The 72,089-nt window shown below is 43.8% G+C and overlaps 2 protein-coding genes across 2 annotated transcripts; one reads left to right on the top strand and one right to left on the bottom strand.

Annotated features, from left to right (window-relative positions):
- The first annotated feature begins 43,307 nt into the window (after positions 1 to 43,307).
- Positions 43,308 to 43,955, top strand: LOC139832451 (uncharacterized). The gene has a single exon (XM_071822215.1). It carries the CDS (start codon positions 43,308 to 43,310, stop codon positions 43,953 to 43,955), a length of 648 nt encoding a protein of 215 aa, XP_071678316.1.
- Positions 43,956 to 48,781: 4,826 nt separating this feature from the next.
- On the bottom strand, positions 48,782 to 50,196 carry LOC127321015 (peroxidase P7). The gene is made up of 3 exons (XM_051350069.2): positions 49,823 to 50,196; positions 49,525 to 49,719; positions 48,782 to 49,423 (listed from the first exon to the last, which is right to left on the bottom strand). The coding sequence occupies exons 1-3, from the start codon at positions 50,066 to 50,068 to the stop codon at positions 48,872 to 48,874; spliced, it is 993 nt and encodes a 330-aa protein (XP_051206029.1). The 5' UTR covers positions 50,069 to 50,196; the 3' UTR covers positions 48,782 to 48,871.
- Between the last annotated feature and the right edge of the window lie 21,893 nt (positions 50,197 to 72,089).

Below are 72,089 nucleotides of genomic sequence, written 5' to 3'. Positions count from 1 at the left end.
TCCTCTCCTCACCCCGGCGCTCTCTTCCTCTCTCTCTGAGCCGCGCCCTACCAAACCCTAGCCCGGCTGTTCGCCGTCGCCGCCGCTCCGCTCCTTCCCGCGCTCTGCCGACGAGCCAGGGAGCTCCGCCTCGACGCCCTGGACCTCCTCCAGCAAACAGCCGCCGCCGGGGAGCCCCCAATCGCCCCAATTGGACGGAGCCCGAGCTCGCCGGCCACCGCCTATCGCCGCCGTTTCCGGCCACCTCCGGCGACGCCGTCTTCACCGGCGTGCTCAGGGTGAGCCCCTGGTTCTCCCCGTGCCCCTGGCCCTCTCTCTCTCGCTCTCTACCGCCGCCTCCACACGGGCCTGCAAGCCCCGCCGTCGGCCATCGCCGCCATGGTCGCTCCGGCGACCATTGGTGGGCGGCGCAGCCACCAACGAACTCCCCGCAACGCGCTGAGTCGTTTGCCCCCGCGCCCTCGCCCTATCGCGGCCTCAATCGGCCGATTGCTGCGGCACCTGAGAGCTCAAGGTCGTGCTGACGTCAGCATGACGTCAGCATGACACAATAAATCTTTTTCTATTTCTGTTTAATTCCAGTAATTGTTTAATAATTCATATTAATTCAGAAAATGATGAATTTATATATCAATTTGATCAGAAAAACATTTCCTATTCGTTTATCCATGTTTCATGCATGTTTGAAACAATTAAAGGTGGAGCTTATTAGAAAACCCTAATACACCCCTCTCATATGGCGGTGTCCGATGCCGGAACCCCTTTAATCTGACGATGCACCTAGGGTTTACCGAATTCCTGTAACCTGACATATCATTCATATTGGATGCGCATTGCATTATGCCATGTGGTGATTGTTTATTTCCCTTTCCGGTGTTTGGTTCTTCGCGATAGGATCTGAGCCGGAGTCCGACGTCAACGCCACCGAAGAACAGTACTCATCCGCTGAGGGACAAGGCAAGCCCTAACCTGGTTCATCTATGTTTTCGAAATGCTTTTATCTGTGGTTCCTACATATCGCATACGATTCAACTATCTTTTATCGATAGATAGAGTTACCCTATCTGTTGCATGTCCGACCTTTGTAGCCTCGATACCCTGATCCACTGCTCCTAGCATAACTAGGTTTGGCATGTGTGCGTCACGAGAGCCTTTATCTCTTATGCTTAGCCATGCTTAGTTTGTTACGCTACTACTCCGGTCTTCGGACTGGAGCCTTACAATGAAATGAATCTAGCATGACAGGTTGACGTGGTAAGTATAGAGATGATGATAAACATGATTAAAGGCTCAGACGAGAGGCCACATTGGGATGTGGTGGGTTGTTTCGTTTCTGCCGACCCTAGGAACCGAGTTCTCGCCTCTTGAACCAAGACCGAGCGTACAACCACACGAGGCCCTATTATGGTACCCTCTCGACTCACTAACTTGCCTAGTAGATTCCATGAGTCACATAGTTTCCGCGTTACCTGGTCATATGCATTGCATTTTGCTTGGGGGTTAAAGGTACATAACAGGTAGGTAAGCGTGGCCGTGGTGGCTGGGGGTTGCGGCCTCTGGGGAAACCCACCTCGCCTCACATCGTTAAGGACCGACTTCGGGACTTGACCCGTTACGGCGGAATAATCCTTAGCGCGTGACTCATGGTCTCGGCGACAGCAAGGTAAAGGTCGTGGTCAACCACCCTCTGCCGGCTTTCCAAGGAAGAGAGCTTATACGTTGGCACTAAGAGTCGGTTGGCGCGTGTGGGTAAAGTTGTGCACCCCTGCAGGGTTAAATCTTTTCGAAAAGCCGTGTCCACGGTTACGGACGACTTGGGAATGGATTCTGTGATCATAGACAACTTTAATCTGATCGTAAAACTTGGCAACCATAGTGTGTTTACGGATACCTTCTTCGGGTGTTGAGGGGGTAGTCCGAGGATAGTGATTCGAGATGATGAAGATTGGTGGATACAAGATGATGATCAATAGAGATAGAGATGTCGCTCTCTTATCCCCCTTCAAAGGTTCTGAGTAGTCGAGCTTCTCTTCTCTCTTATCTTACAAAGGAAAACTGGCTTTACGCAAAAGAAGATCTACCAGAAAGCCCGCATACCCGCTTTGCTAAAAGGTTGTACTAAGTCTTGCTGAGTCCCTGTACTCATCTTTGCATGCTTTTGTTTCAGATGAAGTCTCTGCAGCCGAAGGTGGTTTCTACGTTAATATCGACGGTTAGTTTGGAGTTCCCAGGCAGCAGCCTGTGACTTATGGGCTGGGACGTCGCTTTATGTTATGGCTTCTTAAGCCCTTTGCTATCTTGTTATTTAGAATAACATAATTTGCTTCCGTTGCTTGTTGAATGTTGGGTCAGTGACCTCTGCGTGTAATAATTTGGATCTTACTCTGTTAAGAGTTGTAATATATTCTTTTGAGTCGTAGAGTCACTGTTGTGTTACCGATTCTCTCACTGTAGTCTCTCGAGCTCAAGGTTAGGCTTATGTCGGACGAAGATCTGGTATTTGTCTAACCCTGATCCCGGGGGTGCCACAGGTTTTGGTATCAGAGCAGGAATGCCTGTAGGAAACCCTTGTTCACTGGTCGATGTTGAGTCTAGTTGTTGCGAAAACTATTTGAAAGCTAAAGTTTATTTGCAAAACTCTGAATAGGATTCTTTTTACTCCTTACCTGGTGTCACTCTATGCTGAGTCATCTTATCTGGTTTTGATTGGAAAAAGGTTTCTCCTCTTTCCTATCAATTCAATCTCTAGGATACACGGGTTTGGGTTATTTTTCTCCAGTACTCCGTATCTGGTTGCTTGTCTCAGAGTTTCCAGAATGCCTCAGTTAATCTGAAGCATTATTCCTTTATTCTTGCTTCGGGTACTTAGCATCCAATTGTTTGCCTTTATGCGACATAGTGATTGTATGTCATCTTTGCATTCCATCTTCATGGTTTGTGAGTCGGTCAGTAGTGTGTACATTTTGTATGCTTGTTTAACTACTATGATCGATACGATGATATATCCTCATATCACATGTCTTGTCTTCTCAGCCTGCTCATTGCATTTGGTATATGCTATCCCTCTATTGAATCCTTCCGGTGAATCCGTGTCTCATGGTTTTTGTCTTCTCCTCAGGATGTCAGGCGGTACTAGAAGTGGTGCTGGCCGTGGTCGTGGTCATGGTCATGGCCGTGGCAATGGTCGTGGAGATGGCCACGAGGAGAATCCTGACCTTCCTCCTCCTCCTTCTATGGTCCAACTTATGGCCATGTATGAAGCCAATCGCGCAGACAACATTAGGCTCCTTGAAAGGATTGAGCGTAACACAGCTCAGCGTCATGAGGAACAAGTGGGGATCCGAAGCTTCATCCGCCTCACCCCACCAGTGTTCAGTTATTCAACCGAGCCACTTGATGCTGACTACTGGCTCCGCACCATCGAGCGCAAGCTTGAGGTTGCCCACGCTTCTCAAGCGGATTGGGTGAACTTTGCCACCTACCATCTTGAAGGAGCTGCTGGTTCATGGTGGGAAAACTTCCTGTTGATGCAGCCTGCCGGTCATGTCGTAACTTGGCCAGAATTCAAAGCTGCTTTTCGTGCATATCATATCCCAGAGGGTCTGATGGATGAGAAAAGAGAAGAGTTTCTGAAGCTGACGCAGGGCAGTGGTTCTATCTGTGATTACCAAGGTAATTTCTATCGTCTTGCCTGCTATGCTCCTGAAGAAACTTCCACTGATGCCAAGAAGCAAGCCTTGTTCCGCAAGGGACTGGATCCTGATCTTCGTCGAGATCTTCATCTCTTGGACTTCCCAACCTGCCAAGATCTTGTCAACAAGGCTATGAAGGCAGAAAGAGGAAAGGTGGAGTATGAGGAAACTCGCAAGCGTCCTCGAGATACTTCTCAGTCTTCTGGATCAGGCAATCAGCGCCGTCGTGTTTTCATTCCATACGATCTTTGTGCCTCGTGCTCCTAATGCACCGAAGTCTTCTGGTTATGCTCCTCGCCCACAAGCTCCAAACAATGCCGGCGGAACAAACTATCGTCCCGCTATGGGTACTCCAGGCAGTGGTGCGTGCTTCACTTGTGGTCAACCTGGTCACTACATGAAAGAGTGCCCCCACAATACTTCTGTTCGTGGTGCTCCACCACCAAAGAAGTTTACTAAGCCTCCAGTTGCTGGTCATGGTCGTCTGACCCATGTTACTGCTGAAGAAGCTGAAGCAGATCCAAGCGTCATAATGGGTACGCTTCGAATCAACTCCATTATAGCTATAGCTCTGTTTGATTCTGGAGCATCGCATTCATTCATATCCCAAGAGTTTGCTCAGTTGCATGGGATAACCTTTGTGAAGTTGCCTACTACTCTTATGGTTCAGTCTCCGGGTTCCACTTGGCGAACCAATATGGTTAGTCATGGGAATAAAATTGAGATTGGATATCTTCTTTTTCCGATTCCCCTCATTGCCCTCAAGTCAACCGACATTGATATCATTTTGGGCATGGATTGGCTAGCTAAATATCAGGCTGTCATTGATTGTGCAGCCAGGTCTCTTACTCTGACCGATCTTTCCGGAAGCTCCATTCTGTATTGGTCTTCGTCAGCAACATCTCCATCAGCAGTACATATTCCTGATGCTGAGTTGTATGCCCTTGACGTCTTACCTCCGCTTGAAATTTCTGATGTTCCGGTGGTTTGTGACTTCCCTGATGTCTTTCCGGAAGAATTACCTGGCATGCCACCTGATAGAAGTGTGGAGTTTGTCATCGAGCTGGTCCCTGGAACTGCTCCTGTTTCACGACGTCCTTATCGTATGCCTCGAGAAGAGTTGGTTGAACTGAAGAAGCAGTTGGAAGAGTTAGAAGGGAAAAGATACATCCAACCTAGTACTTCATCTTGGGGATGCCCCGCACTCTTTGTTAAGAAGAGGGATACCAATGTTCCGCGTCTGGTTGTTGACTACCGGCCGCTCAACGCAGTAACCATCAAGAACAAGTATCCTCTACCTCGAATCAATGATCTTTTTGATCAATTGAGTGGTGCCACAGTCTTTTCCAAGATGGATTTGAGATCAGGCTACCATCAAATCAAAATCAGAACGGAGGACATTCCAAAAACGGCGTTCATGACTCGTTATGGTCTTTACGAGTACACAGTCATGTCCTTTGGTCTCACAAATGCTCCAGCCACTTTTATGCGGCTCATGAACTCAGTGTTTATGGAGTATCTTGACAAATTCGTCATTATCTACATTGATGATATTCTGGTCTACTCCAAAACCGAAGAAGAACACACTGAACACTTGCGTTTGGTGCTGACCAAGCTTCGTGAACATCGCCTCTATGCCAAGTTCTCTAAATGTGAGTTTTGGTTACAAGAGCTCATCTTTCTTGGCCATGTCGTCTCTGCAAAAGGTGTTGCAGTTATTCCAGATAAAGTTCAATCCGTTCTTGACTAGAAGACTCCTAAGTCAGCCAAAGAAATTCGGAGTTTTCTTGGATTGGCGGGTTATTACCGTCGATACATCGAGAATTTCTCCAAGATCGCCAAACCAATGACTGATCTTCTGAAGAAAGATAAGAAGTTTGAGTGGTCAGAAAAGGCTGAAGAAAGTTTTCAGACACTGAAAGTAAAGCTGACTACCGCTCCGGTACTTGTCCTTCCAGACACAAGCAAAGACTTTGTCATCTTCTGTGATGCATCTCTTCAAGGGCTCGGATGTGTGTTGATGCAAGATGGCCATGTAGTGGCTTATGCCTCTCGACAGTTGAAGCCACATGAGCTCAATTATCCAACCCATGATTTAGAGCTTGCAGCTGTGGTTCATGCTCTTAAGCAATGGCGACCTTACCTTTACGGTAATCGTTGCGAGTTATACTCGGATCATCAAAGCCTGAAGTATCTCTTTACCCAACCAGATCTGAATCTCAGGCAGACAAGATGGTTGGAACTCATCAAGGACTATGATTTGGGTCTTAACTATCAGCCCGGCAAGGCCAACGTCGTTGCTGACGCCCTAAGTCGGAAGTCATATTGCAACAATCTCATGCTCAAGCAATGTCAACCTGCCCTCCATGAGGAATTTGCAAGACTCAATCTTGAAGTTGTTCCTCAGGGATTCCTTGCTAACCTAGAGGTAAAACCCTCTCTTGAAGACCAGATCAAAGCCGCTCAGAAGCGTGATTTGGGTATCACTAAGATCAAAGAGAACATTGCTAGCGGAGATGCTAAATGTTTCTCCGTCAACGATCAAGGTGTTGTCTACTTTAGTAACCGCTTGGTGGTGCCGAAGAAAAAGAGCCTAAGAGATCTTATCCTCCGAGAAGCTCATGAGTCTCCTCTATCTATTCATCCTGGAAGTACAAAGATGTATCAGGATCTTCGCCAAAGGTTCTGGTGGACCCGAATGAAAAGAGAAATCGCTCGCTTTGTAGCTGAATGCGACGTTTGCCGTCGTGTAAAAGCTGAACATCAAAGACCAGCTGGTACTCTTCAACCTCTATCTACTCCTGAATGGAAATGGGGTGAAATTAGCATGGATTTCATTACCGGACTTCCCAAAACTCAGAAAGGAAGCAATGCTATATGGGTAATTGTTGATCGCCTATCCAAGGTTGCTCACTTCCTTCCTATCCGAGAAGACATTACTGCTAGCAAGTTGGCAGATCTGTATGTTTCTCGAATAGTATCTCTTCATGGTGTTCCAAAGAAGATTATCTCTGACCGAGGAAGCTTGTTTACTTCCAAGTTCTGGGCCAGTTTCCAACAAGCTATGGGAACTCGTTTTTCCTTCAGCACAGCCTATCATCCTCAAACTGGTGGTCAAACCGAGAGGGTGAATCAAATCCTTGAAGACATGCTCAGAGCATGTGTTATATCCTTCGGCAAGAATTGGGAAAAGTGCCTTCCATTTGCTGAATTCTCCTATAACAACAGTTTCCAATCTAGCCAGGGCATGGCGCCTTTTGAAGCTCTTTATGGACGGAAATGTCGAACCCCTCTGAATTGGTCAGAAACCGGTGAAAGACAGTTCTTTGGACCGGACATGATCAAGGAAGCAGAAGATCAAGTTGGCATTATCCGAGAACGTTTGAAAGCTGCTCAGTCTCGTCAAAAGAGCAATTATGATCGTCATCATCAAGAAGTTCGCTATGAAGTTGGCGAGCAAGCTTATCTTCGAGTCACTCCTTTAAGAGGTGTCCATCGTTTCGGTATAAAAGGCAAACTAGCTCCTCGCTATGTTGGTCCTTTCCGCATCCTTGCAAAACGAGGTACACTTGCCTACAAGTTGGAACTCCCTCCAACTTTTCCTGAAGTTCATGACGTCTTCCATGTTTCCCAACTCAAACGTTGCTTCAAAGATCCCATCCGTGGTGTTGACCACGAAACACTTGATCTCCAAGAGGATCTGACCTATCGAGAGTATCCTATCCGTATCCTTGATAAAGCTGAGCGTAAAACTCGGCGTCAAACCATCAAATTCCTGAAAGTTCAATGGTCTCATCACTCTGAGGCAGAAGCAACCTAGGAACGAGAGGATCGTCTCCGATCTGAGTACCCTGCCTTCTTTTCTAAAACTTAGGAATCTCGGGGACGAGATTCTTGTAAGGGGGGTAGAGTTGTAACAGACCAACTTTGCTAATTAAATAAATGAAGGTTTGTTCATGTGCATTGCATGCATTTGCATTTAATTTGGGAAAATTTGCACTAATATGTGTTGAAACAATGTTGCCAATGTTATAGTTTTGGCTCTACTAAAATTTTGGTGCAAAAGTCCCTCAAAGTTTGGGTCAAAATACCCTAAAACTATCAAAATCCCTTCTGTTTTAAAGTTTTCAAAAAAATCCCCAAAACCCAGGGGGTTATGGGCAAATTGCCCTTGTCTTCTTCCTCGCACAGGCAGGCACCTGCGTGCCCTGCCCTGCGTGCTCGACGGCCACCTCCTGCTGGCCGATTCGCGGACGTGGACGACGTCCTGGAGACCCCTCCTCGCCCTCTCTCCTCTCGTCCTCATCCTCTCCTCACCCCGGCGCTCTCTTCCTCTCTCTCTGAGCCGCACCCTACCAAACCCTAGCCCGGCCGTTCGCCGCCGCTCCGCTCCTTCCCGCGCTCCGCCGACGAGCCAGGGAGCTCCGCCTCGACGCCCTGGACCTCCTCCAGCAAACAGCCGCCGCTGGGGAGCCCCCAATCGCCCCAATTGGACGGAGCCCGAGCTCGCCGACCACCGCCTATCGCCGCCGTTTCCGGCCACCTCCGGCGACGCCGTCTTCACCGGCGTGCTCAGGGTGAGCCCCTGGTTCTCCCCGTGCCCCTGGCCCTCTCTCTCTCATTCTCTAACGCCGCCTCCACACGGGCCTGCAAGCCCCGCCGTCGGCCATCGCCGCCATGGTCGCTCCGGTGACCATTGGTGGGCGGCGCAGCCACCAACGAACTCCCCGCGACGCGCTGAGTCATTTGCCCCCGCGCCCTCGCCCTATCGCGGCCTCAATCGGCCGATTGCTGCGGCACCTGAGAGCTCAAGGTCGTACTGACGTCAGCTGATACGTCTCCGACGTATCGATAATTTCTTGTGTTCCATGCCACATTATTGATGATATCTACATGTTTTATGCACACTTTATGTCATATTCGTGCATTTTCTGGAACTAACCTATTAACAAGATGCCGAAGTGCCGCTTTGCTGTTTCTGATGTTTTTGGTTTCAGAAATCCTAGTAACGAAATATTCTCGGAATTGGACGAAATCAACGCCCAGGGTCCTATTTTGCCACGAAGCTTCCAGAAGACCGAAGAGGAGATGAAGTGGGGCACGAGGTGGCCACACCCTAGGGCGGCGCGGCCTGGCCCTTGGCCGCGCCGACCTGTGGTGTGGGGCCCTCGTGTGGCCCCCTGACCTGCCCTTCCGCCTACTTAAAGCCTCCGACGCGAAACCCCCAGTACCGAGAGCCACGATACGGAAAACCTTCCAGAGACGCCGCCGCCGCCAATCCCATCTCGGGGGATTCAGGAGATCGCCTCCAGCACCCTGCCGGAGAGGGGAATCATCTCCCGGAGGACTCTACGCCGCCATGGTCACCTCCGGAGTGATGTGTGAGTAGTCTACCCCTGGACTATGGGTCCATAGCAGTAGCTAGATGGTTGTCTTCTCCCCATTGTGCTTAATTGTCGGGTCTTGTGAGCTGCCGAACATGATCAAGATCATCTATCTGTAATTCTATATGTTGTGTTTGTTGGGATCCGATGAATAGAGAATACTTGTTATGTTGATTATCAATTTATATCTATGTGTTGTTTATGATCTTGCATGCTCTCCATTACTAGTAGATGCTCTGGCCAAGTAGATGCTTGTAACTCCAAGAGGGAGTATTTATGCTCGATAGTGGGTTCATGTCTCCGTGAATCTGGGGAAGTGACAGAAATCTCTAAGATTATGGATGTGCTGTTGCCACTAGGGATAAAACATTGGTGCTATGTTCGAGGATGTAGTTACTGATTACATTACACGCAATACTTAATTCAATTGTCTGTTGTTAGCAACTTAATACTGGAGGGGGTTCGGATGATAACCTGAAGGTGGACTTTTTAGGCATAGATGCATGCTGGATAGCGGTCTATGTACTTTGTCGTAATGCCCAATTAAATCTCACTATACTCATCATAATATGTATGTGCATGGTCATGCCCTCTTTATTTGTCAATTGCCCAACTGTAATTGGTTCACCCAACATGCTGTTTATCTTATGGGAGAGACACCTCTAGTGAACTGTGGACCCCGGTCCAATTCTCTATACTGAAATACAATCTACTGCAATACTTGTTTTGCTGTTTTCTGCAAACAATCATCTTCCACACAATACGGTTAATCCTTTGTTACAGCAAGCCGGTGAGATTGACAACCTCACTGTTTCGTTGGGGCAAAGTACTTTGGTTGTGTTGTGCAGGTTCCACGTTGGCGCCGGAATCTCTGGTGTTGCGCCGCACTACATCCCGCCGCCATCAACCTTCAACGTGCTTCTTGACTCCTACTGGTTCGATTAAACCTTGGTTTCTTACTGAGGGAAACTTGCCGCTGTGCACATCACACCTTCCTCTTGGGGTTCCCAACGGACGTGTCAACTACACGCATCAAGCGAATTTCTGGCGCCGTTGCCGGGGAGATCAAGACACGCTGCAAGGGGAGTCTCCACATCCCAATCTCTTTACTTTGTTTTTGTCTTGCTTAGTTTTATTTACTACTTTTTTTGCTGCACTAAATCAAAATACAAAAAAATTAGTTGCTAGTTTTACTTTATTTGCTATCTCGTTTGCTATATCAAAAACACAAAAAAATTAGTTACTTGCATTTACTTTATCTAGTTTGCATTATTTACTACTGCTAAAATGGGTACTCCTGAAAATACTAAGTTGTGTGACTTCACAACCAGAAATAATAATGATTTCTTATGCACACCTATTGCTCCACCTGCTACTACAGCAGAATTTTTTGAAATTAAACCTGCTTTACTGAATCTTGTTATGCGAGAGCAATTTTCTGGTGTTAGTTCTGATGATGCTGCTGCCCATCTCAATAATTTTGTTGAATTATGTGAAATGCAAAAATATAAAGATGTAGATGGTGACATTATAAAATTAAAATTGTTCCCTTTCTCATTAAGAGGAAGAGCTAAAGATTGGTTGCTATCTCTGCCTAAGAATAGTATTGATTCCTGGACTAAATGGAAGGATGCTTTTATTGGTAGATATTATCCCACTGCTAAAATTATATCTTTGAGAAGTAGCATAATGAATTTTAAACAATTAGATACTGAGCATGTTGCACAAGCATGGGAAAGAATGAAATCTTTGGTTAAAAATTGCCCAACCCATGGACTGACTACTTGGATGATCATCCAAACCTTCTATGCAGGACTAAATTTTTCTTCACGGAATTTATTGGATTCAGCTGCTGGAGGTACCTTTATGTCCATCACTTTGGGGGCGGCTACAAAGCTTCTTGATAATATGATGATCAATTACTCTGAATGGCACACGGAAAGAGCTCCACAAGGTAAGAAGGTAAAATCTGTCGAAGAAACCTCTTCCTTGAGTGATAAGATTGATGCTATTATGTCTATGCTTGTGAATGATAGGACAAATGTTGATCCTAATAATGTTCCGTTAGCTTCATTGGTTGCCCAAGAAGAACATGTTGATGTAAACTTCATTAAAAATAATAATTTCAACAACAATGCTTATCGGAACAATTCTAGAAATAACTATAGGCCATATCCTTATAATAATGGTAATGGTTATGCTAATTCTTATGGGAATTCTTACAGTAATAATAGGAACACACCCCCTGGACTTGAAGCTATGCTTAAAGAATTTATTAGTACACAAACTGCCTTTAACAAATCTGTTGAGGAAAAACTCAATAAAATTGATATTCTCGCTTCTAAGGTTGATAGTCTTGCTTCTGATGTTGATCTTTTGAAATCGAAAGTTATGCCTAATAGGGATATTGAAAATAAAATTGTCACTACAGCAAATGCCATCCAAGTTAATATTAATGAGAATATAAGATTAATGGCTGAATTGCGTGCTAGGTGGGATAGAGAAGAAAATGAAAAACTAGCTAAAAAGAATAATGTAGCTAAAGTTTGGACTATTACCACCACAAGTAATGTTGATTCTTCACATGTTGCTGCACCTCCTACTATTAATGGTAAAATAATTGGTGTTGGCAATGTTTCTACTCCTACTGCAAAGCGTACAAAACTGCCTGAAATTGCTAAAACTGCTGAAATTGCTTGTGATAAAACTGCTGAAATTTTTTCCAACCTTTGGGATGATGATCCCATTGCTGTAGCTCATAATGATTTAGATTTTTATGATTGCCACATCTCTGAAGTTATAAAGTTCTTACAAAAACTTGCTAAAAGTCCTAACGCTAGTGCTATAAATTTGGCTTTCACGCAACATATTACAAATGCTCTCATAAAAGCTAGAGAAGAGAAACTAGAGCGCGAAGCCTCTATTCCTAGAAAGCTAGAGGATGGTTGGGAGCCCATCATTAAGATGAAGGTTAAAGATTTTGATTGTAATGCTTTATGTGATCTTAGTGCAAGTATTTCCGTTATGCCTAAGAAAATCTATAATATGCTTGACTTGCCACCGCTGAAAAATTGTTATTTGGATGTTAATCTTGCTGATCATTCTACAAAGAAACCTTTGGGGAAAGTTGATAATGTTCGCATTACCGTTAACAATAACCTTGTCCCCGTTGATTTTGTTGTCTTGGATATTGAATGCAATGCATCTTGTCCCATTATATTGGGAAGACCTTTTCTTCGAACTGTTGGTGCTATCATTGATATGAAGGAAGGTAATATTAAATATCAATTTCCTCTCAAGAAAGGTATGGAACACTTCCCTAGAAAGAGAATGAAGTTACCTTTTGATTCTATTAGTAGAACAAATTATGATGTTGACACACCATCTCTTGATAATACTTGATACACACTTTCTGCGCCTAGCTGAAAGGCGTTAAAGAAAAGCGCTTATGGGAGACAACCCATGTTTTTACTACAGTACTTTGTTTTTATTTTGAGTCTTGGAAGTTGTTTACTACTGTAGCAACCTCTACTTATCTTAGTTTAGTGTTTTATTGTGCCAAGTAAAGTCTTTGATAGTAAAGTTCATACTAGATTTGGATTACTGCGCAGAAACAGATTTCTTTGCTGTCACGAATCTGGGCTGTTTTCTCTGTAGGTAACTCATAAAATTATGCCAATTTACGTGAGTGATCCTCAGATATGTACGCAACTTTCATTCAATTTGAGCATTTTCATTTGAGCAAGTCTGGTGCCTCAATAAAATTCGTCAATACGAACTGTTCTGTTTTGACAGATTCTGCCTTTTATTTCGCATTGCCTCTTTTGCTATGTTGGATGAATTTCTTTGATCCATTAATGTCCAGTAGCTTTATGCAATGTCCAGAAGTGTTAAGAATGATTGTGTCACCTCTGAACATGTTAATTTTTATTGTCCACTAACCCTCTAATGAGTTGTTTTGAGTTTGGTGTGGAGGAAGTTTTCAAGGATCAAGAGAGGAGTACGATGCAATATGATCAAGGAGAGTGAAAGCTCTAAGCTTGGGGATGCCCCGGTGGTTCACCCCTTCATATATCAAGAATACTCAAGCATCTAAGCTTGGGGATGCCCAAGGCATCCCCTTCTTCATCGACAACATTATCAGGTTCCTCCCCTGAAACTATATTTTTATTCCATCACATCTTATGTGCTTTTCTTGGAGCGCGGTTTATTTTTGTTTTTGTTTTGTTTGAATAAAATGGATCCTAGCATTCCTTGTGTGGGAGAGAGACACGCTCCGCTGTAGCATATGGACAAGTATGTCCTTAGGCTCTACTCATAATATTCATGGCGAAGTTTCTTCTTCGTTAAATTGTTATATGGTTGGAATTGGAAAATGATACATGTAGTAATTTGCTAAAATGTCTTGGATAATGTGATACTTGGCAATTGTTGTGCTCATGTTTAAGCTCTTGCATCATATACTTTGCACCCATTAATGAAGAAATACATAGAGCATGCTAAAATTTGGTTTGCATATTTGGTCTCTCTAAGGTCTAGATAATTTCTAGTATTGAGTTTGAACAACAAGGAAGACGGTGTAGAGTCTTATAATGTTTACAATATGTCTTTTATGTGAGTTTTGCTGCACCGGTTCATCCTTGTGTTTGTTTCAAATAACCTTGCTAGCCTAAACCTTGTATCGAGAGGGATTACTTCTCATGCATCCAAAATCCTTGAGCCAACCACTATGCCATTTGTGTCCACCATACCTACCTACTACATGGTATTTCTCCGCCATTCCAAAGTAAATTGCTTGAGTGCTACCTTTAAATTTCCATTCTCCACCTTTACAATATATAGCTCATGGGACAAATAGCTTAAAAACTATTGTGGTATTGAATATGTACTTATGCACTTTATCTCTTATTAAGTTGCTTGTTGTGCGATAACCATGTTTCTGGGGACGCCATCAACTATTCTTTGTTGAATATCATGTGAGTTGCTATGCATGTCCGTCTTGTCTGAAGTAAGAGAGATCTACCACCTTATGGTTAAGCATGCATATTGTTAGAGAAGAACATTGGGCCGCTAACTAAAGCCATGATTCATGGTGGAAGTTTCAGTTTTGGACGTATATCCTCAATCTCATATGAGAATAATAATTGTTGCCACATGCTTATGCATAAAAGAGGAGTCCATTATCTGTTGTCTATGTTGTCCCGGTATGGATGTCTAAGTTGAGAATAATCAATAGCGAGAAATCCGATGCGAGCTTTCTCCTTAGACCTTTGTACAGGCGGCATAGAGGTACCCCTTTGTGACACTTGGTTAAAACATGTGCATTGCGATGATCCGGTAGTCCAAGCTAATTAGGACAAGGTGCGGGCACTATTAGTATACTATGCATGAGGCTTGCAACTTGTAAGATATAATTTACATGATACATATGCTTTATTACTACCGTTGACAAAATTGTTTCTTGTTTTCAAAATCAAAGCTCTAGCACAAATATAGCAATCGATGCTTTTCCTCTATGGAGGACCATTCTTTTACTTTCATTGTTGAGTCAGTTCACCTATTTCTCTCCACCTCAAGAAGCAAACACTTGTGTGAAGTGTGCATTGATTCCTACATACTTGCATATTGCACTTATTATATTACTCTATGTTGACAATATCCATGAGATATACATGTTACAAGCTGAAAGCAACCGCTGAAACTTAATCTTCCTTTGTGTTGCTTCAATGCTTTTACTTTGAATTATTGCTTTATGAGTTAACTCTTATGCAAGACTTATTGATGCTTGTCTTGAAGTGCTATTCATGAAAAGTCTTTGCTTTATGATTCACTTGTTTACTCATGTCATTACCATTGTTTTGATCGCTGCATTCACTACATATGCTTTACAAATAGTATGATCAAGGTTATGATGGCATGTCACTCCAGAAATTATCTTTGTTATCGTTTTACCTGCTCGGGACGAGCAGAACTAAGCCTGGGGATGCTGATACGTCTCCGACGTATCGATAATTTCTTGTGTTCCATGCCACATTATTGATGATATCTACATGTTTTATGCACACTTTATGTCATATTCGTGCATTTTCTGGAACTAACCTATTAACAAGATGCTGAAGTGCCGATTCTTTGTTTTGCTGTTTTTGGTTTCAGAAATCCTAGTAACGAAATATTCTCGGAATTGAACGAAATCAACGCCCAGGGTCCTATTTTGCCACGAAGCTTCCAGAAGACCGAAGAGGAGACGAAGTGGGGCCACGAGGTGGCCACACCCTAGGGCGGCGCGGCCTGGCCCTTGGCCGCGCCGACCTGTGGTGTGGGGCCCTCGTGTGGCCCCCTGACCTGCCCTTCCGCCTACTTAAAGCCTCCGACGCGAAACCCCCGGTGCGAGAGCCACGATACGGAAAACCTTCCGCAGACGCCGCCGCCGCCAATCCCATCTCGGGGGATTCAGGAGATCGCCTCCGGCACCCTGCCGGAGAGGGGAATCATCTCCCGGAAGACTCTACGCCGCCATGGTCGCCTCCGGAGTGATGTGTGAGTAGTCTACCCCTGGACTATGGGTCCATAGCAGTAGCTAGATGGTTGTCTTCTCCCCATTGTGCTTAATTGTCGGGTCTTGTGAGCTGCCGAACATGATCAAGATCATCTATCTGTAATTCTATATGTTGTGTTTGTTGGGATCTGATGAATAGAGAATACTTGTTATGTTGATTATCAATTTATATCTATGTGTTGTTTATGATCTTGCATGCTCTCCGTTACTAGTAGATGCTCTGGCCAAGTAGATGCTTGTAACTCCAAGAGGGAGTATTTATGCTCGATAGTGGGTTCATGTCTCCGTGAACTGGGAAGTGACAGAAATCTCTAAGATTATGGATGTGCTGTTGCCACTAGGGATAAAACATTGGTGCTATGTTCGAGGATGTAGTTACTGATTACATTACGCGCAATACTTAATGCAATTGTCTGTTGTTAGCAACTTAATACTGGAGGGGGTTCGGATGATAACCTGAAGGTGGACTTTTTAGGCATAGATGCATGCTGGATAGCGGTCTATGTACTTTGTCGTAATGCCCAATTAAATCTCACTATACTCATCATAATATGTATGTGCATGGTCATGCCCTCTTTATTTGTCAATTGCCCAACTGTAATTTGTTCACCCAACATGCTGTTTATCTTATGGGAGAGACACCTCTAGTGAACTGTGGACCCCGGTCCAATTCTCTATACTGAAATACAATCTACTGCAATACTTGTTTTACTGTTTTTTGCAAACAATCATCTTCCACACAATACGGTTAATCCTTTGTTACAGCAAGCTGGTGAGATTGACAACCTCACTGTTTCGTTGGGGCAAAGTACTTTGGTTGTGTTGTGCAGGTTCCACGTTGGCGCCGGAATCTCTGGTGTTGCGCCGCACTACATCCCGCCGCCATCAACCTTCAACGTGCTTCTTGACTCCTACTGGTTCGATTAAACCTTGGTTTCTTACTGAGGGAAACTTGCCGCTGTGCACATCACACCTTCCTCTTGGGGTTCCCAACGGACGTGTCAACTACACGCATCATCAGCATGACGTCAGCATGACACAATAAATATTTTTCTATTTCTGTTTAATTCCAGTAATTGTTTAATAATTCATATTAATTCAGAAAATGATGAATTTATATATCAATTTGATCAGAAAAACATTTCCTATTCGTTTATCCATGTTTCATACATGTTTGAAACAATTAAAGGTGGAGCTTATTAGAAAACCCTAATACACCCCTCTCATATGGCGGTGTCCGATGCCGGAACCCCTTTAATCTGACGATGCACCTAGGGTTTACCGAATTCCTGTAACCTGACATATCATTCATATTGGATGCGCATTGCATTATGCCATGTGGTGATTGTTTATTTGCCTTTCCGGTGTTTGGTTCTTCGCGATAGGATCTGAGCCGGAGTCCGACGTCAACGCCACCGAAGAACAGTACTCATCCGCTGAGGGACAAGGCAAGCCCTAACCTGGTTCATCTATGTTTTCGAAATGCTTTTATCTGTGGTTCCTACATATCGCATACGATTCAACTGTCTTTTATCGATAGATAGAGTTACCCTATCTGTTGCATGTCCGACCTTTGTAGCCTCGATACCCTGATCCACTGCTCCTAGCATAACTAGGTTTGGCATGTGTGCATCACGAGAGCCTTTATCTCTTATGCTTAGCCATGCTTAGTTTGTTACGCTACTACTCCGGTCTTTGGACTGGAGCCTTACAATGAAATGAATCTAGCATGACAGGTTGACGTGGTAAGTATAGAGATGATGATAAACATGATTAAAGGCTCAGACGAGAGGCCACATTGGGATGTGGTGGGTTGTTTCGTTTCTGCCGACCCTAGGAACCGAGTTCTCGCCTCTTGAACCAAGACCGAGCGTACAACCACACGAGGCCCTATTATGGTACCCTCTCGACTCACTAACTTGCCTAGTAGATTCCATGAGTCACATAGTTTGCATGTTACCTGGTCATATGCATTGCATTTTGCTTGGGGGTTAAAGGTACATAACAGGTAGGTAAGCGTGGCCGTGGTGGCTGGGGGTTGCGGCCTCTGGGGAAACCCACCTCGCCTCACATCGTTAAGGACCGACTTTGGGACTTTGCCTGTTACGGCGGAATAATCCTTAGCGCGTGACTCATGGTCTCGGCGACAGCAAGGTAAAGGTCGTGGTCAACCACCCTCTGCCGGCTTTCCAAGGAAGAGAGCTTATACGTTGGCACTAAGAGTCGGTTGGCGCGTGTGGGTAAAGTTGTGCACCCCTGCAGGGTTAAATCTTTTCGAAAAGCCGTGTCCACGGTTACGGACGACTTGGGAATGGATTCTGTGATCATAGACAACTTTAATCTGATCGTAAAACTTGGCAACCATTGTGTGTTTACGGATACCTTCTTCGGGTGTTGAGGGGGTAGTCCGAGGATAGTGATTCGAGATGATGAAGATTGGTGGATACAAGATGATGATCAATAGAGATAGAGATGTCGCTCTCTTATCCCCTTTCAAAGGTTCTGAGTAGTCGAGCTTCTCTTCTCTCTTATCTTACAAAGGAAAACTGGCTTTACGCAAAAGAAGATCTACCAGAAAGCCCGCATACCCGCTTTGCTAAAAGGTTGTACTAAGTCTTGCTGAGTCCCTGTACTCAGCTTTGCATGCTTTTGTTTCAGATGAAGTCTCTGCAGCCGAAGGTGGTTTCTACGTTAATATCGACGGTTAGTTTGGAGTTCCCAGGCAGCAGCCTGCGACTTATGGGCTAGGACGTCGCTTTATGTTATGGCTTCTTAAGCCCTTTGCTATCTTGTTATTTAGAATAACATAATTTGCTTCCGTTGCTTGTTGAATGTTGGGTCAGTGACCTCTGCGTGTAATAATTTGGATCTTACTCTGTTAAGAGTTGTAATATATTCTTTTGAGCCGTAGAGTCACTGTTGTGTTACCGATTCTCTCACTGTAGTCTCTCGAGCTCAAGGTTAGGCTTATGTCGGACGAAGATCTGGTATTTGTCTAACCCTGATCCCGGGGGTGCCACAGATGCCCACCCTCAAGTTGTTCCGCAAGCCGCAACCGCTACGGTATGCATAGCATAACCGTGGGGACTTAGAATGGGTTCCCCACCCACAAGTTGCTCTGCAAGATACAACTGCTACGGTAAGCGCATCCGTTGATGTACAAGAGGTGGAAATACGATTGACTAGTCCGTCCCATTTCAGATCTTATGGTTAACACGGTTATTACGGCACAAGAATCACTGGCGACATTTGTTGTTTAATCCTAGATGGATATAAACCCTTGCAATGGAACCTCCACCATATCAACACAATCCATGGTTCCATTGCCCACCACATAGTCATATTCATAGTTATGAAAGTAGTGGTTTTGGTTTTTATGCAATAGTGATAACCATAATACTTTTGCAAGTAATTTGATAGAAATACTCAAATGACATGAGCAAGTGATGAACTTGCCTTTCTTGACTGCAAGATTATGCAGACAAGGTCTTCGATGCGTAATAACTCCAAATTCTGAAATAGCATCATCGTCCGGTAAGGACGATGTTTAAAAGATTGGCAAGGATGCAATAATGCATAGGAATGAGATGCAATCGCTCTAAACGTGACCTAACCCCGATGATTTAGGATCAGTGAGTTGTAATGATTGGTTCAGGGTGTGTTGCACTTTTAGAGTGATTCACAAACAAGGTTCTTATTCAGGTAGTATTACTTGGTATCATGGACAGGTAGATAATAAAGCATAGTAATCAATTGAGCACACAAAGAATGATATTTGGCATAATGTTAACATGTAAAGAATAGTTGTCAGTTTTAATACTATATGGCATGGTTAATGATTAATTATCATATACTTCAAAAGAATAATTTTTGAAGAACATGTTCTTTAATGAAGAACAAGTATGATAATTAGGTTTGTGGAGTTCTATGGTTTTCTATGGTTCTAATTGGTTTCTGGAATAAGTAGTATATGGATCACAACCTAGTTGGATTCATCAATAGCTAGAACTTGTAGGGTTGAGTTAAGCCTAAGCATCTTGAGTATTCTATTATAAATAGTTGCTATCAAGGTTGGTACACCTTGTTGGAGATAGCTAGTTAGGGTTTATAGGTCCTGTTAGGTAGGGTTGAGGTTATTCTCTATTTTCTTTCAAAGAATAACTTTTGAAGACCATACTTCTTAAATACTAAGAAGTATATTAATTAGGTTGGGATTGTTTAGGTTTGCTATTTAATTCCCTAAGTAAGGATTGGTTGGTTCCTAAATAGGATGTTTGATAATTATCTAACATTAGCAGGGTTTAGTGGATATGGTGTGTGATGCACAGTTAATGGGCATGGTTGCTATTATAGTTCATCACAGGGTTGTGATGCTAAATAGGGATAAACAAGGATGATGGCTTTGGTAATAGGATCTAGGGTTTACACTTGGTTGACCCTACTGGATTGTTTAGGTCTGATGATGATGAACACATGGGATACCCATATATTAGTGGTAGGTCTTCTACATTTTATGTGGACATATGTATGTCTTTTATTTGCTAATGATGGCTCTATGATTTGAAATAGAGTACCATGATTACCTGTTCTAACCTTGGTTTTACGTTAGAAGCAAATTAGGGTTCACATGTAATAATGGAACTAGGGTTCCTAATTAATTTAGGGTTTTAGGAGTCACATGAAATGATAGGGTTATATTATCATTCCATGTGGAATTTAGGGTTTGATATTATCAATTTAATTCTATGATTAATAACTTCATGTTAAGGTTGAAGTTATTAATAACTTTGAAATAAAATTAATATTCACTTTGGCTTTTTATTATTTTTAAATAATTTACTAATTAGGGTAATTATTAATTAGGGTTTAAATTTCCCTAATAATGATTTAATAGGATTGTAAATAAAGAAAATTATTTTTCATGTTTTCTTTATTTGCTTACTGGTTTTATTTAATTTATAAATGGTTTCTTAATTTCTGAATTTTTAATGGTATTTAGAATTTAAAATTAAAGGTTTAAATAACAAGTATTAAATAATTAGATTTTTATTAAAAATAAGAATTTCATTTTATATTTTTATTGGATAGAGTTTTCTTTTCTGAGAATTTTAATATCTTATTTACATTTTTCTGAGCTAATATGATTTTTCTATAATTAGGCAAAGTTGCAGTAATTTCTGGAATTGAATTTAAACAAGAAATACTAGAGTTACCCGACCAGAATACACCCACAGTCAATGACTGGTGGGGTCCTGGCCACATCAGCTGCCACATGGTGCCGATGTGGCAACCATGCGCATCACCGGCGGCCAGTGGTGGACGGCGCCGGCGTTCCCGGGGTTCCGCGAGGGTGTGTGCGTGCTCGTTGGAATCGGGAGGACGAGATGAGCCAAATGGTGGCGGGGCCGCTCCCTAATGGTCGCCGGAGCGGCGGCGGCGTTTACGTCCGACGGCAGCGCACGGTGGCCGACGGTGAGAGCGAGCTACGGCGCATGCTAGGACTCGGTAGGATGCTCATATGACGCGCAAGATCACCTGGAAACTACCTGTAGGGTCGTCGGCGTTGATTGGAGACGAAGACGTCGCGGCGGTCGCCATTTCTTCCACAGTACTGTGAAAGGGGACGGTCGAATTCTCCATCCTCCGAGCTCCCCTCGACCTGTGACTTCACCGGACGAACAAGGACACCGAGGCGCTCCTCCTGAGCCCATTGGCGGCCTCTGGGTTGGTCGGAAACGGTGGGGCGAGGTGGTCTCCGACGAGCTAGGGTTTCGGGATTGAGCGCGAACGAGGCGAAGAGAGGAGAAATTGAGGGCGTCCACGCCATTTATAGGGTTCCAGACGTGTGCTGGCGGTCAGCAACATCGGCGGCGACCTCGGGACGTGGCGCGGGCGTCGCGGTGGCGAGCTCCCGCGCGTCCAGGACGAAGACGAAGACGACGACGTCTCCTTCGTCTTTATCCACGCGAAGGGGTACTCGGGCCGTGATGGGCTGTGTTGGGCCAATGTTGATGGCTGCTTGGTGGGTTGCCACGGCCAGGTAAGGTCCAGGTGAGGCCTTTCTTCTTTTTCACTTTTTCTGTTTTCATTTTCTGTTTTATAATTTACCAAATTGAACTCATATTTGAATTATATTATTTTTGGCAGGTCTCAATTGTGTTAATTCCTTTTGGATGTTGTGAAATGACTATTACACCTATAATCCATTTGAAACAAGTATCTTATAAAGCATTATATTACATACTTGTGTTTTATTCAAAATAGCAAATGAGCATGATTTTATATCCTCATTTTATTTTTATGTTTTTCTTGTGGATCAATCTATTTAAAGTATTAGAGTTGGTAAGTCCAGCTCAAGGTATTTTAGGGTTTATCATTAGGACTTCTTATCTTATTTAAGAAGTTGGTTGTTCACATATGATTTTATGTGAGTATCAATCTGTTAGGGTTTTTATGATGTCTATTACAACCCCCTTATTAAAGATAATATTAACATTATATTTGAAAGGATCTAAGTAGATATTGGTTCCATCATAATTGATCTGGGTTACAAAGATAAATGGTTGTCAACCACACCTGGTTTTAATCATAGGACTTTAGCATTAGGTGGCTCTTTTGTTTTATAATTGAAGCATAGGATTTGATGAATGAATCATTAGGGTTCAAATGCTAATTACCTAATGACACATGGGTTGAATCTTAATTGTGGTTAAGGTTTTATTTGTGATCACCCAAGTGATACTCAATCTAGGGTTGAGATTTAATTCTAGGTTATAGAGATGAGATGACACCATATTGTATGTGCTAGGGTTTAATCTCCCCTAACCATGATAAGATGGTTACTTGCTTAATATTTCATGTGCTTCTCTAATTACTAAGGATTCGAGAATTGGTTTTATCTTGTATCAATTAACTCCTATTATTATCCCCAACTTATCATTACAGTAACTACATTGATTATAGTTCTTTTTATAGTTAACTTTGGTCATATGGATGTATGGTTTCTCACCATATAAAGTATAGTGTTTAACTCTAAGGTTTTCTTAGGTTCATTAATTTATGAAATATTGATATGGTAGGATTCTATTTGTGATCACCAAGTGGTTCACAAATAAAGGTTGGGTTATAAGTCTAGGATTGCTTACTAGTGATCTCCCCATGATTTCATGTGATGAATAATATCTACTGATCATATAAGTGTTAGCATTTGGATTATACTCCTATTTCTCCAAAGCATGGTCATGGATTAAGCATGATCCACTTGTTCTTAATATCCTTACCTCAAGTTTCTTAGGGTTTATGATCATTACCCAATTTGTAATGATCAAAGGTTTGGTTTCCTAAAGTACCTTTCATGATCTAAGTTTCTCACTTCTAAGATCAAGTATTGTCTTGATCAACTAGAGTGTAGTACTTCTATGTTATTTTCCTGGATGGTCCTACTATGGTTGTCTCAATAGATTAAATCCCAGGAGAATTCCTGAGGTAATTACTTAGAGTTCTCTCATACAGGAATAGTTATTCTAGGGTTTATGGTATACTCCTAATATTTATTTAGGTAGCTGAGCTAAATATTCAATTGTCTAACTTAGTTGGATTATTCCACTCCTTATTTCACTAATTCATGGATATAGTCTTATTCCACTTGGTATTTGGTTATCTCACCACTCCAAGATGAAATGGTTTACAACCCAATACTTTAGTTCAAAGATTGTCCTTTATTCTTAAATAGGTAAATCTAGAATTGGTATGAATGGTCACTCTCATTTGGGAAGGACTTGAATATTATCCCAAGATTATGGTCTTAGGATGATGTGTTGATTACATGGATGTATATCCAAGGTTTATCTCAAGGTTTGTCATTGCTTCTCTAATAAATAATATAGATCTCTCATCTCTCTGGTTTTGATGTATAATAATTTGGAATAGAGAGGAATATATACTTTTAAAGTTGATCTCCTTGTCTTGTTTCCAAGATTGAAGTAAAGTGAATACCATGAGGTTCATGGTAGGATCATGGATTAGTTTAAGACATGGAAAAGATAAGTGAAGAATAGTTTCTTCATTTATTGTTACTTGATTTCCAATTAAATGTATGTTCATATGTTATGGTAAGGATTACCTTATTATGATCTGTTATGAGATCAAGCAATTCATCATTGATTCAAGTGTTGTTGTGTTGATTTTAATTCCATTTGATATAACCCCTTAGATCAATTCATCTCTTCACAAAACAAGGTTTTCACAAAGTCACATTGAGGTTTATAGCGCTTGACTTGATGAGCTACTTCAATTCCACCAAGGTCAAGTGAAACTTCAGTTACTATGACTGTTTTACTTTAAAGCGCGAAAATTCCCCAGATTTTCTATGCATGAATGCAATGCACACATTTGTTTCCTCTATTTTTGTAACCCCATTACCTGGGATATTACACCAAGTAAGGCCCAAGTCACCAAATCGTGGAACTGTCGTTTCGCCTCCAATCTCGCCCCAGCCATGCACTGCGCCCGTTGACGCAACTCCCCCACGCGATATGTGAAGGGATCAATCTTCGCGGCTTTGTCGCTGCACGACGACACACACTATGTCACGGTTGATTTTTTTGGGGCACTTTCTTAGGGGCACTTTTATAAACTGCCTAGAAAAATATATTTTAGAGGTATTTTTCAATTCCTGCCAGCAAAAACATGATATTTTGAGGCAAATTCGAAAGTGCCTGAAAAATGCATACGTATTTACCGAAAACCCCTTTACCTTTATGCTAAACAAGTCGGGCTCTCCCACCCCTCTTCAGCGAAAAAAGTGAGAAAATTACAAAAACCCACCACAATTGCGGTTAGGGTTTCAAAAAACCACCACCTTTCATATTTTTGACAGAAAACCACCGGTTTGGTGTAACAGCGTGAAAAATACCCACCACTTCGTGAAATGAGGACGGTTTAGCGGGTTAAGCACCAAATTGACAGGTGGGGCCCACTGTCAGGATGACGTGGCAACTGTCAGAGATGACAGAAAACCACCACTTTACAGTACTGTACAGAGATGACAGAAAACCACCACTTTACAATACAGAGATGACATAAAACCACCACTTTACAGTACAATACAGAGATGACAGAAAACCACCACTTTACAGTACAGTACAGAGATCTCCGACACTTGCCACGTCAGCCTGACAGTGGGCCCCACCTGTCAATTTGTGTCAACACCCGGGTTTTTAAGTCCGGATGCCTATTATGTCATACATCGCAATCCCAGGAATATTGTTGTTGCGAGGCATAATAGTTAAGTATCACAGTCATCATTCATTACAAACCATAAGTTTTACAAATTTGGAATCACATGATCCATATTACACGAATAGTTGATCTATTGATCAACGAACAAACACAAGTTCATAGTTCATAGCGGAAGCGTAAGATACAAGGACTCTCTAGTCCACAGGCCAACGCTTGACGTCGGAAGACTCCTAGTTGTCGTAGGCGTCCTACTGGTCGTCGCCTTGTTCATCTTCATACTCTGGCCATTTGAATAGCCAGGGACAAAGCCGTGAGTACTTTAAGTACTCGCAAACTAATACTAATGTAAGTGCTAGACATTCTAGTATGGTTGGCTAAGCTCTAGTTTATTTGCATAAAGCTAGTTTTAGTTCACAATATTTGAGAAAAAACTTATTCAAGTGCTAACTAACTAAAGTGGGAACATTAGTGTCATTCCCACCCTTCAAGTGGTGATTTCAATTCAATTCACCACAAGTCATTTCACCATCATCTTTCAACATCATTTTTCAAAGATATGACATCGGAAACTGTATGGCCTTTCCAACCGTCCGTAACCTTGGACGCGGCTATTCGAATAGGTTTACACTCTGCAGAGGTTGCACACTTGTGCCACAACATTTGATTTCATCTGTCGGGATTACCCCGAATCATCGTAACACAGTACGCGGATCATCAACCATAACCTTTCACTTACAAATCCTAGTATGAGCACCTCTCCCCATGAGCTTGGCCTCCCAGTGAAGACCAACTGTCAACCTGGGAACTGCACAGGGCTTGGCCGTACAATTCACCTCAATTTCACATCATTTCTCAACAACGGAGGCAGCCTCAAGCGTAACCCCTATGACGTGTGTTCAGAGGGAACCCATACTAAGATGCATAAACTTCCAGTTAAGCCCTACCCATAATCAGGTATTGTGGGGGTACTTACTAATTGGAAAGGTATCGCATTCAAACCAACATCATGTTTATCAAAAATCACCATCTTCTCTTTGTCACATTCACCTTCAAAAATCATTCAATGGAATGCATCATCATTCCAAGGTTTCAAATTCACATGTTCCCATCTAGAGTAGTCAAATTTTATTCATTTAGCACTAGCTCTAAATCATGAGGGGTGCTACCTTGCTTTGCTTGATGGAGACTAACTTCACTACTCTAGTAATCAACTTGTACCTTGACCAAAGTTAACTATAAAAGTAACTCATTGAGAAAACAAGTAAAAACTTGTAAGGTAAAAATTTGGGATAGGCTTATGTAAGAAAAGGTAAGAATCATGGTGCCTTGCCCCAAGGAGCTTTGCACTTTGCAAGAATATTAGCTTGCCTTGGTAGTTCTCAAACTGTTCCTCCTCCTCCTCTTGGTAGCAACCTTCTTCTTCGGCGTACTCTCCGGTGCTACCGTCTAAATTTGAATACGAGTATAATTACTCACTAATTCAATGGCTATTCCATATATCACATATAAACACACAAACTATTCTATGCACACAAATAATCTACTTAGAGTGCATGGGTTGTGTTGTTTGAATAGAATTCACTTCTTTGTATTTAATATGTAAATGATAGTTTCCATAGGGTTCTTGAGAAATAATTTCCTCTCATTGAATTCTTCTTAAGATTTAATTTCTCAAACAAGCATAGATGAACTTATATTGACCTAAGCCAAATGTTCATCATCATCATTTGAGAACATGATTTAAGTGAGGTGGATCACCTCATATCATTTAATTACACTACATATGATTTAAATCTCTAAGTAATTCATATAAGAGAGTTGGGACCAGGGGTCCAAACATCCCATGAATTCATGTGAGACAAGATTTAAATGAAGTTTAAGACTTCATATGAATTACTTAATAGTTTTGGACAATATCAACTAGTTAAACTAGTCAAATTATCCATTAATTAAACTAGGGCATGATCATGCAAAGTGACCACACCATTTTATTGCATAAACAATTAGCGTAAGTCAATTGTGAGCTATTAGAGTTGGAATTAACTTAATATCTATTTTGGTTGATTTTTAAGAATTATTTGAATAGGTAAAAGTCCCTGCCTTGTTATTTTCATCAAATTAATTCTACAAGGAATCTGGTCATGGGACCAGTGGCATATTGTAGATAATTTCACTAGCTTTCCAACAATATAAATTTCATCAAATTTGGTTTAGCCAATTTAAATCTATTGAATTTCAAAGTGGAGGCAGTATTCAAAATCATTTGGAATTAATTAACTCTAGTTTGAATAAAAAGGCCGGCGGGAAAAGCTACTGGGCCAGATTCAAATTAAACGGCCCAAGGCCAGCCCAGCCACGGTCCAGTGCCGCGCGGGCTGCCTGACAGAGGGTCCCGCATGTCAGCGGCTCTTAAACGCCGAAGCGGTAAGTTTCAGTGTGGGGCGTTGGATTAGAAATCGATCGAACGGCCATGGTTCATCATCGTCTCCGACGAGAACCCGATGCTCTGGCGGCGGCGGTAGGGGGTCGGAGGGCTAACCAGTGCTCCAGCGAGGGATGGCAGTGTGCTTGGGTAGATGTGGACGACGGCGAAGCTCCAGGTACAGGTGGCGTCGCCTGAGGTGGCCTGGTTTGCCGGCGATCTCTGCAGAGCTTCCGCGGCGGCGAGCTCGCGATTGGCCTTGCTCCGGCATGAATCAGATGAGTGGTGAGGTGGTTGAGTAGCTGTGAGAGGTGGGGAGTGCGGTGGTGTGCTTGGATTGCTCAGGGGAGCTCTCCTTTTATAGCAGCGCATGGGTGCTGCGGGGCAGGGTGGCGGTCGACCATGGCGCGGCGTTTCCGGCGGGTGGTCGAGCTAGGCGAGGTCATGGCAGTGCTCTACGTGTCCAGGCAAGTCTAATGGTAGCGACAGCTTGGTCGGGGGAGGCTTGGTTGGGTCGCGTTGCTTCCAGGCATGTCGCGGCAACGGTGGGATCTTCTTCCCCGTCCACGGCGGCGGCGGTCCAGGGTCTGGTCGTGGCCATGTCTGGCGGCGTCCAGGTGGCGTGGTGATGCTCAAGGCGTTGCAAGCGGGGCCAGGGTGAGTGCAGGGTGGTGGCGTGGCGCGTGTACTGAGCGTGTCCATGCACGTGCTGGCGCGACGCGAGCGGCGTCCAGGGCCGATCCTGGCGCGCGATCTCCGGCCATTGTCGTCGTTGAGCTCGACCATGGCGGTGCTAGGGTGGCGTAGGAGATGTGGTGGCGTGCTGTGGCGTGGTGGCCAGGGCAGAGAAGCAATGGGAGAGAGGAGAGTGAGTCGGGTTGGGCGACATGGCCGGCATGGCCATGCCCTAGCTGCCCTCCTCCTCTCCTTAGCATTGCTATGCAGCACTTAGTGTTAGAGGGGACCAGGGGACACAATGGTGTAGGTTGGGGTAGATTAGAGGGAGTAGAATCACTATTTGCAATAGTGTGTAATAATGCCATATTTGGAGATTTATGAATTTGTCCAAATTTGATTTAATTCAAAAGTTGAATCTATTTGAAATGTGTGTGTTTAGATAAGTTGTAATTGACCAGAGATGATTAGAGGTGGTGGTGGAATTGTAGAATTCAAGAATTCGCAAAATTTGGCTAAGTGGAGATTGTTGCATATGTTAAAAAGTTGAATCTTTGGATGAGCATAGCTAATGATCAAGAATGATTTTGGCATGGTGATCTTTACAAAAGTTGTTCACCTTGATGTTGACTTTGAAATGGTGCAAAGAGTTAGCAAGATTTGGTTTGAGAAAATTGAATGGCAATGGCTCAAAGTAGTGATCAGACTATAAATTTCAGTTTTGACCATTATCATATGTGAGCTAGTTTTGCATTTGAAAATTATTTCAATTGTGATTCTTTGATTCCCAAAAGTTGTAATAAGTGTTTAATAACATTATTCAACTAATGGTGAAGACCAAATTGGTCTAGGGTCAAAATTTATAAAAAATGCCATAGAGCATATGTTAGGGTTTTTAGGGTTTTTCATTTATTGGAATTTCTTCCTTTTTGATTTATTTGGTTGGTGATCTTCATATGATCACATTAGGGTTTTAGAGCATATCAAATACAAGTAATAGCAATTATCATGGCATATCAATCAAATGCACAAGTCCTATGCATGGTACTATATGCAATTTAAAAAGTTTTTGTTTGTTTGAAATTTTTGCTCTATGGAATTCTCTAACTTTCTTTTTATTGAAATTTGGGGTGTTACAAACCCTTCCCCCTGACAAAAGATCTCGTCCCGAGATCGAAAAGAAAGTTAGGTACTAAAGAGATCTGTGTACTCCTTCTTCATGAAGTCTTCGCGTTCCCATGTGGCTTCATCCTCGGTATGATTGCTCCATTGTATCTTCAGAAACTTGATGCTTCGGGTGAGGGTGGTTCGGTAAGCTTCTTCCAGGATGCGAATCGGCACTTCGCGGTAAGTCAGATCCTTGTTGATATCCACCGATCGGTGATCGATGTTCTTGAACACTTCGGTCTTCTCCGGGACTTCAAGCCACTTCCGGAGGAGTGAGATGTGAAACACATCGTGCACAGCCAACATTTCTTCGGGTAGCTCCAATTGGTAAGATACTTCGCCTCGGCGGCTGAGGACTTTGAAAGGTCCAACATATCGGGGTGCGAGCTTTCCTTTCAGTTGGAATCTCTGCATTCCTTTCAAGGGGGATACCTTGAGATAGACGAAGTCTCCGATCTCGAAGGTCATCTCCCGACGTCTCTTGTCGGTGTAGCTCTTCTATCTTGATTGGGCAGTCTTGAGATACTCGCGAATCTTGTGGACTTTCTCTTCGGCTTCACGAAGAACATCGGGGCCAAACACTTGGCTTTCCCCGACTTCCGACCAGTTCAAGGGGGTACGGCACTTCCTTCCGTACAAGGCTTCAAAGGGGGCCATCTGTAGGCTGGCTTGGTAGCTATTGTTGTAAGAGAATTCTGCATAAGGTAAGCAGTCTTCCCACTTGGATCCGTATTCCAGTACGCATGCTCTCAGCATGTCCTCCAGTATCTGGTTGACTCTCTCAGTCTGTCCGTCGGTCTGAGGGTGATAGGCGGTGCTGAAATTCAGACGGGTGCCTAGTCCTTCATGCACTTTCTGCCAGAACCTTGAGGTGAACTGTGATCCTCTATCTGACACTATCGATTTCGGGGTTCCGTGCAGGGCGACTATTCTGGAGATGTATAGTTCAGCTAACTTTGGGCCTTGATAAGTGGTTTTGACGGTGATGAAATGGGCGACTTTGGTCAATCTATCGACAACTACCCATATTAAATCATTGCCTTTGCTGGATTTGGGCAGTCCGGTGATAAAGTCCATTCCTACGGAGTCCCATTTCCATTCCGGAATCTAGAGGGGTTGTAACAGTCCGGCGGGTCATTGATGTTCTGCCTTGACTCTCTGACAGATGTCACACTTGGCGATATAGCTACCGATCTCTCACTTCATTCCGTGCCACCAAAATTGTTCCTTCAGGTCTTGGTACATCTTGGTACCTCCGGGGTGGATTGAGTAAAGGGTGTCATGGGCTTCTTGCAGGATGACTTGTTTCAAGTCAGAGTCCGATGGTACGCAGAGACGTTCTTTGTACCAAAGAACTCCGGCTTCGTCTACGGTGAATCCGGGGGCTTTTCCTGCGGCTATCTGCTTCTTGATTCCGTCAATGCTAGCGTTGTCTTTCTGGGCTTCCTTGATCTGGCTAACCAAGGTGGGTTGCAGTTCTATGCTGGCTAGGAATCCTTCACTAACAAGTTCAAGTCTGAACTGTTCAAACTCTTGATGCAAGCTGGGTTGTTCAGTTGCGAGCATGGAGTTCAACTGGCACGGCAGTCGACTCAAAGCATCCGCTACCACATTGGCCTTGCCGGGGTGGTAGTGAATCTCCATGTCGTAATCCTTGATCAATTCGATCCATCGGCGTTGTCTCATGTTTAGCTCCTTCTGGGTGAATATATATTTGAGGCTTTTGTGGTCGGAGTAGATCTCGCATCGATTACCCATGAGGTAATGACGCCAAACTTTCAAGGCTAAGACCACGGCTGCAAGCTCGAGGTCATGGGTTGGGTAGTTCTGTTCATGTTGCTTTAGCTGTCTTGAAAGGTAGGATACAACCTTGCCTTCTTGCATAAGCACGCATCCAAGTCCAGTCTTGGAGGCGTCGCAATATACGTCAAAGGGCTTTGCGATATCTGGCATGATCAGGATTGGGGCTGTTGTCAGTCTACTCTTGAGCTGTTGAAAGCTCTCTTCGCATTTGTCGGTCCACTCAAACTTTCTGTCCTTTTTCAGCAGTTGGGTCATTGGTCGAGCGATGCTCGAAAAACCTTCTACAAATCTGCGGTAGTATCCGGCTAATCCAAGAAAAGCGCGGACCTCGGTTTGTGTGGTTGGGGCTTGCCATTCCATAACAGTTTTGATCTTGGTGGGATCTACGGCAATTCCTCCTGCAGACAAGATGTGTCCCAGGGATCCAACTTCTTCCAACCAAAACTCACACTAGCTAAACTTGGCATATAACTTGTGCTGTCTAAGGGTTTCTAGGACAATCTCCAAATGCTGTTCATGTTCCTCTTCGGACTTGGAGTAGATGAGAATGTCATCGATGAAAACAACGACAAACTTGTCCAAAAAGTTCATGAAGATCTTATTCATGAGATTCATGAAATAAGCGGGGGCATTGGTCAGTCCAAACGACATGACGTTGTACTCATACAACCCATATCTGGTGGTAAAGGCAGTTTTTGGAATGTCGGTGGCTCGGATCTTTAGCTGATGGTATCTAGTTCTAAGGTCGATCTTGGAGAAAACTTTGGATCCGGTGAGTTGATCAAACAAGTCTTCTATCTTGGGTAGGGGGTATTTGTTTTTGATGGTGACATCGTTAAGCTTACGATAGTCCGTACATAAACGATTTGCACCATCCTTCTTGTCCACAAACAAGACGGGTGATCTCCAAGGGGATGCACTCGGTCTAATCAGACCTTTGGCCAACATATCATCTATTTGCTTCTTCAGCTCCACAAGCTCGGTTGCGTTCATGCTGTAGGCTCTCTGGCTATGGGTCCAGTTCTGGGGATTAACTCGATGATAAACTCGATATCCCGATCCGGGGGCATACCGGGTAGATCATCCGGAAACACATCAGGGTAGCGACAAACGACCCTGATTTGATCCAGAGTTGGCTTGGATACACTTTGGTTGCAGGTGAATTTTCTGGGTAGTTTTTCAGAGACGTGCTCAACTACGATACCGGTGCTGCTAGTCATGGTTATGGCTTTCTTGGCACAGTCTATCAATCCATTGTGTTTTGACATCCAGTCCATTCCTAGGACAACTTCCAAACCTTTGGTTCCAAGTATGATTAGATTGGCATAGAAATCTACATCATGAATTTTGATTGGTACATTTTTGCAAAATTTTCTGGCTTTGGTGGTTGATCCGGGAATTTGAACTATCATAACATGCTTCAAACTGAGGGGTTGAATTTTACTTGTTGATGCAAAGTCTTCGGTGACAAAAGAATGAGATGCTCCGGAATCAAACAACACTCTGGCAGGGATGTGGTTGACAGAAAACATACCCAGTACAACATCTGGTGCTTCCTGGGCTTCTTCGGCGTTCATGTGGTAGAGGCGGCCGTTGCGGTTATTGGGGTTGTTGGGGGCGAACTTCTTGCCGGTGGAGACACGGTATTGCTGCTGAGCAGGTGCAGCGGTGTTGTCGGCGAGCTTGGCAAGACGCTTGGGACACTCGTTGGAGTAGTGCCCCACTACACCACACTCATAACAAGTGATGGTGGTCTTGTCTTGCTTGTTCGCAACGGGGACGGCGTTACTTCCGGTTCTGGGGCGGTGTTGGTGTTGTTGTTGTTGTTGTTGTTGTTGGGGGCTCGGGGCGGAGCGCGGTTGTAGTAGTAGTTGTTGTTGTAGTTGTTGTTGTTGTAGCCTCCAGGCTTGGAGTTTCCTCCACTCCGGTTCTGATAACCGGGGCGCGAGTTCTGCATCGGGGGCTTGTTGTTTCTCGGAGTGAAACCTCCGCTTGAGCTAGGGCGATACTTTTGGGGGTGGCTTGATCCACTCTGATTTGCCATGCGGCGCTTGCGGTTCTCATTGGCTTGGTTCAACTTGCCCTCCATCTGGATGGCGGAGTCGACAAGGGCTTCGAGGTCGGCGAAGGGGATGTTGATGACGACAGTCTGCATCTCATCATGCAGTCCGTTCAGGAATCTCTCCTTCCTCTTCTCAGCGGTGTCGGTCTCATCAGGGGCATACCTCGACAGTGTGAGAAACTTGTCGCGGTATTCAACCACCGTCATGCAACCTTGTTTCAGTTCACGGAACTCATCCCTCATCTTTTTGATAAGACCCGGGGGTACATGGTACTTGCTGAACTTGAGCTTGAAATCCTCCCAAGTCATGAACTGTCCTCCGTTCATGGCACGGGTGCTTGTCCACCAAGTGCGGGCTGGTCCAGCGAGATAGTGGGTGGCAAACAAGACTTTCTCGTTGGCTTCCACTCCGGCTACCTCCAGATTGTTCTCCATAGTCTGGAGCCAATCGTCGGCGTCGAGGGGTTCCTCGGTCTTGCTAAACACCAGGGGATTGGTGTTTTGGAAGTTCTTGAGCTTGGATCCGGGGTGGTCATGATTTCCATGGCCTTGGTTTGCAATGTTCTGCAAAGCGATGAGGTTGGCTTGGCGTTCAGCTCTTTCTGTTTCCCTGTCGGCAAGCATGGTCTGCAGTAGTTGCAACATCGCGTCGTTGGTGCGATTGGGAGGGGCCATCTGAAGATATAGAAGATCATGAGATAAGAGGGAAACATTCTATGGTTCATTTTGGTTAAGTTTGAAAACAATTTGAAAACTTGTAATCTTTTCATGACAAACATAACATTCATTCATTCATGCAACACATAGTACAAGCTAACACACATACTCCAATGGTTTTAAGAACCATTCTCATGCTACGATACAAGGGACGGGATACAACTCACACCTACATAAGTGAGACTAGTGCAACTACTCCTCATCCTCGACATCGATCGGACGTAGTCGTAGGGTCCTGCCTCCAGGAACTCGTAGTCCTCCTCCTCGGTGTTCTCGTCCTCCTCAAAGTCGTTGTCGTCACTCAGGAAGGCGTCTCCTCCCTGAATGTCAATTCCTCCGTCGTCATCCTCCAGCTGACGAATCTGATCCTCCTGGGCCTTGACAGTGGCCTCAAGTGACGCGATCCAGGCGCGAAGGCGACGAATCGTAGCGTCCTTCTTGGCACGCTGCTGGTGAAGGCTCTTGCGGTCGTTGTTGAGTAGCTTGATCGCCTCACCCTGCTCGGTGATGTGAGCATGGGTCTGGTTCGCGTAAGCGCGAGTGGCGTCGAGGTCCCTCTGAGTCTGGTAGAGCATGAAGTCCAGGTGCTCAGCATGGTGCCTCAACTCCGGGTGCGGGTGCAGCTCCATGGGCACTCCCGCAGCATCACGCCTCACAAGGTGGGCGTAGCGAGAGGCGAGGATGCGCACCACATTCTGTCCACAGAGGCGCGCAAGTGCCTCCTAAAGGCCACGTGCGAGTCCGTCGAGCCAGTTGCTCTCGCGGAAGGAGAAGAGGATCCTCTCCGAGGTGGGAGGCTCCATCTTGCCCCTCAAGTCGGCAGTGATCACCCACTGCAACTCTCCTCCGGACGTGTCGTCCAGCTGAACCCCGTGGAACTCAGGGTGTGGGCGCCCAAGGAAGTCAGAGATGGCGTTGAGGTCGTGCTCGAAGATCAAGCTCCCTCCGTTCCCAAGCTGATAAAACTTGGTGTTGATGGGTTCATTCGGCTCCATCTGAAAGAGAATTGGTTGAGTGAGTTAGAGAGTGTAAAGTGTGGCAAAATTTTAAGTTGATTCAAATAAGATAGAACACGATTCATCAAATTTTGGCAAAGTCTCAAAGACAAGAGTAGTAAATTTTCACAAATATTTTCTTTCATTTGATTTCAAAGTTAAGTTTTTCAGAACGCCCATTCTAACTAAGGTCTTCTAAGGTCAAACAATGGCTCTGATACCAACTTGTCAACACCCGGGTTTTTAAGTCCGGATGCCTATTATGTCATACATCGCAATCCCAGGAATATTGTTGTTGCGAGGCATAATAGTTAAGTATCACAGTCATCATTCATTACAAACCATAAGTCTTACAAATTTGGAATCACATGATCCATATTACACGAATAGTTGATCTATTGATCAACGAACAAACACAAGTTCATAGTTCATAGCGGAAGCGTAAGCGTAAGATACAAGGACTCTCTAGTCCACAGGCCAACGCTTGACGTCGGAAGACTCCTAGTTGTCGTAGGCGTCCTGCTGGTCGTCGCCTTGTTCATCTTCATACTCTGGCCATTTGAATAGCCAGGGACAAAGCCGTGAGTACTTTAAGTACTCGCAAACTAATACTAATGTAAGTGCTAGACATTCTAGTATGGTTGGCTAAGCTCTAGTTTATTTGCATAAAGCTAGTTTTAGTTCACAATATTTGAGAAAAAGCTTATTCAAGTGCTAACTAACTCAAGTGGGAACATTAGTGTCATTCCCACCCTTCAAGTGGTGATTTCAATTCAATTCACCACAAGTCATTTCACCATCATCTTTCAACATCATTTTTCAAAGATATGACATCGGAAACTGTATGGCCTTTCCAACCGTCCGTAACCGTGGACGCGGCTATTCGAATAGGTTTACACTCTTCAGAGGTTGCACACTTGTGCCACAACATTTGATTTCATCCGTCAGGATTACCCCGAATCATCGTAACACAGTACGCGGATCATCAACCATAACCTTTCACTTACAAATCCTAGTATGAGCACCTCTCCCCATGAGCTTGGCCTCCCAGTGAAGACCAATCACAACCTCGGGAACCGCACAGGCTTGGCCGTACAATTCACCTCAATTTCACATCATTTCTCAACAACGGAGGCAGCCTCAAGCGTAACCCCTATGACGTGTGTTCAGAGGGAACCCATACTAAGATGCATAAACTTCCAGTTAAGCCCTACCCATAATCAGGTATTGTGGGGGTACTTACTAATTGGAAAGGTATCGCATTCAAACCAACATCATGTTTATCAAAAATCACCATCTTCTCTTTGTCACATTCACCTTCAAAAATCATTCAATGGAATGCATCATCATTCCAAGGTTTCAAATTCACATGTTCCCATCTAGAGTAGTCAAATTTTATTCATTTAGCACTAGCTCTAAATCATGAGGGGTGCTACCTTGCTTTGCTTGATGGAGACTAACTTCACTACTCTAGTAATCAACTTGTACCTTGACCAAAGTTAACTATAAAAGTAACTCATTGAGAAAACAAGTAAAAACTTGTAAGGTAAAAATTTGGGATAGGCTTATGTAAGAAAAGGTAAGAATCATGGTGCCTTGCCCCAAGGAGCTTTGCACTTTGCAAGAATATTAGCTTGCCTTGGTAGTTCTCAAACTGTTCCTCCTCCTCCTCTTGGTAGCAACCTTCTTCTTCGGCGTACTCTCCGGTGCTACCGTCTAAATTTGAATACGAGTATAATTACTCACTAATTCAATGGCTATTCCATATATCACATATAAACACACAAACTATTCTATGCACACAAATAATCTACTTAGAGTGCATGGGTTGTGTTGTTTGAATAGAATTCACTTCTTTGTATTTAATATGTAAATGATAGTTTCCATAGGGTTCTTGAGAAATAATTTCCTCTCATTGAATTCTTCTTAAGATTTAATTTCTCAAACAAGCATAGATGAACTTATATTGACCTAAGCCAAATGTTCATCATCATCATTTGAGAACATGATTTAAGTGAGGTGGATCACCTCATATCATTTAATTACACTACATATGATTTAAATCTCTAAGTAATTCATATAAGAGAGTTGGGACCAGTGGTCCAAACATCCCATGAATTCATGTGAGACAAGATTTAAATGAAGTTTAAGACTTCATATGAATTAATTAATAGTTTTGGACAATATCAACTAGTTAAACTAGTCAAATTATCCATTAATTAAACTAGGGCATGATCATGCAAAGTGACCACACCATTTTATTGCATAAACAATTAGCGTAAGTCAATTGTGAGCTATTAGAGTTGGAATTAACTTAATATCTATTTTGGTTGATTTTTAAGAATTATTTGAATAGGTAAAAGTCCCTGCCTTGTTATTTTTATCAAATTAATTCTACAAGGAATCTGGTCATGGGACCAGTGGCATGTTGTAGATAATTTCACTAGCTTTCCAACAATATAAAGTTCATCAAATTTGGTTTAGCCAATTTAAATATAATGAATTTCAAAGTGGAGGCAGTATTCAAAATCATTTGGAATTAATTAACTCTAGTTTGAATAAAAAGGCCGGCGGGAAAAGCTACTGGGCCAGATTCAAATTAAACGGCCCAAGGCCAGCCCAGCCACGGTCCAGTGCCGCGCGGGCTGCCTGGCAGAGGATCCCGCATGTCAGCGGCTCTTAAATGCCGAAGCGGTAAGTTTCAGTGTGGGGCGTTGGATTAGAAATCGATCGAACGGCCGTGGTTCATCGTCGTCTCCGACGAGAACCCGACGCTCTGGCGGCGGCGGTAGGGGGTCGGAGGGCTAACCAGTGCTCCAGCGAGGGATGGTAGTGTGCTTGGGGTAGATGTGGACGACGACGAAGCTCCAGGTACAGGTGGCGTCGCCTGAGGTGGCCTGGTTCACCGGCGATCTCTGCAGAGCTTCCGCGGCAGCGAGCTCGCGATTGGCCTTGCTCCGGCGTGAAACAGATGAGTGGTGAGGTGGTTGAGTAGCTGTGAGAGGTGGGGAGTGCGGTGGTGTGCTTGGATTGCTCAGGGGAGCTCTCCTTTTATAGCAGCGCATGGGTGCTGCGGGGCAGGGTGGCGTTCGACCATGGCGCGGCGTTTCCGGCGGGTGGTCGAGCTAGGCGAGGTCATGGCAGTGCTCTACGTGTCCAGGCGAGTCTAATGGCAGCGACAGCTTGGTCGGGGGAGGCTTGGTTGGGTCGCGTTGCTTCCAGGCAGGTCGCGGCAACGGCGGATCTTCTTCCCCGTCCACGACGGCGGCGGTCCAGGGTCTGGTCGTGGCCATGTCTGGCGGCGTCCAGGTGGCGTGGTGATGCTCAAGGCGTTGCAAGCGGGGCCAGGGTGAGTGCAGGGTGGTGGCGCGGCGCGTGTACTGAGTGTGTCCATGCACGTGCTGGCGCGACGCGAGCGGCGTCCAGGGCCGATCCTGGCGCGCGATCTCCGGCCATTGTCGTCGTCGAGCTCGACCATGGCGGTGCTAGGGTGGCGTAGGAGATGTGGTGGCGTGCTGTGGCGTGGTGGCCAGGGCAGAGAAGCAATGGGAGAGAGGGGAGTGAGTCGGGTTGGGCGACATGGCCGGCATGGCCATGCCCTAGCTGCCCTCCTCCTCTCCTTAGCATTGCTATGCAGCACTTAGTGTTAGAGGGGACCAGGGGACACAATGGTGTAGGTTGGGGTAGATTAGAGGGAGTAGAATCACTATTTGCAATAGTGTGTAATAGTGCCATATTTGGAGATTTATGAATTTGTCCAAATTTGATTTAATTCAAAAGGTGAATCTATTTGAAATGTGTGTGTTTAGATAAGTTGTAATTGACCAGAGATGATTAGAGGTGGTGGTGGAATTGTAGAATTCAAGAATTTGCAAAATTTGGCTAAGTGGAGATTGTTGCATATGTTAAAAAGTTGAATCTTTGGATGAGCATAGCTAATGATCAAGAATGATTTTGGCATGGTGATCTTTACAAAAGTTGTTCACCTTGATGTTGACTTTGAAATGGTGCAAAGAGTTAGCAAGATTTGGTTTGATAAAATTGAATGGCAATGGCTCAAAGTAGTGATCAGACTATAAATTTCAGTTTTGACCATTATCATATGTGAGCTAGTTTTGCATTTGAAAATTATTTCAATTGTGATTCTTTGATTCCCAAAAGTTGTAATAAGTGTTTAATAACATTATTCAACTAATGGTGAAGACCAAATTGGTCTAGGGTCAAAATTTATAAAAAAATGCCATAGAGCATACGTTAGGGTTTTTAGGGTTTTTCATTTATTGGATTTTCTTCCTTTTTGATTTATTTGGTTGGTGATCTTCATATGATCACATTAGGGTTTTAGAGCATATCAAATACAAGTAATAGCAATCATCATGGCATATCAATCAAATGCACAAGTCCTATGCATGGTACTATATGCAATTTAAAAAGTTTTTGTTTGTTTGAAATTTTTGCTCTCTGGAATTCTCTAACTTTCTTTTTATTGAAATTTGGGGTGTTACAATTTGGTGCTTAACCCGCTAAACCGTCCTCATTTCATGAAGTGGTGGGTATTTGTCACGCTATTACACCAAACCGGTGGTTTTCTGTCAAAAATATGAAAGGTGGTGATTTTTTGAAACCCTAGCCGCAATTGTGGTGGGTTTTTGTAATTATCTCAGGAATTTGGAACTGGCAGGGCTAAAGTAGTGTATGCTCACAAGGTGTTTGTGATATTGTGTAGCAGGGCATCTGTTTGTAAAAAAATTATGTATGCTTAATCCTATACACGTGTTCTATAATACTTAACAATAATTACTCCTGGGGATTCCACCTCTGGTCTCTATTATGACTGGTCTTCCCATTTCTTGTGGCGTGGCGAGCGTTCTAGCCAGCTTGATGGTGCCCATGTGCAGTTTCTCAGAGGCATTGCTAACCCTGTGGGTATCAAGGTAAAAACTGAATATTCTGGCACATATCATACTTCCAGTGAATTGCCTATTGATTCTGGCTAAAGTATACCACAAATAATTGTGAGATCGTGCTTACCAAAATTAAAATGTCGACCCACTGAATATCATTATTTCCGTTTCGCATCTGCTGTAGACGATATGTACGTCTTGATCTGATTAAATATAATTATATGTACTCACTATTAACTTCACTATGCTTAGGTGTTATAGACTGACATTGTCATGTGAATTTATGCGTGTGTACTAGATGTCAGGTTGGGCATGTTACAGTCTCTAGATAACATGCTTCTTTGTTGTTGTTGAATTGGCACCATATGAATCTTGTCTATACTCTATACTATATAGAAAGATCTGGTACTTGGTACTTTAGCTGTTGTCAGATAAACCAAATAAACTTGTAATGCAACTAATCGCTGACTGTTGGGATTGGGTGTGCTATGAGATTTAATTTGGCTCGAGTTTATATCAGAATTTTTCTGTAACTGTCAATAATTTCAGTACTTGACATAATTGTGATTTCCACCTGCTAACCTGCTATGTTGTTATAGTGCTAACTCAAACATTGTACTTTGCAGTAAAAATCTGGGATTGGTAAAACACCAGGCAAATATGTATTTCAAGAGACATAGGCACTGTGATCCATGGCCAAAAAGCACGAACAAACCGGACTCGAGTTGACTCTCAAGGTTGTAAGTTCCCTCCATCTAACAACCTCTAGTTCCTGCAACTGAATCAACTGAGGAAACCAGAATCAAAATCATTAATATTTTCTTCATAACAACTTCAATGGATATATGCAGGTGTCTCATCTCACATGAATAATGTCTTGTGGTCTTATTATGCTGTTTAAATAATCTCATTTCTGAACATAATGCTTTATCTCTCAAATTTGTATACCGTGATTGAGTGCTGTAATACTTATGATAAATAATGCTAGTTCTGGGAACTACGAGTCCCTTCCACTTGTTCAACAAAAGACCGAGTGGTACTTTAGTTACTTATTCCACTTCTTTTCCTCAAATACATTGGTCATTGTTTGTCACTGGGGAATGCTCAAGCAAAACGCATTCCGTGGCCTAGGATTTTCGTAAGATTACTACAGAGGATGCCATAAGTTATCTCAGGTATGTAGGCTGAAACCTCAAATACTTGCCATATATGCATGCTGATCAGTCAATGCTTGGGTAGTTGATTTGGTGTCGAATTTGGGGAATCATGGGTTGGTTTGTTATATAGAATGCTTTATTTTGTTCTCCAGTTGGACTGTAAGTTCGTTATTGATGTGTACTTACATGGAGAAGATAGATTATACCAGTTATTTATGCTCCTGCTGTTTCAATGCTAAATAACGCTTAAATATTATTTTTCCAGGATGAGATGAACCGGCACGAGGAAAGGATGGAGCGAGATACTCGGCCAATATGTCGTTAGATGCTAACATGAAGCATGTACAAGCTTGTATAATTGCAACAGCTAAGAATTTATAGTTCCAAATTGACTGAATTCAGTCCTGTAACTTGAATTGAATGTTGCAAACAATAGAACTTTGTGATGTTTTGAATGGATAAAAGCCATATATATGTCTGCTGCGTAATAATTAGTTGTTTATCATAATATATATGAAATTTACCTACAATGTGAGCTTGAATTCATGTTTTAGGTGCCTGCAAATTATTGCCTTTAATTGTTCTTAGAGGCATATTATATAATGCCTACAATTGTTTTTAGAGGCATTATGGCATAATGACTAATATTGATTTAAGGGTATTTTCAATAGTGCCTTAAAAAATCTATTTTAAAAGCATTTTCAATAGTGCCACAAATTATAATGTAAGGCAGTTTTAAAAGTGCCTCAAAAAATCTATTTTTAAAGGCATTTTCAATAGTGCCTCAAAAAATCTATTTTTAGGGGCACTTTAAAATTGTGCCTTAAATGATTTTTCCCTACAGGATTTGATACAGCACTTTTTTTATTGCCTTTAAAGATTTTTAAAGGTAGTGACACCCACACCGGTCGCCCCTGCCTGCCTGCATACTTGCCGCCGCGGCGCCACCTCTGGGCTCCGTCACTGCTGCATCGCCCCGCGTCCCTGCCCTAGGCCACTGCCCGCGATTTCTAGCCCTATGCTGTTGAGTTGATCGATCTCCAACTGTCGGGTAACTTTTTGTTTAACAAATAGACATGTAATGAGGGATGGCAAGTGGGAATAGTCGAATAGAGGATGAGTAAATATAGTTTCACAATTGTTTGTAATTGATTTCAAGTTTAGGAATAGAAGATGAAGCGATATTTTCCATCCATCTCAACATAGAATGCATCAATCCGAAGAAATTCCTCAAAGCAAAAATGCTAATCAAACTGAATCAACTCCCCAAAGTAATTCTTTTGCGCTATTACAAGAGTTTTTTATAATTGATTTTTATCCTTAATTTTTGGCCCGGGCTTGCTTCAATCCTAGCTCCACCACTGCTGCCACCCCCACTTGCATACTACTATTGCGTAACCCGGAGCACCAAGCAAGTCCCTCAACATCACAGAGGATGGAACCACAATTGCTAGTCCTTCAATCCAGCCTTCATGATATTCTCCACCCCTGATCTCACCATGAACTAGAATGTCATCTGATGGCAACACCGAAAATATCTCAGCGCCGCTCCCTTTAGAACCAACCGGTCTAATTAGAAGCATGAGTGCGCACGATTGAATACCAGTCGATCCAGCAAATTCCAGGCATAAGATGCACTGTTACATTCACCGACGAAGCTTTCCAGAACTCACCACTCCAGCTAGATAAAGAAGGACCAACCTCAGAAACGTCACCATCTTCCCAGAAGTGGAACCCTAGGATAACCCCCTTTATTGAAAACCGCACCCGCAGCCCCCACGCCACCGGCGCCCGGCGGCCGAGGAGGAGACGAACTATCAAGAATCCGAACAGAGAGCGCCCGACCGCCAGCCGCAGCGTAGACCATCAACAGACATTTTCTCAACCCGAAACCCGAGCCTAGATTGGGCCTAGAGCAGGCTCGCTCAACCCGCCGCAGCTCCCGGAGCCTGAGCGCGCCGCCCCATGATCCCGATGCCCAACGCCGCCTTGCCGTGTGACCAGCACATAACTAGTCTAGATTGGCTTGCCCCGCACGGATTTCGTCGGCGTCCCACAAATTGCACCTGGCCGTACCACCATGCCTCCACGGTCAACTACACATCCTCGCCCCCCCCCCCCCCGACCCCGAATGCACGCACAACATGGCACCATCTCTGCGCGCGAAGGAACGGCCGCCGGTGCGCCGCCCATCTTCGACGGTCGGTTACCACCACCGCCGCCACTGGCGGCATCGAAGGCCAGGACAACACGTCTACAAGGTGGCCAGGGTTGTGGACCTCTGGAGTCGTCCACGCGGACGACCCGGGAGGAGCATTTCGGAGCATAGTTGGTAGAGTATATTATGTTTAGTTATATTAGGTAGTTTATGATTGTAACCTAGATCTATCTCTACTAGGCTTCTTGCTCTCCAAGTCTTCTCTACTATATAAACAGCCCAAGAGGCTCAATGTAATCACCAATTACCGCATATCAATACAATCATATTCCGCAATCTATCATGGTATCGGACGCCTAGGTTTTCCGCACCTAGATGGCTTCGCCCACTCCGCCGCTGCCGCCATCGCGTCCACTCTGGACCGCGGCCGAGGCGCGCGCCTACGCCGATCTATCTTCTTCCTCTACCTCTACTCTCCACCAAAATCGCCAACAAAATTCACAGCCCCCACAACTTACCCCAGCCGACACGATCGCCGACGTTTCTCCATTCGTCCCGATCGTCCTCGATCTCTCCAAGCATAACTTTTACCATTGGCGCCACCTCTTCCATGTTCATCTCGATCGCTGCGGCCTCCGCGATCACATCAAACTTGCCTCGACACCTCGGCCCACCGATCCACGCTGGGTCAAGGAGGACCTCACCGTCATCCAATGGATCTACACCAGGATCTCCACCGAGCTCTTCAACCTGGTCTCCACCTACGACGCCACGGCTGCCCAACTATGGGCCGCCCTTCAGCAGCCCTTTCAGGACAACTCCAACTCGCGTGTCAACGCTCTTCACATCGAGCTCCGCACCAGCACTCAAGGCGACTCCCTCGTCACTGTCTTCTGCCAACGCATCAAGGCCATCGGTGACGAACTTTGGGAACTCGATGATCCGACCGCACCCTCATCAACGCCCTTCTCATTGGTCTCGGCGATCAATTTGAGAAGCAAGTCGCCTTCATCCCACTGCTGAAACCTTACCCAACTTTCGCCGAAGTGCGATCTATTTTGCAACTCGAATCTCAGAATCAAGCTCGCAAGGCCGGCGTCCTCCGCAGGTGTTTCACACGGTGCTTCGCCCGCCCCTACTGCCTACTCCTTCTACACCACCGACGGCCCCTCCTGGATGGCGTCCGAGCCCCAACTACCGTGGCAAAAATCATGTATATCGGCCACCCGCTCCAGCGTCGACTCCTCCGCCGCGGCCACCTGCTCCTGTACCAGCTCCACCCGCGCCGACATTACCAGCGCCGCCACCGCCCTCCTCCATGGCCCCTTGGCCGCCGCAGCATGACCCATGGACGGGTCTCGTTCAGGCCTGGCCGATGCCCTGGTCGGCCCCCTCTCCGTACGGCGCCCACCGGCCTACACCGGGCACTGGAGTCCCGGCCTCCACCCCTCCATCAGTGCACCCAGGCTTTTCGCACCTCGTCCTCCGCAGCAGGTCTACACCGCCCAGGCTTCGCCGACTTACATGCTGTCACCGCAGCAATACATGGCTCCGCCGACATCGTTGCCCCACATGTACCACGCTCCTCCGGATCTTCAGTACATGCATGCGTCTCCCGCTCCGTCAACCGCTCCACCAAGCTGGGACCAAGCCACCTTCCTCGCTGCCATGAACAATTTCACACTCAACAACCATGAAGGTACGGATTGGATTTTTGATTCTGGTGCTTCCTCGCATATGTCTTCAAACATGGATTTTCTGCCAGCTTGTTCCTCATCTCCCTTTTCTACCATCACCATTGGCGATGGATCCTCTATTCCAATCTCATGCACCGGTCACTCTTATATCATTAATCCAAACACAAATTTTAAAAATCTACCAAATTTTATCCTTCGAAATATTTTAATTGCTCCATCATTAATTTAAAATCTGATTTCTATTCGTCAATTCACCATTGACAATAATGTTTCCATAGAATTTGATCCCTTTGGTTTATCTGTGAAGGATCTGAAAACGGGGGCGGTCCTCGCTCGTTACAATAGTTCGGGCGATCTCTATCCTCTCCATGGCGCACCCACCTCCACACCTTAAGCCATGATTGCCTCCGCCGACCTATGGCATCGTCGTCTCGGTCACCCCAATAAAACTACCGTGTCATCCATGCCGCAAGAGTTTAGCATCCCTAGTTCTAGTTCTTCTCATGATCCCTCTATTTGTAATGCATGTCAATGCGGCAAACACATTAGATTACCTTTTGGCACATCAACTACATCTAGTACTTTTCCATTTGAATTATTACATTGTGATTTATGGACCTCTCCCGTCCCAAGTGTTTCAGGGTTCAAATATTATCTTGTTATTTTAGATGATTACTCTCATTATGTTTGGACCTTCCCTCTTCGTGCCAAATCTGATGTTCGCAAACTTTTCATTAATTTTAGGCAATATGTTCTAACTCACTTTGGTCTTCCAATTCGTTTCATCCAATGTGACAATGGAAAAGAATTTGATAATAACCAAAATCGACATTTCTTTCTCTCCCAAGGCATCCTTTTTCGTTTTTCCTGTCCATACACATCTCCTCAAAACGGCAAGGCTGAACGTTCTCTTCGTTCTATCAACGCCATCTTACGCACCCTACTAATCCAATCATCTCTTCCACCACGTTTTTGGGCAGAGGCTCTACGGACAGCCACATATCTTTTAAACATACGACCAACTAAAACATGTCCTCTTTATTCTTCCTTTCAATCTCTCTTTCTATCTCACCCCGATTATTCTGAGTTGCGTGTTTTTGGATGTCTATGTTTTCCTAACATCTCCTCTACCGCCGCCCATAAACTAGCTCCAAGATCTTTGCCATGCATATACTTAGGTCCATCTGATGATCACAAAGCATCGCGATGTTTTGATCCTTCCTATGGTCGTGTTCCTATATCCCGTCATGTCACCTTCGATGAAAATACTTTTCCCTTTTCTGTCGTTCAGTCCCCGCCGATCCCTAATTCTATTTCACCGTCACCTACCCCCATGGCGCGTCATCTTTTCGTGCCTACCGAAACTCCCGCCGTGGCAGCCGAGCCCCCTGCCGCGGCAGCACCACCTCCTGCCGAGAGCTCGCGGCAGCCTGCCGTGAGCCCGCGGCACCCCGCCGCGTCACCTTCTCCTGCCGCAGCAGACTCTCCAGTCACCACGTCCTCTAACACAGTCTCTCCCACGTCCACTACATCTTCTTCTCCAGCAACTAATCCACTTCTCCTAATGTTGTTCACATACCTATCCCTACCAATGATCATGTCATGTGTACTCGTGGTAAAAAGGGTTTTCATATTCCCCGACGTTTTCTCAATCTCTCAGCTACTCCATCGATCTCACATATCCCAAGCTCCTACAAACGTGCTCTTCTTGATCCATTATGGCACTCGGCCATGAAAGATGAATTTGATGCTCTTATTCAAAATAATACATTGACTCTCGTTCCTAAACCATCCGGTGCCAATATTGTCTCGGGGAATCGGGTATTTCGTCATAAGTATAACTCCGATGGGTCTTTGGCTTGCTACAAGGCTCGTTGGGTTTGCAGAGGTTTTTCTCAACAACAAGGAATTGATTTTGATGAAACCTTCTCCCATGTTGTCAAGCCAAGCACTATTCGCATCATCCTCAATCTTGAAGTTTCTTCGTCTTGGCCTATTCATCAACTTGATGTTAAAAATGCATTTCTTAATGGTACTCTCAATGAAACCGTTTATTGTCAACAACCATCTGGATTTGAAGATTCATCTAATCCAAATCTTGTCTGTCTTCTCAAGAAATCCCTCTATGTTCTTAAACAAGCTCCTCGTGCTTGGTTTCAACGATTTTCTACATTCATTCAAACTACTGGTTTTATCCCTTCTAAATGTGACACATCTCTCTTTATTTTCCAATCTTCCCCTCACACGGCATATCTTCTTTTATACGTAGATGATATTGTTATTACAGCTTCCTCCGATTCTTTTCTTAAACATATCATCACTCTTCTTAACAAAGAATTTTCTATGACTGATTTAGGATCACTTCATCATTTTCTTGGTGTCACTGCCACTAGAACATCTTCTACTCTTTTTCTTTCTCAACGACAATATATTATGGATCTCTTAAACCGAGCTGGCATGATTGACTGTCAACCATGTCGTACACCGGCTGATGTTGGTACTAAACTATCGGCTGACGGTGATCCTGTTCCAGATCCAACCTTATATCGTAGTCTCACTGGTGCTTTACAATATACTACTCTCACTCGACCCGATATCTCTTATTCAGTTCAGCAAGCATGTCTCTATATGCATGATCCTCGTTTACCTCATCTTTCTCATGTCAAAAAGATTCTTTGCTACTGTTAAAAGGAACTCTTGATCATGGGTTACTTAACTCATCTTCCCCAACAAGCTTGACAGTTTATTCTGATGCAGACTGGACAGGGTGTTTAGACACTCGACGATCCACATCTGGCTTTTGTGTTTATTTGGGTGATAATCTTGTTTCTTGGTCATCGAAAAGGCAGGTTACGGTATCTCGGTCTTCGGCTGAAGCGGAATACAAGGCGTTTGTGCATGTTGTTGCTGAAGCAGTTTGGATTCGCCAACTACTTGTGGAACTCCAGCGCCCCATCGAGCACGCCACTATTGTCTACCGCGACAACATTTCAGCCGTCTATATAGCCTCTAATCTTGTGCAGCATCGCCGTACCAAGCACATCGAGATCGACATTCACTTTGTTCGGAAAAAGGTTGCTCTTGGAGAAGTTCGTGTTCTGCATGTTCCAACAAGTGCACAATTTGCAGATATTTTTACCAAAGGACTCCATCCTACATCCTTCGTCGACATACGCTCCAGTCTCAACATTGTCGCGCTCGATGGTGACACTGCGGGGGGGTGTTAGAGTATATTACGTTTAGTTATATTAGGTAGTTTATGATTGTAACCTAGATCTATCTCTAATAGGCTTCTTGCTCTTCAAGTCCTCTCTACTATATAAACAGCCCAAGAGACTCAATGTAATCACCAATTACCGCACATCAATACAATCATATTACGCAATCTATCAATAGTAACAAGTGATGACAGGTTGGACCAACTTATCCGAAAAAGGGTGTCCACAGAAACACAAAACTATGCGCTAATAAACATCCGTCAAACAGAATCTTCATCGCCAAGGGCATATAATCATGGATGGACCAACAAGGATTGAACAAATTTAGTCGGCCATGTACCAATCAAAGAACGGCTATCTGCATATCCTGGCCCAGCTGGACAGCGCAGCGCACGCCTAAAACTAGAGACAATTCGGCCGCATTTGCTCGGTGGCAAGTCACTTTCCAGACGTTTCAGAGCCGTTCGTGAACCGCATCATGCTGGGCGTCGACGTATGCGTCCCGCCGGCATCAATCGGAAAATCTGTAGCAGGAATGCAGCACGAATGCCAGATAGAAGATGGTCACGGGTATGGCCAAGACGCCAACAACTGATTAGAAGGCCACAAGCGCGTACGCATATAGCAATGCTTTTTTTCGAGTACAATCAACCCTGTGTTGAACACTAGGCTTTTCAGGTGCCCGATTCAGATATTCCAAAAGACTGTACAGCGAAGTTTCCTCCAAATATGGTAAAATCGAAAATGTAACACTAATTGGACTAGCCGTGAATTGGTTCTCAAAGCTTAATTGCTCCACGCAAATGATCACTAGTAGTGATGTAGTATGTGTATTGTCCATTTTCTAATTCATGAAGATGTGTCATGTCAGGCATGTTATGTTTTGCCAACAGGGCTCTACAGCTTCAGGCGAGAATAATAATCAGTCAATCAATTCACTAATTGCTCGACACATTTCTATTCACTGTTATGTCCATTTCAACGAATTGACAAGTGACGATCTTCTATACACGTAGTAATGAAATCATGAATTCAACTTCCTGCAGTCGATCCTGATCTCCCCGCTGGCCGCCGTCAGCGTGCCGACGTTCCCGAGCCTGATCATGGACGCTGCGAAGTCCGCGGAGAAGGCGGCGGGGTTTGTGCCGTAGAGGCGCACCAGCGAGTCGACCTGGCCGTTGTTGAAGAGCTCCTGGTCGGAGCGCATGAGGCCGGCGCCGGTCATGAGTCCCCGGTAGTAGCCGTTGTCGAACTCGTTGGGGGTGACCGAGTCGAGCGGCGCGAGGCTGGCGTCGCCCCCCGAGGACGGGCACGCCTGGCGCTGCTGCGACGCGAACGCCGGGCTCACGTTGGCGTCGCAGTAGACGTGCGTGCGGAAGTGGACGCAGCGCGCCATGCCCACCGTGTGCGCGCCCGAGAGCGCGGTGAGGTCGCGCGGCGTCAGGCCCTTGGCGGCGAAGGCGGCCACGAGGCCGGCGAGGTCGGAGTCTGGGCCGGGCAGCTTCGCCGCGTCGGCCGGGTTGGGGACCGTCGTGTCGCGCCGGCCGAGCGGCACCGCCCAGCTCGGCCCGCCGAGCTGCACGCGCGCACGAGTGTTGAGCGGTGAGCGTTGCGCGTGGGAGAAGTTGCTAGTAGCTAGGTAGCGCGAGAGCGGTGGCGGGGAGAGGGTTGGCTTACCAGGTTGACGCTGTCGCGCGTGGCGAGGGCGAGGATGTCGGCGCAGGAGACGACGCCGGGGCAGGCGGCCTCGACCTGCGTCTTGATGTTGTCGATGACGTCGAAGCCGAAGGTGGAGCCGCCGGCGTTGGGGCCGGCGCCCTTCTCGCCGGGCGTGGTGGGCGTGTCGTCGAGCAGCAGCGAGGCGTCGCAGCCCTGGGAAGTGGAAGGAATCGGTCCAGTTCAAAAGGGGGGAATAATATGAATGATTAATCCAGAATCGATGCGACGATTGATTACGATTGTGTGGCGCACGTACGCTGACGAAGCAGTCGTGGAAGAAGAGGCGGAGGATGGCGGCGCCGCTGCGCGTGTCGTTGAGGACGGCCTGAGACATGACCTGCCGGACGACGCCGTGCACGGTGGGGCAGCTGGACGAGTAGAACCCCGCCGAGAGCTGAGCGTCGGCGCCGCGGGCGAGCGCGTGAAGCAGCACCGCTACGGCCGCTGCCGCCGCCAGGAGGAAGGGTCGTCTGGGCCTCCCGACGGAGGGGAAGACGGCCATGGCTTGGCAACCGGAGAAAGGAGAAGGTGGGACTGATCTAGGACGCAAATCCGATCGGTTTACCTCACCACCAGTGGACTCTCAAGTCTCAAGTGGGGACACTGCCATAGTTAGTGGCACGTACGTAGCTGCATCCAATTTACTACTTGTATTTTATTGTGGCCGTTTGTAACAGAGTTTCGTGGGAGCGTGGGACGGAATCTCGACCGACTCGGCGACTCCATCCACCAGGCTCGGCATCCGCCGTTCCGCCTTCAGGCGGTGTTGGGCTGAGTTTTTTTCCTTGAGAAACACAACAAACGTAGACACTCATATATACGCGCATATATTTATTCATATGGAGCACCTTCGGAAGATTGAGACAATGGATTAGATCTTGAAATTAACGAAGTCATCAAGCCGAGTTGCTCGCATAAAACAATAACTTTTCAAGCTAAATATTAATTCCGTACTTCGTCCCTCTGAAAATACAATGCTACTTTGTTATTCGAGGCAAACTTTGATTAATAATTTAGTCAACTAAATATGAGTTATATTCATCTAAAGAAAAAAATTCTATTTTAAGCAATGAATTCGTAGATGTTCGCCGAAATGAACCCTGAATTTCAAATTCCGGTCGTTTGTACCTTGAATTGGTGAATCCCGGCCGAAATCGAACCCTAGACCAGTTTTCCATGGAATAAAAGAAAATCCCAAATTATTTCTCTCATTGTCGTCCGGCCGGCCACGCCCCAACCCCGCAATTCTCCCCTGCTTTTGGGATGGCCGGCCCCGCCCCAACATTTCTCCCCTGTATCTGGCATGACCACCGTCTATGGACTCTACACCAACACGGAGATGAGCTGAGACGGGTCTGCGGGTGACTTCTACTCTAGGCGCGCGTGGTGGCAAGGCTAGGTGGGGGGCGCACCACTTGTACTGAGGATGAGTTCTTGTGCGGATAGGAGAGCTCCGACGGTGTGGCCATGAAGGATCGATTTGGGGTGAAGGAAAATTAATAATTGAGTGAAGAAGATTGACATGACAGTTGGGACCACTGTCAGTGAGAGTAGCCTCTAATCCCGGCAGGGATAGTTGTGTTCCCGGTGTACCAAACAACTTCAGGGTTCGATTTGGATCGGGATTCTTAAGTTCAGGGTACAAATGACATGGATTTGTAGTTCAGGGTTCATTTCAGCAAACCTCTATGAATTCAAAGTTTAAAAAGGACATTTTCCTTCATCCAATTATAGACGATCAAATGCACATTTTAAAGAGCTTTTCGATGATATACTTTTGAATGACTTATAACTTATAATTGATTAACTAAATTACCAGTCAAATTTTGAAACGGTAAATGTAGTGGCCTTGTATTCATGAATGGAGGGAGTACCCGTTTATAATAAGAATCTATCACATTTTTTTGAAGTTGTCTAAAAAACACTAAATGTACATTGATCTAAAATTGACACGAAAATTGATAGGTGGATCCAGTGCCACTTTGTTGGCGTGCAATGGGATCCACTTATCGGTGAAAGTGCATGGAGCCTCCTATGGACTAATGTTTGCATTGAGTTATATTTGTAGAAGTTGTCCATATGCAATGCTTGAACCATATGTTGGCTTCAAGATTGCAATAAGAAGCAAATGAAGAAGATCAAGTGTCAAGTATGTCTTGAAGATGAAGATGAAGATGAAGTGAGCCCTCAAGTTTAACTTCAAGACATCAACGATGAAGAATGAAGAAATGAAGTACAAGTTCAAGATGAGCCATCTCGAAGAGATCATTTGCTTGAATCTTGCCATCGATATGGTGATCATGGATATGTGAAGATGCACAGAAGAAGAAGCTCTCCCATGATGGATTATGGGGGAGCAATCCACAAGATTGGTCAAGCAAGCACAATCAAGAAAGGCATTCCATCTTTTTGCGGTCAAGATCATCATCATCGAGCTGAAGTGGTATGCGCAAGATTAATGTTTGCTCTTGATAGGGTTTCTTCCTTACCGGTCTTGTGTTTTAGTTGGAAGACCGGTTTATAGGCTAGTTGTCGTACTATCAAGACGACTCTCGAGTAAGTAAATCGATCATATCGTTTTGAGAGAGCTCAAACCTTTGCATCCTTGCATCATCTTTCTTGGTTTTTAATTGGATCTTATCCATGTGGTGTTTTAGATTTTGTGGTTATTTTCATGACAAGCTATAGTTCATCTAAAACGGATTTCGCATAGATCACTTGTTGCGTTTTCGAGTTTGGTGATTTTCTCGGTTTCTCATGTTGAGGTGTTGCACCTCAAAAATTAATAGAAAATGTCCCCCACTAGTTTCCATATTTTCAACAAAATTGGTTTCATCCCCCACTAGTTTCTCACGTTTTGGGGTAGCTCTTGTCTTCCTCTTTCCAACAAAATTGGTTTCACTCAATTCTGAGCTACCAATGTTAAGATATTGATTTCACAAGATTGCCAGGCCGGATAATCCGGGGCCGGATATTTGCAAATATCCGGCCCCTGAAAAACGGCTAAATACTAAGCGGCCGAGCACCCTGTAAGCCCCCCCCCCCCCCCCGATATTTGGCTGGATAATTTGCTTGGAACTGGATAATCCGAGGGGGGGAATATCCGGCCCTTACTTAGGCCAGATTATCCGGGCCCTGATATTTCCCAACAGCTCGATTTTCTGGGGGGTATAAATACCCCCTTCTTCCTCCTTGGGTTGTTTCTTCTCTCACTCTCTCTCTCCTCCATTGTTTACCTGAGAAGCTTTCTCTATCTCTCAATCCCTCCATGATTATTGCCCCCATTTAAGGGAAAAGAGAGAGGAGATCTTGATCTAATTTTCTACCAATCAAATCCCTCTCTTTGTGAGTGGAATCCTCTAGATCTTGATCCTGGAGTTCTTTGTGAATTTCCTTTGTTCTTCCTTTCTTATCCCCCCACAAGCTTTCTAGCTTTTGTGGAATTTGGAAGTAAAGAATTTGCCATTGCATTTGGCGCATCGGTTTGAGTTCTCCACAGTGATTCGTGGAAGTGAAAGCAAGAAAGTTGTTACTCTTGGGTTCTTGGAACCCTAGACGGATTTGAGGCCTTTGTGACGATTTCTTGGGAACCTCCAATTAAGTTGTGGATGCGTGCCCCAAGCTTTGTGTAAGGCCTGGTTTCCGCCTCGAAGGAAATCCCTTAGTGGAACCATGACCTAGGCCTTTGTGGCAAGGGTCACCGGAGAAAAAGGTGAGGCGCCTTCGTGGCGCTCGGTGTGTGGTGTGACTATCGCATCTTGGGGAGTGTCATTTATGGTGTTGGTGTGCATCGAGCAACCACACCTCAAGGTGAGGCCATTTGTGGCGTTTGGGAGCACTAAGCCACCGTACCTCTTGCGGCGACCCAGCATACTACTTCATGTTGTAGTATACAAGGCGTTGATATGATCTTCATGAAGGGACTTCTTCACAATTATCACATCCCTCAGAGTGGTACAACAAAAACATTGCAGGTCATAACACACGAGATTATATTACAATCATGGTCTTAACAAGTTGGTATTCTCACAGGTCCCATGAGAACACCCTAAAATACTACTGGAGTCTTATTACAATCCAACATAACGATTAAACTGAGCTCAGCAACTTATTTAGGTAAGCTACTACACTGCTAGGCTCTATGATAACTAGGGTAAGACACTACTCCTCCGGCTCATTGTTGTCAGGTCCGTAGACTATCCCATAGTCCACGCCTTCCACTCCTCCGGACAGATCAGGTTCCTCGTAGACCAGCTCGTAATCTCCTTCCGGTGCTCCATTGGTGGCCTCCACTTCATTGTCACAGTCTAGCAAGGGTGTCGAAAGAAAGTGAGTACAGAGGTACTCAGCTAGTTCAAAACAGAAAATGTGTTTGATGCACTAGCTACGACCATTGATCAGAAAATCTAAGGTCAATGCATGTTTCGAAAATATTTCTTCAAAAAGTTGATTTTATTCTGAAAACTATGCCCGCCAGTCTTCAAAGGTTGAACAGAACTTCATGGAGTTCCTTTCCTGCCGCGTTCATAGTTCCCTTCCCGGAACAGGGAGTGACAGGCACATATTTGATACACTCTACAGAGGTGCGTTGCTTTTCCCATAAGAGAACTTATCCTTGATACCAACCGAGACACGTTTCTCGTCCACACTTCCTTGATATGGGGCCAGGTGTAAGATCCAAGCCAATCACTGCATTCTCCGTGACTTTGCATACCCACCCTTTTGTCCATCCGTACATCCCGGTAGACATCTCCTGATCATACGGCTTTACCCCTGATGTAATATGGACAATCCCTCATAGACGGTAGAGCCTCTCATCCACACGGATGGGGATTTTAAAGGATTTCCCAACCTACTGCGGTGTTATCCCCAACACCCAGCCAGGCCCTATCAAGTTCGCTGATATGCAAGAGGGAAAAGATACAGCTGACTTCCCCAGAGCCATTATAGATCTCATGGTTAACACGAATTGTACGACGCTAGAATCACTAGAGGGCATTGGTGATTACTCATAGATTAATAGAACCCTTGCAATGGAACCTCCACCATATTAACACATACCATGGTTCCATTGCCCACCACATATTCATATTAATAATTGGAAAAGTAACATTTGATTTTCAATGCAGGAATGGTAAGTATAGTACTTTTGCGGGTAAATTGATATAAAATAATCAAGATGACACGAGCAAGGGTGAACTTCACTAGTGACTGCGAGATAATGCAGTTCAATGTGTTGGATGGAACCTGGACCTCGGGTTCTGTAAATAAGCATCATTGTCCGGTAAGGACAATGTTATAAAATCCAAATAATGCATGCATGTCTGTATTATTTCATGTTTAATCCCTTACCCCGACATGATTATTAATATTTAGGGTTGAGTTAAGTATTTGTGCCTTTGGCAGTAATTTATAAATTCTTTAAATCATGTAACATTGTTTTCTTTTCTAAAAAGAAAAGGATTTAAGAGTAATATAATTTTCCTTTGGAAAATATTTATCTCAAATAAAGATTTTGAAATAATAGGGTTTTCCTCCTTTTTGGAAATAAAATGAATTTTGGAATATTAAGGTATTTCCCTTTTGGAAAATCTTAATATTTAAAAGAAAAATTTGGAATAACAGAAATCCTTTTGAAAACATTTGAATAACAAATGTTTGAATTCATTTGGAATTTTCCTTGAATTTTAAATCCAAGGAAAATTGCAAATTAAAATTCCAAGTTCAATATTAAATTCAAAAATTTCAAAATTTGAACTTTTGTTGTAAATTTTATTCTTGTTAAGAATAATTTCTTATTCATCAAACCTATTTTTCTTGGATTTTTAGAGGTATTTTTCATTATTTAATATTTGATAGAATTCACAGATTAATCAAAAATAGAAAAGACCAAAATGCCCCTCTCTGGCCCAATTGGGCCAGCCCATTTAAACGACCCATTTGGATAGCCCACCTGGGCTCGCCCAAAACGGTGCGGTGGGCACTGACCACGTCGGCCCCACCCCCACTTGCTCACTCGTCTTCCTCTCGCGCAACCCTAACCCTAACCGTTGCGATTCGCGTGGAGACCGTGTCGCCGCCATGGTCGCCGCCGTGCTCCGGCCGCCTCCGGCCGTTCTAGGGCACGCCGTTGGTTGCTATCAACGCGACGCGCGATGGTGCATCTCCTCATCCGCGTCGATTTGACCATTTCTTCCTTGAGTGCTCGTGCGTGTGCGTGACTCTCGCAGACACCGACGGATCCTTAGCGATCTCCATCGATAGGCGCCACCTCGCCACTCCTGGGTGTTTGCCGCCTCCGACTCTGGCGTGCGTGGCCTGGCACGGGCTTTTCCGCAGTCTGGCGCCGCCGTGGATGGCCGTGCCACCGTGCCGCCATGTCTGCCTCCACGTTTGTCGCCAGGTAACCTCCTGTTCTTCCTCTTATACCTCTTCTACCCCTTGTTCTCCTTCTCGATCCGTGCCTACTGCCCTCTGATGTCCACAACTGGCGTGTGGTTGACGTGGGAGGTAGAAATCTCTGTGGTGTAGCTTTTCTTCGTTCCTCGGCAACGGCGCCAGAAAATAGCTTGATGTCTACGCACGCTTCAATTCCTGTAGACAGTGTTGGGCCTCCAAGAGCAGAGGTTTGTAGAACAGCAGCAAGTTTCCCTTAAGTGAATCACCCAAGGTTTATCGAACTCGGGGAGGAAGAGGTCAAAGATATCCCTCTCAAGCAACCCTGCAATCACGATACAAGAAGTCTCTTGTGTCCCCAACACACCTAATACACTTGTCAGATGTATAGGCGCACTAGTTCGGCGAAGAGATAGTGAAATACAAGTAATATGGATGATTATGTGTGGTAATAGCAATCTGAAATAAAGATGGCAGCAAGCAAACATGTAGCAGAACAGTAAATAAACGGTGATTCAATGCTTACAAACAAGGCCTAGGGATCATACTTTCACTAGTGGACACTCTCAACATTGCAATCATAAAGGAATATAAATAAGCACTTCACTATGCTATTCTGAATTACTCTCTCGCAAGATAACGAACACTAATTCATCATGTAGGCAAACCTTAAAGACGCTGTCATTGTGAGCATTCATAGGAGGTACTAACACACCATAATTTCATAGAGACATCCAACTCAAATCATAACTCAGTGAACAAGTATTCTGTGAAATATAGCATAAGAGACCCACACGGTGCACACACTGTCACCTTTACACACGTGGGACAAGGAGTCTCCGGAGATCACATAAGTAAAATCCACTTGAATAGCATAACGACATCTAGATTACAAAACTCATCATATGGATCTCAATCATGTAAGGCAGCTCATAAGATCATTGTATTGAAGTACATGGGAGAGAGAGATGAACCACATAGCTACCGGTACAACCCTTAGCCTCGAGGGAGAACTACTCCCTCCTCATCATGGGAGACAGCGATGGCGATGAAGATGGCGGTGGAGTCGATGGGGATGCCTTTCGGGGGCACTTCCCCGTCCCGGCGGCGTGCCGGAACAGAGACTTCTTTCCCCCGAATCTTGGCTTCGCGATGGCGGCGGCTCTGGAACTTTTCTCGTACCGTGGCTTATTCCTCTAGGGTTTTCGCGACGGAGGCTTTAAGTAGGCGGAAGGGCAGCCTCGGAGGGGCCCTGGTGGAGCCACACCATAGGGGGGCGCCCCCCCCCTCTGGCCGCGCCGCCATGGCGTGTGGGGGCCCTGTGCCTCCCCTCTGGTCCCTCTTCGGTGTTCTGGAAGCTTCGTGGAAATATAAGATCGTGGGCCTTGATTTCATCCAATTTCGAGAATATTTCCTGTGTAAGATTTCTGAAACCAAAAACAGCAGAAAACAGGAACTGACACTTCGGCATCTCGTCAATAGGTTAGTTCCGGAAAATGCATAATAATGACATAAAGTGTGTATAAAACATGTGAGTATCATCATAAAAGTAGCATGGAACATAAGAAATTATAGATACGTTTGAGACGTATCAGCATCCCCAGCTTAGTTCCTACTCGTCCTCGAGTAGGTAAACGATAACAAAGATAATTTCTGAAGTGACATGCTACCAATCATGATCTTGATCAATACTATTGTAAAACATATGAGATGAATGAAGTGATTCAAAGCAATGGTAAAGACAATGATTAAACAACTGAATCATATAGCAAAGACTTTTCATGAATAGTACTTTCAAGACAAGCATCAATAAGTCTTGCATAAGAGTTAACTCATAAAGCAATAAATTCAAAGTAAAGGCATTGAAGCAACACAAAGGAAGATTTAAGTTTCAGCAGTTGCTTTCAACTTGTAACATGTATATCTCATGGATAATTGTCAACACAAAGTAATATGATGAATGCAAATAAGCAAGTACGTAAGAATCAATGCACAGTTAACACAAGTGTTTGCTTCTAAGATGGAAGGAAGTAGGTAAACTGAATCAACATAAAAGTAAAAGAATGGCCCTTCGCAGAGGGAAGCAGGGATAAAATTATTTGCTAGAGCTTTTCAAGTTTTGAAATCATATAGAGAGCATAAAAGTAAAATTTTGAGAGGTGTTTGTTGTCAACGAATGGTAGTGGGCACTCTAACCCCCTTGCCAGACAGACTTTCAAAGAGCGGCTCCCATGAAATTTTTATTTTTGGGTGACACTCCTTCCAACCTTTGCTTTCACAAACCATGGCTAACCGAATCCTCGGGTGCCTGATACGTCTCCAACGTATCGATAATTTCTTATGTTCCATGCTTGTTTTATGACAATACCTACATGTTTTATACATACTTCATGTCATATTTATGCATTTTCCGGCACTAACCTATTAACAAGATGCCGAAGAGCCAGTTGTTGTTTTCTGCTGTTTTTGGTTTCAGAAATCCTAGTAAGGAAATATTTTCGGAATTGGACGAAATCAACGCCCAGGATCTTTTTTTTCCACGAAGCTTCCAGAAGTCCGAAAGGGAAACGAAGTGGGGCGACGAGGCGCCCACACAATAGGGCGGCGCGGCCAGGGCTTGGACCGCGTGGCCCTAGCGTGTGGGCCCCTCGTGGCGCCCCTGACCTACCCTTCCGCCTACATAAGCCTTCGTTGATAATAGTTCCAGTACCGAGAGCCACGATACGGAAAACCTTCCAGAGACGCCGCCGCCGCCAATCCCATCTCGGGGGATTCAGGAGATCGCCTCCGGCACCCTGCCGGAGAGGGGAATCATCTCCCGGAGGACTCTTCACCTCCATGGTCAACTCTGGAGTGATGTGTGAGTAGTTCACCCCTGGACTATGGGTCCATAGCAGTAGCTAGATGGTCGTCTTCTCCTAATTGTGCTATCATTGTTCGATCTTGTGAGCTGCCTAACATGATCAAGATCATCTATTTGTAATGCTACATGTTGCGTTTGTTGGGATACGATGAATAATGAATGCTATGTTATGTTGATTATCAATCTATCATCTATGTGTTGTTTATGATCTTGCATGCTCTCCGTTATTAGTAGAGGCTCTGGCCAAGTCGTTACTTGTAACTCCAAGAGGGAGTATTTATGCTCGATAGTGGGTTCATGCCTCCATTAAATCTGGGACAGTGACAGAAAGTTCTAAGGTTGTGGATGTGCTGTTGCCACTAGGGATAAAACATCAATGCTATGTCTAAGGATGTATTTGTTGATTACATTACGCACCATACTTAATGCAATTGTCTGTTGTTTGCAACTTAATACTGGAGGGGGTTCGGATGATAACCTGAAGGTGGACTTTTTAGGCATAGATGCATGCTGGATAGCGGTTTATGTACTTTGTCGTAATGCCCAATTGAATTTCACACTACTCATCATAACATGTATGTGCATTGTCATGCTATCTTTATTTGTCAATTGCCCAACTGTAATTTGTTCACCCAGCATGCTATTTATCTTATGGGAGAGACACCACTAGTGAACTGTGGACCCCGGTCCATTCTTTTACATAGAATACAATCTACTGCAATACTCGTTCTACTGTTTTCTGCAAACATCATCATCCACACTATACATCTAATCCTTTGTTACAGCAAGCCGGTGATATTGACAACCTCACTGTTAAGTTGGGGCAAAGTACTTTGGTTGTGTTGTGCAGGTTCCACGCTGGCGTCGGAATCCCTGGTGTTGCGCCGCACTACACTCCGCCGCCATCAACCTTCAACGTGCTTCTTGACTCCTACTGGTTCGATAACCTTGGTTTCTTACTGAGGGAAAAACTTGCCGTTGTACGCATCATACCTTCCTCTTGGGGTTCCCAACGGAAGTGTGCTTTACCGTCACAAGCGGCAAGGCTTTTTCTGGCGCCGTTGTCGGGGAGATCAAGACACGCTGCAAGGGGAGTCTCCACTTCCAATCTCTTTACTTTGTTTTTGTCTTGCTTTATCTTTATTTACTTCTTTGTTTGCTGCACTATATCAAAATACAAAAAAATAGTTGCTAGATTTACTTTATTTACTATCTTGTTTGCGTTCTCAATATTAAAAACACAAAAAAATTAGTTACTTGCATTTACTTTATCTAGTTTGCTTTATTTACTATTGCTAAAATGGGTACTCTGGAAATTACTAAGTTGTGTGACTTCACAAGCACAAATAATAATGATTTCTTATGCACACCTATTGCTCCACCTGCTACTGCAGCAGAATTTTTTGAAATTAAACCTGCTTTACTGAATCTTGTTATGAGAGAGCAATTTTCTGGTGTTAGTTCTGATGATGCTGCTGCCCATCTTAATAATTTTGTTGAATTATGTGAAATGCAAAAGTATAAGGATGTAGATGGTGACATTATAAAATTAAAATTGTTTCCTTTCTCATTAAGAGGAAGAGCTAAAGATTGGTTGCTATCTTTGCCTAAGAATAGTATTGATTCATGGACTAAATGTAAGGATGCTTTCATTGGTAGATATTATCCTCCTGCTAAAATTATATCTTTGAGAAGTAGCATAATGAATTTTAAGCAATTGGATAATGAGCATGTTGCCCAAGCATGGGAAAGAATGAAATCATTGGTTAAAAATTGCCCAACCCATGGACTGACTACTTGGATGATCATCCAAACCTTTTATGCAGGATTGAATTTTTCTTCGCGGAACCTATTGGATTCAGCTGCTGGAGGTACTTTTATGTCCATCACTCTAGGCACCGCAACAAAGCTTCTTGATAATATGATGATTAATTACTCTGAATGGCACACGGAAAGAGCTCCACAAGGTAAGAAGGTAAATTCTGTCGAAGAAACCTCCTCCTTGAGTGATAAGATTGATGCTATTATGTCTATGCTTGTGAATGGTAGGACAAATGTTGATCCTAATAATGTTCCTTTAGCTTCATTGGTTGCTCAAGAAGAACATGTTGATGTGAACTTCATTAAAAATAATAATTTCAACAACAATGCTTATCGGAATAATTCTAGTAACAACTATAGGCCATAGCCTTATAATAATGGTAACGGTTATGGTAATTCTTATGGGAATTCTTACAACAATAATAGGAATACACCCCCCTGGACTTGAAGTTATGCTTAAAGAATTTATTAGCACACAAACTGCTTTTAACAAATCCGTTGAAGAAAAGCTTAGTAAAATTGATATTCTTGCTTCTAAAGTTGATAGTCTTGCTGCTGATGTTGATCTTTTGAAATCGAAAGTTATGCCTAATGAAAATAAAGATATTAAGTCATTTGCTACAGCAAACTCCATCCAAGTTAGAATTAATGAGAATATAAGATTGATGGCCGAATTGCGTGCTAGGTGGGGAAAAGAAGAAAATGCTAAAGAGAATAATATAGCTAAAGTTTGGACTATTACCACCACTAGTAATGATAATGCTTCACATGTTGCTACACCTCCTACTATCAATGGTAAAATAATTGGTGTTGGCAATGTCTCCACTTCTAATGCAAAGCTTGCAAAACTGTCTGAAACTGCTAAAACTGCTGAAACTGCTTGTGATAAAACTGCTGAAATTTTTTCTAATGTTGGGGACAATGATCCCATTGCTTTAGATCATAATGATTTAGATTTTGATGATTGTCACATCTCTGAAGTTATAAAGTTCTTACAAAAACTTGCTAAAAGTCCTAATGCTAGTGCTATAAATTTGGCCTTTACAAAACATATTACAAATGCTCTCATAAAAGCTAGAGAAGAGAAATTAAACCGTGAAGCTTCTATTCCTAGGAAGTTAGAGGATGGTTGGGAGCCCATCATTAAGATGAAGGTCAATGATTTTGATTTTAATGCCTTATGTGATCTTGGTGCAAGTATTTCCGTTATGCCTAGGAAAATCTATAATATGCTTGACTTGCCACCATTGAAAAATTGTTATTTGGATGTTAATCTTGCTGATAATTCTACAAAGAAACCTTTGGGGAGGGTTGATAATGTTCGCATTACGGTTAACAATAACCTTGTCCCCGTTGATTTTGTTGTCTTGGATATTGAATGCAATGCATCTTGTCCCATTATATTGGGAAGTCCTTTTCTTCGAACTGTTGGTGCTATTATTGATATGAAGGAAGGTAATATTAAATATCAATTTCCTCTCAAGAAAGGTATGGAACATTTCCCTAGAAAGAGAACGAAGTTACCTTTTGATTCTATTATTAGAACAAATTATGATGTTGATGCTTCATCTCTTGATGTTACTTGATATACACTTTCTGCGCCTAGCTGAAAGGCGTTAAAGAAAAGCGCTTATGGGAGACAACCCATGATTTTACTTCTGCACTTTTGTTTTATATTTGAGTCTTGGAAGTTGTTACTACTGTAGAAACCTCTCCTTATCTTAATTTTGTTGCATTGTTGTGCCAAGTAAAGTCTTTGATAGTAAGGTTCATACTAGATTTGGATTGCTGCGCAGAAACAGATTTCTTGCTGTCACGAATTTGAGCAGTAGTCTCTGTAGGTAACTCAGAAAAATCTGCCAATTTACATGAGAAATCCTCAGATATGTATGCAACTTTCATTCAATTTGAGCATTTTCATTTGAGCAAGTCTGGTGCACCTAAAAAAATCGTATTTACGGACTGTTCTGTTTTGACAGATTCTGCCTTTTATTTCGCATTGCCTGTTTTGCTATGTTTGATGGATTCCTTTATTCCATTAACTTTCAGTAGCTTTGTGCAATGTCCAGAAGTGTTAACAATGATTATGTCACCTCTGAACATGTGAATTTTGATTATGCACTAACCCTCTAATGAGTTGTTTTGAGTTTGGTGTGGAGGAAGTTTTCAAGGATCAAGAGAGGAGGATGATACAATATGATCAAGGAGAGTGAAAGCTCTAAGCTTGGGGATGCCCCCGTGGTTCATACCTACATATTTCAAGAAGACTCAAGCATCTAAGCTTGGGGATGCCCAAGGCATCCCCTTCTTCATCGACAACATTATCAGGTTCCTCTAGTGAAACTACATTTTTATTCCGTCACATCTTATGTGCTTTACTTGGAGCGTTTGTTTGCTTTTGTTTTTGTTTTGTTTGAATAAAGTTGGATCCTAGCATTCATTGTGTGGGAGAGAGACACGCTGCGATGTTGCATATGGACAAATATGTCCTTAGCTTTACTCATGTTCATGGCGAAGGTTGAAACTGCTTCGTTAATTGTTATATGGTTGGAAACGGGAAATGCTACATGTGGTAATTGGTAGAATGTCTTGAATAATTTGATACTTGGCAATTGTTGTGCTCATAAGGATCATGTTTAAGCTCTTGCATCATATACTTTGCACCTATTAGTGAAGAAATACATAGAGCTTGCTAAAATTTGGTTTGCATGATTGGTCTCTCTAAGGTCTAGATATTTTCTAGTAAGGGTCGAACAACAAGGAAGACAGTGTAGAGTCTTATAATGCTTGCAATATGTTCTTATGTGAGTTTTGCTGTACCGGTTCATACTTGTGTTTGCTTCAAATAACCTTGCTAGCCTAAGCCTTGTATTGAGAGGGATTACTTCTCATCCATCCAAAATCCTTGAGCCAATAACTATGCCATTTGTGTCCACCATACCTACCTACTACATGGTATTTCTCTGCCATTCCAAAGTAAAATGGTTGAGTGCTACCTTTAAATTCCATTCCTCTATCTTTGCAATATATAGCTCATGGGACAAATAGCCTAAAAACTATTGTGGTATTGAATATGTACTTATGTATCTTATTTTTTATTAAGTTGCTTGTTGTGCGATAACCATGTTCCTGGGGACGCCATCAACTATCTTTGTTGAATATCATGTGAGTTGCTATGCATGTTCGTCTTGTCTGAAGTAAGGGTGATTTATCATGAGTTGAATGGTTTGAGTATGCATATTGTTAGAGAAGAACATTGGGCCGTTAACTAAAGCCATGATCCATGGTGGAAGTTTCAGTTTTGGACAACAATCCTCAATCTCTTATGAGAATATTATTTGTTGTTGAATGCTTATGCATTAAAGAGGAGTCCATTATCTGTTGTCTATGTTGTCCCGGTATGGATGTCTAAGTTGAGAATAATCAAAAGCGAGAAATCCAATGCGAGCTTTCTCCTTAGACCTTTGTACAGGCGGCATAGAGGTACCCCTTTGTGATACTTGGTTAAAACATATGTATTGCGATGATAATCCATGTAAATCCAAGCTAATTAGGACAAGGTGCGGGCACTATTGGTAATCTATGCATGAGGCTTGCAACTTGTAGGATATCTTATACATAATGCATACGCTTTATTACTACCGTTGACAAAGTTGTTTCTTGTTTTCAAAATAAAAGCTCTAGCACAAATATAGCAATCCATGCTTCCCTCTGCGAAGGGCCTTTCTTCTACTTTTATATTGAGTCAGTTTACCTACTTCCTTCTGTCTTAGAAGCAAACACTTGTGTTAACTGTGCATTGATTCCTACATACTTTCTTATTGCACTTATTATATTACTTTATGTTGACAATATCCATGAGATATACATGTTACAAGTTGAAAGCAACCGCTGAAACTTAATCTTCCTTTGTGTTGCTTCAATGCCTTTACTTTGAATTTATTGCTTTGTGAGTTAACTCTTATGCAAGACTTATTGATGCTTGTCTTGAAAGTACTATTCATGAAAAGTCTTTGCTATATGATTCAATTTTTTACGCATTGTCTTTAACATTGCTTCGAATCGCTGCATTCATTACATGTGCTTACAATAGTATTGATCAAGATTATAATAGCATGTCACTTCAGAAATTATCTTTGTTATCGTTTACCTACTCGGGACGAGTAGGAACTAAGCTTGGGGATGCTGATACGTCTCCAACGTATCGATAATTTCTTATGTTCCATGCTTGTTTTATGACAATACCTACATGTTTTATACATACTTTATGTCATATTTATGCATTTTCCGGCACTAACCTATTAACAAGATGCCGAAGAGCCGATTCTTTGTTTTCTGCTGTTTTTGGTTTCAGAAATCCTAGTAAGGAAATATTCTCGGAATTGGACGAAATCAACGCCCAGGATCTTATTTTTCCACGAAGCTTCCAGAAGTCCGAAAGGGAAACGAAGTGGGGCGACGAGGCGCCCACACAATAGGGCGACGCGGCCAGGGCTTGGACCGCGTGGCCCTAGCGTGTGGGCCCCTCGTGGCGCCCCCTGACCTACCCTTCCGCCTACATAAGCCTTCGTCGATAATAGTTCCAGTACCGAGAGCCACGATACGGAAAACCTTCCAGAGACACCGCCGCCGCCAATCCCATCTCAGGGGATTCAGGAGATCGCCTCCGGCACCCTGCCGGAGAGGTGAATCATCTCCCGGAGGACTCTTCACCTCCATGGTCGCCTCCGGAGTGACGTGTGAGTAGTTCACCCCTGGACTATGGGTCCATAGCAGTAGCTAGATGGTCGTCTTCTCCTAATTGTGCTATCATTGTTGGATCTTGTGAGCTGCCTAACATGATCAAGATCATCTATTTGTAATGCTACATGTTGCGTTTGTTGGGATCCGATGAATAATGAATGCTATGTTATGTTGATTATCAATCTATCATCTATGTGTTGTTTATGATCTTGCATGCTCTCCGTTATTAGTAGAGGCTCTGGCCAAGTCGTTACTTGTAACTCCAAGAGGGAGTATTTATGCTCGATTGTGGGTTCATGCCTCCATTAAATCTGGGACAGTGACAAAAAGTTCTAAGGTTGTGGATGTGCTGTTGCCACTAGGGATAAAACATCAATGCTATGTCTAAGGATGTATTTGTTGATTACATTACGCACCATACTTAATGCAATTGTCTGTTGTTTGCAACTTAATACTGGAGGGGGTTCGGATGATAACCTGAAGGTGGACTTTTTAGGCATAGATGCATGCTGGATAGCGGTCTATGTACTTTATCGTAATGCCCAATTGAATTTCACACTACTCATCATAACATGTATGTGCATTGTCATGCTATCTTTATTTGTCAATTGCCCAACTGTAATTTGTTCACCCAACATGCTATTTATCTTATGGGAGAGACACCACTAGTGAACTGTGGACCCCGGTCCATTCTTTTACATCGAATACAATCTACTGCAATACTCGTTCTACTGTTTTCTGCAAACATCATCATCCACACTATACATCTAATCCTTTGTTACAGAAAGCCGGTGAGATTGACAACCTCACTGTTAAGTTGGGGCAAAGTACTTTGGTTGTGTTGTGCAGGTTCCACGTTGGCGCCGGAATCCCTGGTGTTGTGCCGCACTACACTCCGCCGCCATCAACCTTCAACGTGCTTCTTGACTCCTACTGGTTCGATAACCTTGGTTTCTTACTGAGGGAAAAACTTGCCGTTGTACGCATCATACCTTCCTCTTGGGGTTCCCAACGGACGTGTGCTTTACCGTCACAAGCAGCAGTGCCTTCCATCAATCTCATACCATGAAGGAGTGTCTTTTTATTTTAGTTTTATTTAGATGACACTCCTCCCCACCTTTGCTTTCTCAAGCCATGGCTAACCAAATCCTCGGGTGCCTTCCAACATTTCACATACCATGGAGGAGTGTCTATTTGCAAAATTATGAAGGTTAATTAATTGGGGCTGGGAACCCCATTGCCAGCTCTTTTTGCAAAATTATTGGATAAGCGGATGAAGCCACTAGTCCATTGGTGAAAGTTGCCCAACAAGATTGAAAGATAAAACACCACATACTTCCTCATGAGCTATAAAACATTGACACAAATAAGAGATAGTAAATTTTGAATTGTTTAAAGGTAGCACATGAAGTATTTACTTGGAATGGCCGAGAAATACCATGTAGTAGGTAGGTATGGTGGACACAAATGACATAGTTTTTGGCTCAAGGATTTGGATGCACGAGAAGTATTCCCTCTCAATACAAGGCTTTGGCTAGCAAGGTTGTTTGAAGCAAACACAAGTATGAGCCGGTACAGCAAAACTTACATAAGAACATATTGCAAGCATTATAACACTCTACACTGTCTTCCTTGTTGTTCAAACACCTCACCAGAAAATATCTAGACTTTAGAGAGACCAATCATGCAAACCAAATTTCAACAAGCTCTACAGTATTTCTTCATTAATAGGTGCAAAGTACATGATGCAAGAGCTTAAACATGATCTATTTGAGCACAACAATTGCCAAGTATCAAATTGTTCAAGACGCTCCAAGTAAAGCACATAAGATGTGACGGAATAAAAATATAGTTTCACTAGAGGTGACCTGATAATTTGTCGATGAAGAAGGGGATGCCTTGGGCATCCCAAGCTTAGATGCTTGAGTCTTCTTGAAATATACAGGGATGAACCACGGGGGCATCCCCAAGCTTAGATTTTTCACTCTTCTTGATCCTATTGTATCATCCTCCTCTCTTGACCCTTGAAAACTTCCTCCACACCAAACTCAAAAAAACTCATTAGAGGGTTAGTGCATAATAAAAAATTCTCATGTTCAGAGATGACACAATAATTTTTAACACTTCTGGACATTGCCCAAAGCTACTGAAAGTTAATGGAACAAAGAAATCCATCAAACATAGCAAAACAGGCAATGCGAAATAAAAGGCAGAATCTGTCAAAACAGAACAGTCCGTAAAGACGAATTTTTTAGAGCACTGGACTTGCTCAGATGAAAATGCTCAAATTGAATGAAAGTTGCGTACATATCTGAGGATCACGCACGTAAATTGGCAGATTTTTCTGAGTTACCTACAGAGAACCCTGCCCAAATTCGTGACAGCAAGAAATCTGTTTCTGCGCAGTAATCCAAATCTAGTATCATCTTTACTATCAAAGACTTTACTTGGCACAACAATGCAATAAAATAAAGATAAGGAGAGGTTGCTATAGTAGTAACAACTTCCAAGACTCAAATATAAAACAAAAGTACTGTAGTAAAATAAAAACATGGGTTATCTCCCAAGAAGTGCTTTCTTTATAGCCATTAAGATGGGCTCAGCAATTTTAATGATGCACTCGCAAGAAATAAGAGTTGAAGCAAAAGAGAGCATCAAAAAGAAAATTCAAAACAAATGTAAGCCTAACCCACTTCCTATTAAAAGGAATCTTGTAAATAAACAAATTCATGAAGCATAATGCAACAAGCATAGAAAGACTAGACAAGCGCAACTTCAAGATTTTCAGCAAAAAGAGAGGTGTTTTAGTAACATGAAAACTTCTACAACCATATTTTCCTCTCTCATAATAACTTTCAGTAGCATCATGAACAAACTCAACAATATAACTATCACATAAAGCATTCTTATTCACATGCATAAAAGTATCATTACTCTCCACATAAGCATAATCAATTTTATTAGTTGTAGTGGGAGCAAATTCAACAAAGTAGCTATCATTATCACCATAATCATCAAATATAGGAGGCATAGTATAATCATAATTAATTTTCTCCTCAACAGTAGGTGGATGATAGTCATCATTGTAATCATCATATATAGGAGGTAAAGTATCATCAAAGAAAATTTTCTCCTCCATGCTTGGGGGACTAAAAATATCATGCTCATCAAAACCAGCTTCCCCAAGCTTAAATTCTTCCATAGCATTATCAACAATGGTGTTCATACTAATAACATTGCTACTAGCATGCAAATAAGGTTCCATACGTTTTTTAATTTTCGCATCACACAATTTATGTCTTAACTCAGGAAATAGATTAAAAAGCTCACTGTTATTTTCCATTATGCCTAACTAGTGAAAAATAAAAACAAGAAATAAAAAGATGCAATTGCAGGATCTAAAGGAAATAGCTTCGAGCACTCACACACCGGCAACAGTGCTAGGAAATAGCTTAGTAGTCGGAGGATGTGAATACCTTTTACCTTACCTCCCCGGCAACGGCGCCAGAAAATAGCTTGCTGTCCACAACTGGCGTGTGGCTGACGTGGGAGGTAGAAATCTCTGTGGTGTAGCTTTTCTTCGTTCCCCGGCAACGGCTGATACGTCTCCAACGTATCGATAATTTCTTATGTTCCATGCTTGTTTTATGACAATACCTACATGTTTTATACATACTTTATGTCATATTTATGCATTTTCCGGCACTAACCTATTAACAAGATGCCGAAGAGCCAGTTGCTGTTTTCTGCTGTTTTTGGTTCCAGAAATCCTAGTAAGGAAATATTCTCGTAATTGGACGAAATCAACGCCCATGATCTTATTTGTCCATGAAGCTTCCAGAACACCGAAAGGGAAACGAAGTGGGGCGACGAGGCGGCGACACGCCAGGGCGGCGCGGCCCACCTCCTGGCCGCGCGGCCCTGTTGTGTGGGCCCCTCGCGTCGCCCCTAAACCTACCCTTCCGCCTACATAAGCCTTCGTCGATAATAGTTCCAGTACCGAGAGCCACGATACGGAAAACCTTCCAGAGACGCCGCCGCCGCCAATCCCATCTCGGGGGATTCAGGAGATCGCCTCCGGCACCCTGCCAGAGAGGGGAATCATCTCCCGGAGGACTCTTCACCGCCATGGTCGCCTCCGGAGTGACGTGTGAGTAGTTCACCCCTGTACTATGGGTCCATAGCAGTAGCTAGATGGTCGTCTTCTCCTAATTGTGCTATCATTGTTGGATCTTGTGAGCTGCCTAACATGATCAAGATCATCTAATTGTAATGCTACATGTTGCGTTTGTTGGGATCCGATGAATAATGAATGCTATGTTATGTTGATTATCAATCTATCATCTATGTGTTGTTTATGATCTTGCATGCTCTCCGTTATTAGTAGAGGCTCTGGCCAAGTCGTTACTTGTAACTCCAAGAGGGAGTATTTATGCTCGATAGTGGGTTCATGCCTCCATTAAATCTGGGACAGTGATAGAAAGTTCTAAGGTTGTGGATGTGCTGTTGCCACTAGAGATAAAACATCAATGCTATGTCTAAGGATGTATTTGTTGATTACATTACGCACCATACTTAATGCAACTGTCTGTTGTTTGCAACTTAATACTGGAGGGGGTTCGGATGATAACCTGAAGGTGGACTTTTTAGGCATAGATGCATGCTAGATAGCGGTCTATGTACTTTGTCGTAATGCCCAATTGAATTTCACACTACACATCATAACATGTATGTGCATTGTCATGCTATCTTTATTTGTCAATTGCCCAACTGTAATTTGTTCACCCAACATGCTATTTATCTTATGGGAGAGACACCACTAGTGAACTGTGGACCCCGGTCCATTCTTTTACATCGAATACAATCTACTGCAATACTCGTTCTACTGTTTTCTGCAAACATCATCATCCACACTATATATCTAATCCTTTGTTACAGCAAGCCGGTGAGATTGACAACCTCACTGTTAAGTTGGAGCAAAGTACTTTGGTTGTGTTGTGCAGGTTCCACGTTGGCGCCGGAATCCCTGGTGTTGCGCCGCACTACACTCCGCCGCCATCAACCTTCAACGTGCTTCTTGACTCCTACTGGTTCGATAACCTTGGTTTCTTACTGAGGGAAAAACTTGCCGCTGTACGCATCATACCTTCCTCTTGGGGTTCCCAATGGACGTCTGCTTTACCGTCACAAGCAGCAACAGCGCCAAAAAATAGCTTGATGTCTACGCACACTTCTATTCCTGTAGACAGTGTTGGGCCTCCAAGAACAGAGGTTTGTAGAACAGCGGCAAGTTTCCCTTAAGTGAATCACCCAAGGTTTATCGAACTCAGGGAGGAAGAGGTCAAAGATATCCCTCTCAAGCAACCCTGCAATCACGATACAAGAAGTCTCTTGTGTCCCCAACACACCTAATACACTTGTCAGATGTATAGGCGCACTAGTTCGGCGAAGAGATAGTGAAATACAAGTAATATGGATGATTATGTGTGGTAATAGCAATCTGAAATAAAGATGGCAGCAAGCAAACATGTAGCAGAACAGTAAATAAACGATGATTCAATGCTTAGAAACAAGGCCTAGGGATCATACTTTCACTAGTGGACACTCTCAACATTGCAATCATAAAGGAATATAAATAAGCACTTCACTATGCTATTCTGAATTACTCTCTCGCAAGATAACGAACACTAATTCATCATGTAGGCAAACCTTAAAGATGTATTCCCAAGTACTAATAAACACCCCACGCTGTCACTGTGAGCATTCATAGGAGGTACTAACACACCACAATTTCATAGAGACATCCAACTCAAATCATAACTCAGTGAACAAGTATTCTGTGAAATATAGCCTAAGAGACCCACACGGTGCACACACTGTCACCTTTACACACGTGGGACAAGGAGTCTCCGGAGATCACATAAGTAAAATCCACTTGAATAGCATAACGACATCTAGATTACAAAGCTCATCATATGGATCTCAATCATGTAAGGCAGCTCATGAGATCATTGTATTGAAGTACATGGGAGAGAGAGATGAACCACATAGCTACCGGTACAGCCCTTAGCCTCGAGGGAGAACTACTCCCTCCTCATCATGGGAGACAGCGATGGCGATGAAGATGGCGGTGGAGTCGATGGAGATGCCTTCCGGGGGCACTTCCCCGTCCCGGCGGCGTGCCGGAACAGAGACTTCTGTCCCCCGAATCTTGGCTTCGCGATGGCGGCGGCTCTGGAAATTTTCTCGTACCGTGGCTTATTCCTCTAGGGTTTTTGCAACGGAGGCTTTAAGTAGGCGGAAGGGCAGCCTCGGAGGGGCCCTGGTGGAGCCACACCATAGGGGGGCGCGCCCCCCTCTGGCCGCGCCGCCATGGCGTGTGGGGGCCCTGGGCCTCCCCTCTGGTCCCTCTTCGGTGTTCTGGAAGCTTCGTGGAAATATAAGATCGTGGGCCTTGATTTCGTCCAATTCCGAGAATATTTCCTGTGTAAGATTTCTGAAACCAAAAATAGCAGAAAACTGGAACTGGCACTTCGGCATCTCGTCAATAGGTTAGTTCCGGAAAATGCATAATAATGACATAAATTGTGTATAAAACATGTGAGTATCATCATAAAAGTAGCATGGAACATAAGAAATTATAGATACGTTTGAGACGTATCACCCTCTAAGCGTATGATGATGCTGTGTTGCGGTGCGT

This window comes from Lolium perenne, chromosome 6 (genome assembly GCF_019359855.2).
Source record: "Lolium perenne isolate Kyuss_39 chromosome 6, Kyuss_2.0, whole genome shotgun sequence".
NCBI classification, from domain to species: domain Eukaryota; kingdom Viridiplantae; phylum Streptophyta; class Magnoliopsida; order Poales; family Poaceae; genus Lolium; species Lolium perenne.
The sequence above is the reverse complement of the archived record's forward strand: the minus strand, read 5'-3'. Positions and strand labels throughout refer to the sequence as shown.

Excerpts from the sequence above, each read along its gene's own strand:
- LOC127321015 (XM_051350069.2), bottom strand. The coding sequence starts at position 50,068 with ATGGCCGTCTTCCCCTCCGTCGGGAGGCCCAGACGACCCTTCCTCCTG. Across the intron at positions 49,720-49,822 it reads TCCACGACTGCTTCGTCAGC|GGCTGCGACGCCTCGCTGCT; the intron begins GTACGTGCGCCA and ends TCCACTTCCCAG. Across the intron at positions 49,424-49,524 it reads CGCGCGACAGCGTCAACCTG|CTCGGCGGGCCGAGCTGGGC; the intron begins GTAAGCCAACCC and ends GCGCGCGTGCAG.
- LOC139832451 (XM_071822215.1), top strand. The coding sequence starts at position 43,308 with ATGGCTTCGCCCACTCCGCCGCTGCCGCCATCGCGTCCACTCTGGACC.